Source organism: Vicugna pacos, unplaced genomic scaffold (genome assembly GCF_048564905.1).
Source record: "Vicugna pacos unplaced genomic scaffold, VicPac4 SAC-SAT, whole genome shotgun sequence".
Classification (NCBI taxonomy): Eukaryota; Metazoa; Chordata; class Mammalia; order Artiodactyla; family Camelidae; genus Vicugna; species Vicugna pacos.
The window spans coordinates 20,704,830-20,776,329 of NW_027328721.1; positions in this window are offsets into that span (position 1 = coordinate 20,704,830).

A 71,500-nucleotide genomic window follows, 5' to 3' on the forward strand; every position below is an offset into this window, starting at 1 on the left:
GCTTGGGGATGCAGCCTCTGTCACTGGGATATCCTGCAAACCCCCCTAACATTCCCTGGCACAGAGAGATTAGGAAAACACTCAGGGGAGACGAGCTTAAGCTTTCCATTAGAACCCACGCGCTGCCGACCGTTGGTGGAACCTCCCCACGCTCAGGATTAAGGAACCATTGTCAGTGCGTGGGGGAGCTCGTGAGACAACTCCACGCAGCTCTCTTCAGTCACAGGTGTTCCCTGTTCAGGGAAGTACGAGAAATACCTTCACCTGTCCTTGGGGAGGCAGCCTCTGTCACTGGGATATCCTGCAAACGCCCCTAGCATTCCCTGGCACAGATATATTAGGAAAACCCTCAGGGGAGACGAGCTTAGGCATTCCGTTAGAACCCACGCGCTGCCGACTGTTGGTGGAGCCTCCCCACGCTCAGGATTCCGGAAGAATTGTCAGTGCGTGGGGGAGCTCGAGAGACACCTCCACGCAGCTCTCTTCAGTCACAGGTGTTCCCTGTTCCGGGAAGTCCGAGGAATACCTTCCCTGAACTTGGGGAGGCAGCCTCTTTCACTGGGATAACCTGCAAACCCCCCTAGCATTCCCTGGCAGAGAGACAGTAGGAAAACCTTCAGGGGAGACGAGCTTAGGCATTCCATTAGAACCCAAGCGCTGCCGACCGTTGGTGGAACCTCCCAACGCTTAGGATTCCGGAACAATTGTCAGTGCGTGGGGGAGCTCGAGAGACAACTCCACGCAGCTCTCTTAAGTCACAGGTGTTCCCTGTTCGGGGAAGTCCGAGAAATACATTCCCTGACCTTGGGGAGGCAGCCTCTGTCACTGGGATACCCTGCAAACAAACCTAGCATTCCCTGGCACAGAGACATTAGTAAAACCCTCAGTGGAGACGAGCTTAGGCATTCCGTTAGAACCCAAGCACTGCCGACCGTTGGTGGAACCTCCCCACGCTCAGGATTCCGGAAAAATTGTCAGTGCATGGGGGAGCTCGAGAGAAAATTCCCCGCAGCTCGCTTCAGTCACAGGTGTTCCTGTTTGGGGAAGTCCGAGAAATACCTTCCCTGGCCTTGGGGAGGCAGCCTCTGTCACTGGGATATCCTGCAAACCCCCCTAGCATTCCCTGGCACAGAGACATTAGAAAAACCCTCAGGGGAGACGAGCTTAGGCATTCCGTTAGAGCCCACGCGCTGCCGACCATTGGTGGAACCTCCCCACGCCCAGGATTCCGGAACCATTGTCAGTGCGTGGGGCAGTTTGAGAGACAATTCCACGAATCTCTCTTCAGTCACAGGTGTTCCCTGTTCGGGGAAGTCCGAGAAATAACTTCCCTGACATTGTGGAGGCAGCCTCTGTCACTGGGATATCCTTAAAATCCCCCTAGCATTCCCTGGCATAGAGACATTAGGAAAACCCTCAGGGGAGACGAGCTTAGGCATTCCGTTAGAACCCACGCGCTGCCGACAGTTGGTGGAACCTCCCCACGCTTAGGATTCCGGAACCATTGTCAGTGCGTGGGGGAGCTCGAGAGACAACTCCACGCAGCTCTCTTCAGTCACAGGTGTTCCCTGTTCGGGGAAGCTGAGAAATACATTCCCTGAACTTGGGGAGCAGACTCTGTCACTGGGATAGCCTGCAAAACCCCCTAGCATTCCCTGGCACAGACACATTAGGAAAACACTCAGGGGAGACGAGCTTAGGCATTCCGTTAGAACCCACGCGCTGCCGACCGTTGGTGGAACATCCCCACGCTCAGGATTCCGGAACCATTGTCAGTGCGTGGGGGAGCTCGAGAGACAACTCCACGCAGCTGTCTTCAGTCACAGGTGTTCCCTGTTCGGGGAAGTCCGAGAAATACCTTCCCTGAACTTGGGGAGGCAGCCTCTGTCTCTGGGATATCCTGCAAACCCCCCTAGCATTCCCTGGCACAGAGATATTAGAAAAACCCTCAGGGGAGACGAGCTTAGGCATTCCGTTAGAACCCATGCGCTGCCGACCGTTTCTTGAACCTCCCCACGCTCAGGATTCCGGAACCAATGTCCGTGCGTGAGGGAACTCGAGAGACAACTCCACGCAGCTCTCTTCAGTCACAGGTGTTCCCTGTTCGGGGAAGTCCGAGAAATAACTTCCCTGTCCTTGGGGAGGCAGCCTCTGTCACTGGGATATCCTGCAAACACCCCTAGCATTCCCTGGCACAGAGACATTAGGAAAACCCTCAGGGGAGACGAGCTTAGGCATTCCGTTAGAACACACGCGCTGCCGACCGTTGGTGGAACCTCCCCAAGCTCAGGATTCCGGAAACATTGTCAGTGCGTGGGGGAGCTCGAGAGACAATTCCACGCAGCTCTCTACAGTCACAGGTGTTCCCTGTTCGGGGAAGTCCGAGAAATACCTTCCCTGACCTTGGGGAGGCAGCCTCTGTCACTGGGATATCCTGCAAACCCCCCTAGCATTCCCTGGCACAGAGAAATTAGGAAAACCCTCAGGTTAGACGAGCTTAGGCATTCCGTTAGAACCCACGTGCTGCCGACCATTGGTGGAACCTCCCCACGCTCAGGATTCCGGAACCATTGTCAGCGCGTAGGGGAGATCGAGAGACAACTCCACGCAGCTCTCTTCAGTCACAGGTGTTCCCTGTCCGGGGAAGTCCGAGAAATAACTTCCCTGACCTTGGGGAGGCAGCCTCTGACACTGGGATATCCTGCATACCCCCCCAGCATTCCCTGGCACAGACAAATCAGGAAAACCCTCAGGGGAGACGAGCTTAGGCATTCCGTTAGAACCCACGCGCTGCCGACCGTTGGTGGAACCTCCACACGCTCAGGATTCCGGAACCATTGTCAGTGAGTGGGGAAGCTCGAGAGAAAACTCCACGCAGCTCTCTTCAGTCACAGGTGTTCCCTGTTCGGGGAAGTCCGAGAAATAACTTCCCTGACCTTGGGGAGGCAGCCACTGTCACTGGGATATCTTTAAAATCCCCCTAGCATTTCCTGGCACAGAGACATTAGGAAAACCCTCAGGGGAGACGAGCTTAGGCATTCCGTTAGAACCCACGCGCTGCCGACAGTTGGTGGAACCTCCCCACGCTCAGGATTCCGGAACCATTGTCAGTGCGTGGGGGAGCCCGTGAGACAACTCCACGCAGCTCTCTTCCGTCACAGTTGTTCCCGGTTCGGGGAAGTTGAGAATTAACTTCCCTGAACTTGGGGAGCAGCCTCTGTCACTGGGATAGCCTACAAAACCCCCTAGCATTCCCTGGCAAAGACACATTAGGAAAACACTCAGGGGAGACGAGCTTAGGCATTCCGATAGAACTCACGCGCTGCCGACCGTTGGTGGAACCTCCCCACGCTCAAGATTCCGGAACCATTGTCAGTGCGTGGGGGAGCTCGAGAGACAACTCCACGCAGCTCTCTTCAGTCACCGGTGTTCCCTGTTCGGGGAAGTCCGAGAAATACCTTCCCTGAACTTGGGGTGGCAGCCTCTGTCACTGGGATATCCTGCAAACCCCCCTAGCATTCCCTGGCACAGAGACATTTGGAAAACCCTCAGGGGAGACGATCTTAGGCATTCCGTTAGAACCCATGCACTGCCGACCGTTGGTGGAACCTCCCAACGCTCAGGATTCCGGAAGCATTGTCAGTGCATTGTTGAGCTCGAGAGACAACTCCACGCAGCTCTCTTCAGTCACAGGGGTTCCCTGTTCGGAGAAGTCCGAGAAATAACTTCCCTGACCTTGGGGACTCAGCCTCTGACACTGGGATATCCTTCAAACCCCCCTAGCATTCCCTGGCACAGAGACATTAGGAAAATCCTCAGGGGAGACGAGCTTAGGCATTCCATTCGAACCCACGCGCTGCCGACCGTTGGTGGAACCTCCCCACGCTCAGGATTCCGGAACCATTGTCAGTGCGTGGGGGAGCTCGAGAGACAATTCCACGCAGCTCTCTTCAGTCACAGGTGTTCCCTGTTTGGGGAAGTCCGAGAAATACCTTCCCTGAACTTGGGGAGGCAGCCTCTATCACTGGGATATCCTGCAAACCCCCCTAGCATTCCCTGGCACAGAGAAATTAGGAAAACCCTCAGGTTAGATGAGCTTAGGCATTCCGTTAGAACCCACGTGGTGCCGACCGTTGGTGGAACCTCCACACGCTCAGGATTCCGGAACCATTGTCTGCGCGTAGGGGAGATCGAGAGACAACTCCACGCAGCTCTCTTCAGTCACAGGTGTTCCCTATTCGGGGAAGTCCAAGAAAAAACTTCCCTGACCTTGGGGAGGCAGCCTCTGACACTGGGATATCCTGCATACCCCCCCAGCATTCTCTGGCAAAGACACATCAGGAAAACCCTCAGGGGAGACGAGCTTAGGCCGTCCGTTAGAACCCACGCGCTGCCGACCGTTGGTGGAACCTCCCCACGCTCAGGATTCCGGAACCCTTGTCAGTGAGTGGGGAAGCTCGAGAGAAAACTCCACGCAGCTCTCTTCAGTCACAGGTGTTCCCTGTTCGGGGAAGTTGAGGAATACATTCCCTGACCTTGGGGAGGCAGCCTCTGTCACTGGGATATCCTGCAAACCCCCCTAGCATTCCCTGGCACAGAGACATTAGAAAAACCCTCAGGGGAGACGAGCTTAGGCATTCCGTTAGAACCCAAGCGCTGCCGACCGTTGGTGGAACCTCCCCACGCTCAGGATTCCGGAAACATTGTCAGTGCGTGGGGGAGCTCGAGAGAAAACTCCACGCAGCTCTCTAAAGTCACAGGTGTTCCCTGTTGGCGGAAGTACAAGAAATAACTTCCCTGACCTTGGGGAGGCAGCCTCTGTCACTGGGATATCCTGCAAACCCCCCTAGCATTCCCTGGCACAGAGATATTAGGAAAATACTCAGGGGAGACGAGCTTAGGCATTCCGTTAGAACCCACGCGCTGCCGACCGTTGTTGGAACCGCCCCACGCTCAGGATTCCGGAAACATTGTCAGTGCGTGGGGGAGCTCGAGAGACAACTCCACGCAGCTCTCTTCAGTCACAGGTGTTCCCTGTACGGGGAAGTACGAGAAATACCTTCCCTGAACTTGGGGAGGCAGCCTCTGTCACTGGGATATCCTGCAAACCCCCATAGCATTCCCTGGCACAGAGACATTAGGAAACACCTCAGGGGAGACGAGCTTAGGCATTACGTTAGAACACAAGTGATGCCAACCTTTGGTGGAACCTCCCCACGCTCAGGATTCCGGAACCATTGTCAGTGCGTGGGGGAACTCGAGAGACAACTCCACGCAGCTCTCTTCAGTCACAGGTCTTCCCTGTTCGGGGAAGTCTGAGAAATACCTTCCCTGAACTTGGGGAGGCAGCCTCTGTCACTGGGATATCCTGCAAACCCCCCTAGCATTCCCTGGCACAGAGACATTAGGAAAACCCTCAGGGGAGACGAGCTTAGGCATTTCGTTTGTACTCACGCGCTGCCGACCGTTGGTGTTTCCTCCCCACGCTCAGGATTCCGGAACCATTGTCAGTGCGTGGGGGATCACGAGAGACAACTCCACGCAGCTCTCTTCAGTCACAGGTGTTCCCTGTTCGGGGAAATCTGAGAAATACATTCCCTGAGCTTGGGGATGCAGCCTCTGTCACTGGGATAACCTGCAAACCCCCCTAACATTCCCTGGCACAGAGAGATTAGGAAAACCCTCAGGGGAGACGAGCTTAAGCTTTCCATTAGAACCCACGCGCTGCCGACCGTTGGTGGAACCTCCCCACGCTCAGGATTAAGGAACCATTGTCAGTGCGTGGGGGAGCTCGTGAGACAACTCCACGCAGCTCTCTTCAGTCACAGGTGTTCCCTGTTCGGGGAAGTACGAGAAATACCTTCACCTGTCCTTGGGGAGGCAGCCTCTGTCACTGGGATATCCTGCAAACGCCCCTAGCATTCCCTGGCACAGATATATTAGGAAAACCCTTAGGGGAGACGAGCTTAGGCATTCCGTTAGAACCCACGCGCTGCCGACTGTTGGTGGAGCCTCCCCACGCTCAGGATTCCGGAAGAATTGTCAGTGCGTGGGGGAGCTCGAGAGAAAATTCCCCGCAGCTCGCTTCAGTCACAGGTGTTCCTGTTTGGGGAAGTCCGAGAAATACCTTCCCTGACCTTGGGGAGGCAGCCTCTGTCACTGGGATATACTGCAAACCCCCTTAGCATTCCCTGGCACAGAGAAATTAGAAAAACCCTCAGGGGAGACGAGCTTAGGCATTCCGTTAGAGCCCACGCGCTGTCGACCATTGGTGGAACCTCCCCACTCCCAGGATTCCGGAACCATTGTCAGTGCGTGGGGGAGCTCGAGAGACAACTCCACGCAGCTCTCTTCAGTCACAGGTGTTCCCTGTTCGGGGAAGTTGAGAAATACATTCCCTGAACTTGGGGAGCAGACTCTGTCACTGGGATAGCCTGCAAAACCCCCTAGCATTCCCTGGCACAGACACATTAGGAAAACACTCAGGGGAGACGAGCTTAGGCATTCCGTTAGAACCCACGCGCTGCCGACCGTTGGTGGAACATCCCCACGCTCAGGATTCCGGAACCATTGTCAGTGCGTGGGGGAGCTCGAGAGACAACTCCACGCAGCTCTCTTCAGTCACAGGTGTTCCCTGTTCGGGGAAGTCCGAGAAATACCTTCCCTGAACTTGGGGAGGCAGCCTCTGTCTCTGGGATATCCTGCAAACCCCCCTAGCATTCCCTGGCACAGAGATATTAGAAAAACCATCTGGGGAGACGAGTTTAGGCATTCCGTTAGAACCCATGCGCTGCCGACCGTTTCTTGAACCTCCCCACGCTCAGGATTCCGGAACCAATGTCCGTGCGTGGGGGAGCTCGAGAGACAACTCCACGCAGCTCTCTTCAGTCACAGGTGTTCCCTGTTCGGGGAAGTCCGAGAAATAACTTCCCTGTCCTTGGGGAGGCAGCCTCTGTCACTGGGATATCCTGCAAACACCCCTAGCATTCCCTGGCACAGAGACATTAGGAAAACCCTCAGGGGAGACGAGCTTAGGCATTCCGTTAGAACACACACGCTGCCGACTGTTGGTGGAACCTCCCCACGCTCAGAATTCCGGAAGAATTGTCAGTGCGTGGGGGCTCGAGAGACAACTCCACGCAGCTCTCTTCAGTCACAGGTGTTCCCTGTTCTGGGAAGTCCGAGAAATACCTTCCCTGAACTTGGGGAGGCAGCCTCTGTCACTGGGATATCCTGCAAACCCCCCTAGCATTCCCTGGCACAGAGACATTAGGAAAACACTCAGGGGAGACGAGCTTAGGCATTCCGTTAGAACCCAAGCACTGCCGACCGTTGGTGGAACCTCCCCACGCTCAGTAGTCCGGAACCATTGTCAGTGCGTGGGGGATCTCGAGAGAAAACTCCACGCAGCTCTCTTCAGTCACAGGTGTTCCCTGTACGGGGAAGTCCGAGAAATACCTTCCCTGACCTTGGGGTGGCAGCCTCTGTCACTGGGATATCCTTCAAACCCCCCTAGCCTTCCCTGGCACAGAGACATTAGGAAAACCCTCAGGGGAGACGAGCTTTGGCTTTCCGTTAGGACCCACGCACTGCCGACCGTTGGTGGAACCTCCCCACGCTCAGGATTCCGGAACCATTGTCAGTGCTTGGGGGAGATCGAGAGACAACTCCACTAAACTCTCTTCAGTCACAGGTGTTTCCTGTTCGGGGAAGTCCGAGAAATACGTTCCCTGAATTTGGGGAGGCAGCCTCTGTCACTGGGATATCCTGCAACCCCCCTAGCATTCCCTGGCACAGAGAAATTAGGAAAACCCTCAGGGGAGACGAGCTTAGGATTTCCGTTAGAACCCACGCGATGCTGACCGCTGGTGGAACCTCCCCAATCTCAGGATTCCGGAAAAATTGTCAGTGCATGGGGGAGCTCGAGAGAAAACTCCACGCAGCTCTCTTCAGTCATAGGTGTTCCCTGTACGGGGAAGTCCGTGCAATACCTTCCCTTACCTTGGGAGGCAGCCTCTGACACTTGGATAACCTACAAACAACCCTAGCATTCCCTGGCACAGAGATATTAGGAAAACCCTCAGGGGAGATGAGCTTAGGCATTCCGGTAGAACCCACGCGCTGCAGACCGTTGCTGGAACCTCCACAAGCTCAGGATTCCGGAACCATTGTCAGTGCGTGGAGGACCTCGAGAGACAACTCCACGCAGCTCTCTTCAGTCACAGGTGTTCCCTGTTCGGGGAAGTCCGAGAAATACCTTCCCTGAACTTGGGGAGGCATCCTCTGTCACTGGGATATCCTGCAAACCCCCCTAGCATTCCCTGGCACAGAGACATTAGGAAAACACTCAGGGGAGACGAGCTTAGGCTTTCCGTTACAACCCACGCGCTGCAGACCGTTGCTGGAACCTCCCCACGCTCAGGATTCCAGAACCATTGTCAGTGCGTGGGGGAGCTCGAGAGACAACTCCACGCAGCTCTCTTAAGTCACAGGTGTTCCCTGTTCGGGGAAGTCCGAGAAATATCTTCCCTGACCTTGGGGTGGCAGCCTCTTTCACTGGGATATCCTTCAAACCCCCCTAGCATTCCCTGGCACAGAGACATTAGGAAAACCCTCAGGGGAGACGAGCTTAGGCATTCCGTACGAACCCACGCGCTGCCGACCGTTGGTGGAACCTCCCCAAGCTCAGGATTCCGGAAACATTGTCAGTGCGTGGGGGAGCTCGAGAGACAATTCCACGCAGCTCTCTACAGTCACAGGTGTTCCCTGTTCGGGGAAGTCCGAGAAATACCTTCCCTGACCTTGGGGAGGCAGCCTCTGTCACTGGGATATCCTGCAAACCCCCCTAGCATTCCCTGGCACAGAGAAATTAGGAAAACCCTCAGGTTAGACGAGCTTAGGCATTCCGTTAGAACCCACGTGCTGCCGACCATTGGTGGAACCTCCCCACGCTCAGGATTCCGGAACCATTGTCAGTGCGTAGGGGAGATCGAGAGACAACTCCACGCAGCTCTCTTCAGTCACAGGTGTTCCCTGTTCGGGGAAGTCCGAGAAATAACTTCCCTGACCTTGGGGAGGCAGCCTCTGACACTGGGATATCCTGCATACCCCCCCAGCATTCCCTGGCACAGACAAATCAGGAAAACCCTCAGGGGAGACGAGCTTAGGCATTCCGTTAGAACCCACGCGCTGCCGACCGTTGGTGGAACCTCCCCACGCTCAGGATTCCGGAACAATTGTCAGTGCGTGGGGGAGCTCGAGAGACAACTCCACGCAGCTCTCTTCAGTCACAGGTGTTCCCTGTTCGGGGAAGTCCGAGAAATACCTTCCCTGACCTTGGGGAGGCAGCCTCTGTCACTGGGATAACCTGCAAACCCCCCTAGCATTCCCTGGCACAGAGATATTAGGAAAACACTCAGGGGAGACGAGCTTAGGCATTCCGTTAGAACCCACGTGCTGCCGACAGTTGGTGGAGCCTCCCCAAGCTCAGGATTCCGGAAGAATTGTCAGTGCGTGGGGGAGATCGAGAGACACCTCCACGCAGCTCTCTTCAGTCACAGGTGTTCCCTGTTCGGGGAAGTCCGAGGAATAACTTCCCTGAACTTGGTGAGGCAGCCTCTTTCACTGGGATATCCTGCAAACACCCCTAGCATTCCCTGGCACAGAGACATTAGGAAAACCCTCAGGGGAGACGAGCTTAGGCATTCCGTTAGAGCCCACGCGCTGCCGACCGTTGGTGTAACCTCCCCACGCTCAGGAGTCCGGAAACATTGTCAGTGCGTGGGGGAGCTCGAGAGAAAACTCCACACAGCTCTCTTCAGTCACAGGTGTTCCCTGTTCCGGGAACTCTGAGAAATACATTCCCTGAGCTTGGCGATGCAGCCTCTGTCACTGGGATATCCTGCAAACCCCCCTAACATTCCCTGGCACAGAGAGATTAGGAAAATACTCATGGGAGACGAGCTTAGTCATTCCGTTAGAACCCACGCGCTGCCGACCATTGGTGGAACCTCCCCACGCTCAGGATTCCGTAACCATTGTCAGTGCGTGTGGGAGCTCGAGAGACAACTCCACAAAGCTCTCTTCAGTCACAGGTGTTCCCTGTTCGGGGAAGTCCGAGAAATACCTTCCCTGACCTAGGGGAGGCAGCCTCTGTCACTGGGATATCCTGCAAACCCCCCTAGCATTCCCTGGCACAGAGAAATTAGGAAATCCCTCAGGGGAGACGAGCTTAGGCATTCCGTTAGATCCCACGCGCTGCCGACCGTTGTTGGAACCTCCCCACGCTCAGGATACCGGAAACATTGTCAGTGCTTGGGGGAGCTCAAGTGACAACTCCACGCAGCTCTCTTCAGTCACAGGTGTTCCCTGTTCGGGGAAGTCCGAGAAATACATTCCCTGACCTTGGGGAGGCAGCCTCTGTCACTGGGATACCCTGCAAACAAACCTAGCATTCCCTGGCACAGAGACATTAGGAAAACCCTCAGTGGAGACGAGCTTAGGCATTCCGTTAGAACCCAAGCACTGCCGACCGTTGGAGGAACCTCCCCACGCTCAGGATTCCGGAAACATTGTCAGTGCGTGGGGGAGCTCGAAAGAAAATTCCCCGCAGCTCGCTTCAGTCACAGGTGTTCCCTGTTTGGGGAAGTCCGAGAAATACCTTCCCTGACCTTGGGGAGGCAGCCTCTGCCACTGGGATATCCTGCAAACCCCCCTAGCATTCCCTGGCACAGATACATTAGAAAAACCCTCAGGGGAGACGCGCTTAGGCATTCCGTTAGAGCCCACGCGCTGCCGACCATTGGTGGAACCTCCCCACGCCCAGGATTCCGGAACCATTGTCAGTGCGTGGGGGAGTTTGAGAGACAATTCCACGAATCTCTCTTCAGTCACAGGTGTTCCCTGTCCGGGGAAGTCCGAGAAATAACTTCCCTGACATTGTGGAGGCAACCACTGTAACTGGGATATCCTTAAAATCCCCCTAGCATTCCCTGGCACAGACACATTAGGAAAACACTCAGGGGAGACGAGTTTAGGCATTCCGTTAGAACCCACGCGCTGCCGACCGTTGGTGGAACCTCCCCACGCTCAGGATTCCGGAACCATTGTCAGTGCGTGGGGGAGCTCGAGAGACAACTCCACGCAGCTCTCTTCAGTCACAGGTGTTCCCTGTTCGGGGAAGTCCGAGAAATACCTTCCGTGACCTTGGGGATGCAGCCTCTGTCACTGGGATACCCTGCAAACAAACCTAGCATTCCCTGGCACAGAGACATTAGGAAAACCCTCAGTGGAGTCGAGCTTAGGCATTCCGTTAGAACCTAAGCACTGCCGACCGTTGGAGGAACCTCCCCACGCTCAGGATTCCGGAACCATTGTCAGTGCGTGGGGGAGCTCGAGAGAAAATTCCCCGCAGCTCGCTTCAGTCACAGGTGTTCACTGTTCGGGGAAGTCCGAGAAATAACTTCCCTGACCTTGGGGAGGCAGCCTCTGCCACTGGGATATCCTGCAAACCCCCCTAGCATTCCCTGGCACAGAGATATTAGAAAAACCCTCAGGGGAGACGAGCTAGGCATGCCGTTAGAACCCATGCGCTGCCGACCGTTTCTTGAACCTCCCCACGCTCAGGATTCCGGAACCAATGTCAGTGCGTGGGGGAGCTCGAGAGACAACTCCACGCAGCTCTCTTCAGTCACAGGTTTTCCCTGTTCGGGGAAGTCCGAGAAATAACTTCCCTGACATTGGGGAGGCAGCCTCTGTCACTGGGATATCCTGCAAACACCCCTAGCATTCCCTGGCACAGAGACATTAGGAAAACCCTCAGGGGAGACGAGCTTAGGCATTCCGTTAGAACACACGCGCTGCCGATTGTTGGTGGAACCTCCGACGCTCAGAATTCCGGAAGAATTGTCAGTGCGTGGTGGCTCGAGAGACAACTCCACGCAGCTCTCTTCAGTCACAGGTGTTCCCTGTTTGGGGAAGTCCGAGAAACACCCTCCCTGAACTTGGGGAGGCAGCCTCTGTCACTGGGATATCCTGCAAACCCCCCTATCATTCCCAGGCACAGAGATATTAGAAAAACCCTCAGGGGAGACGAGCTTAGGCATTCCGTTAGAACCCACGCGCTGCCGACCGTTGGTGTAACCTCCCCACGCTCAGGAGTCCGGAAACATTGTCAGTGCGTGGGGGAGCTCGAGAGAAAACTCCACACAGCTCTCTTCAGTCACAGGTGTTCCCTGTTCCGGGAACTCTGAGAAATACATTCCCTGAGCTTGGGGATGCAGCCTCTGTCACTGGGATATCCTGCAAACCCCCCTAGCATTCCCTGGCACAGAGAGATTAGGAAAATACTCAGGGGAGACGAGCTTAGTCATTCCGTTAGAACCCACGCGCTGCCGACCATTGGTGGAACCTCCCCACGCTCAGGATTCCGGAACCATTGTCAGTGCGTGTGGGAGCTCGAGAGACAACTCCACAAAGCTCTCTTCAGTCACAGGTGTTCCCTGTTCGGGGAAGTCCGAGAAATACCTTCCCTGACCTAGGGGAGGCAGCCTCTGTCACTGGGATATCCTGCAAACCCCCCTAGCATTCCCTGGCACAGAGAAATTAGGAAATCCCTCAGGGGAGACGAGCTTAGGCATTCCGTTAGATCCCACGCGCTGCCGACCGTTGTTGGAACCTCCCGACGCTCAGGATACCGGAAACATTGTCAGTGCTTGGGGGAGCTCAAGAGACAACTCCACGCAGCTCTCTTCAGTCACAGGTGTTCCCTGTACAGGGAAGTTCGAGAAATATCTTCCCTGACATTGGGGAGGCAGCCTCTGTCACTGGGATATCCTGCAAAACCCCCTAGCATTCCCTGGCACAGAGACATTAGGAAAACCCTTAGGGGAGACGAGCTTTGGCATTCCGATAGAACCCAGGCGCTGACGACCGTTGGTGGAACCTCCCCACGCTCAGGAATCCGGAACCATTGTCAGTGCGTGGGGGAGCTCGAGAGACAACTCCACGCAGCTCTCTTCAGTCACAGGTGTTCCCTGTTCGGGGAAGTCCGAGAAATATCTTCCCTGTCCTTGGGGATGCAGCCTCTGACACTGGGTTATACTATAAACCCCCATAGCATTCCATGGCAAAGAGACATTAGGAAAACCCTCAGGGGAGACGAGCTTAGGCATTCCATTAGGACCCACGCGCTGCCGACCGTTGGTGGAACCTTCCCACGCTCAAGATTCCGGAACCATTGTCAGTGAGTGGGGGAGCTCGAGAGATCACTCCACGCAGCACTCTTCAGTCACAGTTGTTCCCTGTTCGGGGAAGTCTGAGAAAAAAGTTCCCTGACCTTGGGGAGGCAGCCTCTGTCACTGGGATATCCTGCAATCACCCCTAGCATTCCCTGGCACAGAGACATTGGGAAAACCCTCAGGGGAGACGAGCTTAGGCATTTAGTTAGAACCCACGCACTGCCGACCGTTGGTGGAACCTCCCCACGTTCAGGATTCCGGAACCATTGTCTGTGCGTGGGGGATCTCGAGAGACAACTCCACGCAGCTCTCTTCAGTCACAGGTGTTCCCTGTTCGGGGAAGTCCGAGAAACACCTTCCTTGAATTTGCGGAGGCAGCCTATGTCACTGGGATATCCTGCAAACCCCCCTAGCATTCCCTGGCACAGAGATATTAGTAAAACACCCAGGGGAGACGAGCTTAGGCATTCCGTTAGAACCCACGCGCTGCCGACCTTTGGTGGAACCTCCCCACGCTCAGGATTCCGGAAACATTGTTAGTGCGTGGGGGAGAACGAGAGAAAACTCCACTCAGCTCTCTTCAGTCACAGGTGTTCCCTGTTCGGGGAAGTCCGAGAAATACCTTCCCTGACCTTGGGGATGCAGCTTCTGACACTGGGATAACCTGCATACCCCCCCAGCAATCCCTGGCAGAGACACATCAGTAAAACCCTCAGGGGAGACGAGCTTAGGCATTCCGTTAGAACCCAAACGCGGCCGACCGTTGGTGGAACCTCCCCACGCTCAGGATTCCGGAACCATTGTCAGTGCGTGGGGTAGCTCGAGAGACAACTCCACGCAGCTCTCTTCAGTCACAGGTGTTCCCTGTTCGGGGAAGTCCGAGAAAAAACTTCCCTGACCTTGGGGAAGCATCCTCTGTCACTGGGATAACCTGCAAACACCCCTAGCATTCCCTGGCACAGAGACATTAGGAAAACCCTCAGGAGAGACGCGCTTAGGCATTCCATTAGATCCCACGCGCTCCCGACATTTGGTGGCACCTCACCATGCTCAGGATTCCGGAACCATTTTCAGTGCGTGTGGGAGCTCGAGAGACAACTCCACGCAGCTCTCTTCAGTCACATTTGTTCCCTGTACAGGGAATTCCGAGGAATAACTTCCCTGACCTTGGGGAGGCAGCCTCTGTCTCTGGGATATCCTGCAAAACCCCCTAGCATTCCCTGGCACAGAGACATTAGGAAAACCCTCAGGGGAGACGAGCTTAGGCATTCCGTTAGAACCCACGCGCTGCCGACCGTTGGTGGAACCTCCCCACGCTCAGGATTCCGGAACCATTGGCAGTGCGTGGGGGAGCTCGAGAGACAACTCCACGCAGCTCTCTTCAGTCACAGGTGTTCCCTATTCGGGGAAGTCGGGAAAAACCTTCCGTGACCAAGTGGAGGCAGCCTCTGTCACTGGTTTATCCTGCAAACCCCCCTAGCATTCCCTGGCACAGAGAAATTAGGAAATCACTCAGGGGAGACGAGATTAGGCATTCCGTTAGAACCCACGTGCTGCCGACCGTTGGTGGAACTTCCCCACGCTCAGGATTCCGGAACCATTGTCAGTGCTTGGGGGAGTTCGAGAGACAACTCCACGCAGCTCTCTTCAGTCACAGGTGTTCCCTGTTCGGGGAAGTCCGAGAAATACCTTCCCTGACCTTCGGGAGGCAGCCTCTGACACTGGGATATCCTGCAATCACCCCTAGCATTCCCTGGCACAGAGACATTAGGAAAACACTCAGGGGAGACGATCTTAGGCATTCCGTTAGAACCCACGCGCTGCCGAACGTTGTTGGAACCTCCCCACTCTCAGGATTCCGGAACAATTGTCAGTGCGTGGGGGAGCTCGAGAGACAACTCCTCGCAGCTCTCTTCAGTCACAGTTGTTCCCTGTTCGGGGAAGTCCGAGAAATACCTTCCCTGAACTTGGGGAGGCAGCCTCTGTCACTGGGATATCCTGCAAACACCCCTAGCATTCCCTGGCACAGAGACATTAGGAAAACCCTCAGGGGAGACGAGCTTAGGCATTTCGTTAGAACCCACGCGCTGCCGACCGTTGGTGGACCCTCCCCACCCTAAGAATTCCGGAACCATTGTCAGTGCGTGGGGGAGCTCGATAGAAAACTCCACGCAGCTCTCTTCAGTCACAGGTGTTCCCTGTTCGGGGAAGTTCGAGAAATACCTTCCGTAACTAAGGGGAGGCTTCCTCTGTCACTGGGATATCCTGCAAACACCCCTAGCATTCCCTGGCACAGAGACATTAGGAAATCCCTGAGGGGAGACGAGATTAGGCATTCCGTTAGAACTCACGCGCTGCCGACTGTTGGTGGAACCTCCCCACGCTCAGGATTCCGGAACCATTGTCAGTGCGTGGGGGAGCTCTAGAGACAACTCCACGCAGCTCTCTTCAGTCACAGGTGTTCCCTGTACAGGGAAGTCCGAGAAATAACTTCCCTGACCTTGGGGAGGCAGCCTCTGTCACTGGGATATCCTGCAAACCACCCTAGCATTCCCTGGCACAGAGACATTAGGAAAACCCTCAGGGGAGAAGAGCTTAGGCTTTCCGTTAGAACCCACGTGCTGCCGACCGTTGGTGGAACCTCCCCATGCTCAGGATTCCGGAAACATTGTCAGTGCGTGGGGGAGCACGAGAGACATCTCCACGAAGCTCTCTTCAGTCACAGGTGTTCCCTGTTCGGGGAAGTCCGAGAAAAACCTTCCTTGAAATTGGGGGGGCAGCCTCTGTCACTGGGATATCCTGCAAAACCCCCTTGCATTCCCTGGCACAGAGACATTAGGAAAACCCTCAGGGGAGACGAGCTTAGGCATTCCGTTAGAACCCACGCGCTGAGGACCGTTGGTGGAACCTCCCCACGCTCAGGATTCCGGAACCATTGTCAGTGCTTGGGGGAGCTCGAGAGACAACTCCACGCAGCTCTCTTCAGTCACAGGTGTTCACTGTACAGGGAAGTCCGAGAAATATGTTCCCTGAACTTGGGGAGGCAGCCTTTGAAACTGGGATATCCTGCAAACTCCCCAAGCATTCCCTGGAACAGATAAATTAGTAAAACCCTCAGGGGATAATAGCTTAGGCTTACCGTTAGAACCCACGCGCTGCCGACCGTTGGTGGAACCTCCCCACGCTCAGGATTCCGGAAACATTGTCAGTGCGTGGGGGAGCTCGAGAGACAACTCCACACAGCTCTCTTCAGTCACAGGTGTTCCCTGTACAGGAAACTCCGAGAACTACCTTCCCTGAACTTGGGGAGGCAGCCTCTGTCACTGGGATATCCTGCAAACCCCCCTAGCATTCCCTGGCACAGACATTAGGAAAACCCTCAGGTTAGACGAGCTTAGGCTTTCCGTTCGAACCCACGCGCTGCCGACCGTTGGTGGAACCTCCCCACGCTCAGGATTCCGGAACAATTGTCAGTGCGTGGGGGAGCTCGAGAGACAACTCCACGCAGCTCTCTTCAGTCACAGGTGTTCCCTGTTCGGGAAAGATCGAGAAAAAAGTTCCCTGATTTTGGGGAGGCAGCCTCAGTCACTGGGATATCCTGCAAACACCCCTAGCATTCCCTGGCACAGAGACATTAGGAAAACCCTCAGGGGAGACGAGCTTAAGCTTTCCGTTAGAACCCACGCGCTGCCGACCGTTGGTGGAACCACCCCACGCTCAGGATTCCGGAACCATTGTCAGTGCGTGGGGAGCTCGAGAGACAACTCCATGCAGCTCTCTTCAGTCAGAGGTGTTCCCTGTTCGGGGAAGTCCGTGAAATGCCTCCCCTGACCTTGGGTAGGCAGCCTCTGTCACTGGGATATCCTGCAAACCCCCCTAGCATTCCCTGGCACAGAGACATTAGAAAAACCCTCAGGGGATTCGAGCTTAAGCTTTCCATTAGAACCCACGCGCTGCCGACCGTTGTTGGAACCTCCCCACGCTCAGGATTGGAAAAATTGTCAGTGCATGGGGGAGCACGAGAGAAAACTCCACGCAGCTCTCTTCAGTCACAGGTGTTCCCTGTTCGGGGAAGTCCGAGAAATATCTTCCCTGAACTTGGGGACGCAGCCTCTGTCCCTGGGATATCCTGCAAGCCCCCCTAGCATTCCCTGGCACAGAGACATTAGGAAAACCCTCAGGGGAGACGAGCTTAGGCTTTCCGTTAGAACCCACGCGCTGCCGACCGTTGGTGGAACCTCCCCACGCTCAGGATTCCGGAACCATTGTCAGTGCGTGGGGGAGCTCGAGAGACAACTCCATGCAGCTCTCTTCAGTCACAGGTGTTCCCTGTTTGGGGAAGTCCGAGAAATACCTTCCCTGACCTTGGGGAGGCAGCCTCTGTTCCTGGGATATCCTGCAAACACCCCTAGCATCCCTGGCACAGAGACATTAGGAAAAAACTCAGGGGAGACGAGCTTAGGCTTTCCGTTAGACCCCACGCGCTGCCGACCGTTGGTGGAACCTCCCCACGCTCAGGATTCCGGATCCAATGTTAGTGCGTGGGCGAGCTCGAGAGACAACTCCACGCAGCTCTGTTCAGTCACAGTTGTTCCCTGTTCGGGGAAGTCCGAGAAAAATCTTCCGTGACCAAGTGGAGGCAGCCTCTGTCACTGGGATATCCTGCAAACCCCCGTAGCATTCCCTGGCACAGAGACATAAGGAAATCCCTCAGGGGAGACGAGCTTAGGCTTTCCGTTCGAACCCACGCGCTGCCGACCGTTGGTGGAACCTCCCCACGCTCAGGATTCCGGAACAATTGTCAGTGCGTGGGGGAGCTCGAGAGACAACTCCACGAAGCTCTCTTCAGTCACAGGTGTTCCCTGTTCGGGAAAGTCCGAGAAAAAAGTTCCCTGATTTTGGGGAGGCAGCCTCAGTCACTGGGATATCCTGCAAACCCCCCTAGCATTCCCTGGCACAGAGACATTAGGAAAACCCTCAGGGGAGACGAGCTTAAGCTTTCCGTTAGAACCCACGCGCTGCCGACCGTTGGTGGAACCACCCCACGCTCAGGATTCCGGAACCATTGTCAGTGCGTGGGGAGCTCGAGAGACAACTCCATGCAGCTCTCTTCAGTCACAGGTGTTCCCTGTTCGGGGAAGTCCGTGAAATGCCTTCCCTGACCTTGGGGAGGCAGCCTCTGTCACTGGGATATCCTGCAAACCCCCCTAGCATTCCCTGGCACAGAGACATTAGGAAAACCCTCAGGGGATTCGAGCTTAAGCTTTCCATTAGAACCCACGCGCTGCCGACCGTTGGTGGAACCTCCCCACGCTCAGGATTGGAAAAATTGTCAGTGCATGGGGGAGCACGAGAGAAAACTCCACGCAGCTCTCTTCAGTCACAGGTGTTCCCTGTTCGGGGAAGTCCGAGAAATAACTTCCCTGACCTTGGGGATGCAGCCTCTGTCCCTGCGATATCCTGCAAACCCCCCTAGCATTCCCTGGCACAGAGACATTAGGAAAACCCTCAGGGGAGACGAGCTTAGGCTTTCCGTTATTACCCACGCGCTGCCGACCGTTGGTGGAACCTCCCCACGCTCAGGATTCCGGAACCATTGTCAGTGCGTGGGGGAGCTCGAGAGACAACTCCACGCAGCTCTCTTCAGTCACAGGTGTTCCCTGTTCGGGGAAGTCCGAGAAATACCTTCCCTGACCTTGGGGAGGCAGCCTCCGACACTGGGATATTCTGCAAACCCCCCTAGCATTCCCTGGCACAGAGACATTAGGAATACCCTCAGGGGAGACGAGCTTAGTCGTTCTGTTGGAACCAACGAGCTGCCGACCGTTGGTGGAACCTCCCCACGCTCAGAAATCCGGAACCATTGTCAGTGCGTGGGGGAGCTCGAGAGACAACTCCACACTTCTCTCTTCATTCACAGGTGTTCCATGTTCGGGGAAGTCCGAGAAATACCTTCCCTGATCTTGGGGAGGCAGCCTCCGACACTGGGATATCCTGCAAACCCCCCTAGCATTCCCTGGCACAGAGACATTAGGAAAACCCTCAGGGGCGACTAGCTTAGGCTTTCCATTTGAACCCACGCGCTGCCGACCGTTGGTGGAACCTCCCCACGCTCAGGATTCCGGAACAATTGTCAGTGCGACGGGGAGCTCGAGAGACAACTCCACGCAGCTCTCTTCAGTCACAGGTGTTCCCTGTTAGGGGAAGTCCGAGAAATACCTTCCCTGACCTTGGGGAGGCAGCCTCTGCAACTGGGATATCCTGCAAACCCCCCTAGAATTCCCTGGCACAGAGACATTAGGAAAACCCTCAGGGGAGGCGAGCTTATTTTTCCGTTAGAATCGACGCGCTGCCGACCGTTGGTGGAACCTCCCCACGCTCAGGATTCCGGAATAATTGTCAGTGCGTGGGGGAGCTCGAGAGACAATTCCACGCAGCTCTCTTCAGTCACAGGTGTTCCCTGTTCGGGGAAGTCCGAGAAATAACTTCCCTGACCTTGGGGAGGCATCCTGTGTCACTGGGATATCCTGCAAAAGCCCCTAGCATTCCCTGGCACAGAGACATTAGGAAAACCGTCATGGGAGACGAGCATAGGCATTCCGTTAGAACCCACGCGCTTGCGACCGTTGGTGGAACCTCCCCACGCTCAGGATTCCGGAACCATTGTCAGTGCGTGGGGGAGCTCGAGAGTCAACTCCACGATGCTCTCTTCACTCACAGTTTTTCCCTGTTCGGGGAAGTCCGAGAAATACCTTCCATGACAATGGGGAGGCAGCCTCATTCACTGGGATATCCTGCAATCACCCCTAGCATTCCCTGGCACAGAGACATTAGGAAAACCCTCAGGGGAGATGAGTTTAGGCTTTCCGTTAGAACCCACGCGCTGCCGACCGTTGGTGGAACCTCCCCACGCTCAGGATTCCGGAACCACTGTCAGTGCGTGGGGGAGCTCGAGAGGCAACTCCACGCAGCTCCCTACAGTCACAGGTGTTCCCTGTTCGTGGAAGTCCGAGAAATACCTTCCCTGACCTTGGGGAGGCAGCCTCTGTCACTTGGATATCCTGCAAACACCCCTAGGATTCCCTGGCACAGAGACATTTGGAAAACCCTCAGGGGAGACGAGCTTAGGCTTTCCGTTAGAACCCACGAGCTGCCTACCGTTGGTGGAACCTCCCCACGCTCAGGATTCCGGAAACATTGTCAGTGCGTGGGGGAGTTCGAGAGACAACTCCACGCAGCTCTCTTCAGTCACAGGTGTTCCCTGTTTGGGGAAGTCCGAGAAATACCTTCCCTGACCTTGGGGAGGCAGCCTCTGTTCCTGGGATATCCTGCAAACCCCCCTAGCATTCCCTGGCACAGAGACATTAGGAAAAACCTCAGGGGAGACGAGCTTAGGCTTTCCGTTAGACCCCACGCTTTGCCGACCGTTGGTGGAACCTCCCCACGCTCAGGATTCCGGAACAATTGTCAGTGCGTGGTGGAGCTCGAGAGACAACTCCACGCAGCTCTCTTCAGTCACAGGTGTTCTCTGTTCGGGGAAGTCCGAGAAATAACTTCCCTGACCTTGGGGAGGCAGCCTCTGACACTGGGATATCCTGCAAACCCCCCTAGCATTCCCTGGCACAGAGACATTAGGAAAAGCCTCAGGGGAGACGATCTTAGGCTTTCCGTTAGAACCCACGCGCTGCCGACCGTTGGTGGAACCTCCCCACGCTCAGGATTCCGGAACCATTGTCAGTGCGTGGGGGATCTCGAGAGACAACTCCACGCAGCTCTCTACAGTCACAGGTGTTCCCTGTTCGGGGAAGACCGAGAAATACATTCCCTTACCTTGGGGAGGCAGCCTCTGTCACTGGGATATCCTGCAAACCCCCCTAGCATTCCCTGGCACAGAGACATTAGGAAAACCCTCAGGGGAGTCGAGCTTAGTCTATCCGTTAGAACCCACGCGCTGCCGTCCGTTGGTGGAACCTCCCCACGCTCAGGATTCCGGAACCATTGTCAGTGCGTGGGGGAGCTCGAGAGACAACTCCACGCAGCTCTCTTCATTCACAGGTGTTCCCTGTTCGGGGAAGTCCGAGAAATACCTTCCCTGACCTTGGGGAGGCAGCCTCTGTCCCTGGGATATCCTGCAAACACCCCTTGCATTCCCTGGCACAGAGACATTAGGAAAACCCTCAGGGGAGACCAGCTTAGGCTTTCCGTTAGAACCCACGTGCTGCCGACCCTTGGTGGAACTTCCCCACGCTCAGGATTCCGGAACAATTGTCAGTGCGTGGGGGAGCTCGAGAGACAACTGCACGCAGCTCTCTTCAGTCACAGGTGTTCCCTGTTCGGGGAAGTCCGAGAAATACCTTCCCTGAACTTGGGGAGGCAGCCTCTGTCACTGGGATATCTTGCAAACCCCCCTAGTATTCCCTGGCACAGAGACATTAGGAAAACCCTCAGGCGAGACGAGCTTAGGCTTTCCGTTAGAACCCACGCGCTGCCGTCCGTTGGTGTAACCTCCCCACGCTCAGGATTCCGGAACCATTGTCAGTGCTTGGGGGAGCTCGAGAGACAAATCCACGCACCTCTCTTCAGTCACAGGTGTTCTCTGTTCGGGGAAGTCCGAGAAATACCTTCCCTGACCTTGGGGAGGCAGCCTCTGACACTGGGATATCCTGCAAACACCCCTAGCATTCCCTGGCACAGAGACATTAGGAAAACCCTCAGGGGAGACGAGCTTAGGCTTTCCGTTAGAACCCACGCGCTGCCGACCCATGGTGGAACCTCCCCACGCTCAGGATTCCGGAACCATTGTCAGTGCATGGGGGAGCTCGAGAGAAAACTCCACGCAGCTCTCTTCAGTCACAGGTGTTCCCTGTTCGGGGAAGTCCGAGAAATACCTTCCCTGACCTTGGGGAGGCAGCCTCTGTCCCTGGGATATCCTGCAAACCCCCCTAGCATTCCCTGGCACAGAGACATTAGGAAAACCCTCAGGGGAGACGAGCTTAGTCTTTACGTTAGAACCCACGAGCTGCCGACCGTTGGTGGAACCTCCCCACGCTCAGGATTCCGGAACCATTGTCAGTGCGTGGGGGAGCTCGAGAGACAACTCCACGCAGCTCTCTTCAGTCACAGGTGTTCCCTGTTCGGGGAAGTCCGAGAAATACCTTTCCTGACCTTGGGGATGCAGCATCTGTCACTGGGATATCCTGCAAACCCCCCTAGCATTCCCTGGCCCAGAGATATTAGGAAAAACCTCAGGTTAGACGAGCTTAGGCTTTCCGTTAGAACCCATGCGCTGCCGACCGTTGGTGGAACCTCCCCACGCTCAGGATTCCGGAACCATTGTCAGTGCGTGGGGGAGCTCGAGAGACAACTCCACGCAGCTCTCTTCAGTCACAGGTGTTCCCTGTTCGGGGAAGTCCGAGAAATACCTTCCCTGACCTTGGGGAGGCAGCCTCTGTCACTGGGATATCCTGCAAACCCCCCTAGCATTCCCTGGCACAGAGAAATTAGGAAAACCCTCAAGGGAGACGAGCTAAGGCTTTCCGTTAGAACCCACGCGCTGCCGACCGTTGGTGGAACCTCCCCACGCTTAGGATTCCGGAACCATTGTCAGTGCGTGGGGGAGCTCGAGAGACAACTCCCCGCAGCTCTCTTCAGTCACAGGTGTTCCCTGTTCGGGGAAGTCCGAGAAATAAATTCCCTGACCTTGGGGAGGCAGCCTCTGTCACTGGGATATCCTGCAAAACCCCCTAGTATTCCCTGGCACAGAGACATTAGGAAAACCCTCAGGGGAGTCGAGCTTAGTCTTTCCGTTAGAACCCACGCGCTGCCGACCGTTGGTGGAACCTCCCCACGCTCAGGATTCCGGAACCATTGTCAGTGCGTGGGGGAGCTCGAGAGACAACTCCACGCAGCTCTCTTCAGTCACAGGTGTTCCCTGTTCGGGGAAGTCCTAGAAATAACTTCCCTGACCTTGGGGAGGCCGCCTATGTCACTGGGATATCCTGCAAACCCCCCTAGCATTCCCTGATAGAGTGACATTAGGAAAACCCTCAGGGGAAACGAGCTTAGGTTTTACGTTAGAACCCACGCGCTGCCGACCGTTGGTGGAACCTCCCCACGCTCAGGATTCCGGAACCATTGTCAGTGCGTGGGCTAGCTCGAGAGACAACTCCACGCAGCTCTCTTAAGTCACAGGTGTTCCCTGTTCGGGGAAGTCTGAGAAATACCTTCCCTGACCTTGGGAGGCAGCCTCTGTCACTGGGATATCCTGCAAACGCCCCTAGCATTCCCTGGCACAGAGACATAAGGAAAACCCTCAGGGGAGACGAGCTTAGGCTTTCTGTTAGAACCCACGCGCTGCCGACCGTTGGTGGAACCTCCCCACGCTCAGGATTCCGGAAACATTGTCAGTGCGTGGGGGGGCTCGAGAGACAACTCTACGCAGCTCTCTTCAGTCACAGGAGTTCCCTGTTCAGGGAAGTCCGAGAAATACCTTCCCTGACCATGGGGAGGAAGCCTCTGTCACTGGGATACCCTGCAAACCACCCTAGCATTCCCTGGCACAGAGACATTAGGAAAACCCTCAGGGGAGTCAAGCTTAGGCTTTCCGTTAGAACCCACGCGCTGCCGACCGTTGGTGGAACCTCCACACTCTCAGGAATCCGGAACCATTGTCAGTGCGTGGGGGAGCTCGAGAGACAACTCCACGCAGCTCTCTTCAGTCACAGGTGTTCCCTGTTCGGGGAAGTCCGAGAAATACCTTCCCTGACCTTGGGGAGGCAGCCTCTGTCACTGGGATATCCTGCAAACGCCCCTAGCATTCCCTGGCACACAGAAATTAGGAAAACCCTCAGGGGAGACGAGCTTAGGCTTTCCGTTAGAACCCACGCGCTGCCGACCGTTGGTGGAACCTCCCCACGCTCAGGATTCCGGAACCATTGTCAGTGCTTGGGGGAGCTCGAGAGACAACTCCACGCAGCTCTCTTCAGTCACAGGTGTTCCCTGTTCGGGGAAGTGCGAGAAATACCTTCCCTGACCTTGGGGAGGCAGCCTTTGTGACTGGGATATCCTGCAAACCCCCCTAGCATTCCCTGGCACAGAGACATTAGGAAAACCCTCAGGGGAGACGAGCTTACGCTTTCCGTTAGAACCCACGCGCTGCCGACCGTTGGTGGAACCTCCCCACGCTCAGGATTCCGGAACAATTGTCAGTGCGTGGGGGAGCTCGAGAGATAACTCCACGCAGCTCTCTTCAGTCACAGCTGTTCCCTGTTAGGGGAAGTCCGAGAAATACCTTCCCTGACCTTGGGGAGGTAGCCTCTGTCACTGGGATATCCTGCAAACCCCCCTAGCATTCCCTGGCACAGGGACATAAGGAAAACACTCAGGGGAGACGAGCTTAGGCTTTCCGTTAGAACCCACGCGCTTCCGACCGTTGGTGGAACCTCCCCACACTCAGGATTCCGGAAACATTGTCAGTGCATGGGGGAGCTCGAGAGAAAACTCCACGCAGCTCTCTACAGTCACAGGTGTTCCCTGTTCGGGGAAGTCCGAGAAATACCTTCCCTGACCTTGGGGAGTCAGCCTCTGTCACTGGGATATCCTGCAAACACCCCTAGCATTCCCTGGCACCGAGACATTAGGAAAACCCTCAGGGGAGACGAGCTTAGGCTTTCCGTTAGAACCCACGCGCTGCCGACCGTTGGTGGAACCTCCCCACGCTCTGGATTCCGGAACGAGTGTCAGTGCGTTGGGGAGCTCGAGAGACAACTCCACGCAGCTCTCTTCAGTCACAGGTGTTCCCTGTTCGGGGAAGTCCGAGAAATACCTTCCCTGACCTTGGGGAGGCAGCCTCTGTCACTGGGATATTCTGCAAACACCCCTAGCATTCCCTGGCACAGAGACATTAGGAAAACCCTCAGAGGAGACGAGCTTATGCTTTCCGTTAGAACCCACGCAGTGCCGACCGTTGGTGGAACCTCCCCACGCTCAGGATTCCGGAACAATTGTCAGTGCGTGGGGGAGCTCGAGAGATAAATCCACGCAGCTCTCTTCAGTCACAGGTGTTCCCTGTTCGGGGAAGTTCGAGAAATACCTTCCCTGACCTTGGGGAGGCAGCCTTTGTCACTGGGATATCCTGCAAACCCCCCTAGCATTCCCTGGCACAGAGACATTAGGAAAACCCTCAGGGGAGACGAGCTTACGCTTTCCGTTAGAACCCACGCGCTGCCGACCGTTGGTGGAACCTCCCCACGCTCAGGATTCCGGGACCATTGTCAGTGCGTGGGGGAGCTCGATAGACAACTCCACGCAGCTCTCTTCAGTCACAGGTGTTCCCTGTTCGGGGAAGTCCGAGAAATAACTTCCCTGATCTTGGGTAGGCAGCTTCTGTCACTGGGATATCCTGCAAACCCCAGAGCATTCCCTGGCACAGAGATATTATGAAAACCCTCAGGGGAGACGAGCTTAGGCTTTCCGTTAGAACACACGCGCTGCCGACCGTTGGTGGAACCTCCCCACGCTCAGGATTCCGGAACGAGTGTCAGTGCGTTGGGGAGCTCGAGAGACAACTCCACGCAGCTCACTTCAGTCACAGGTGTTCCTTGTTCGGGGAAGTCCGAGAAATACCTTCCCTGACCTTGGGGAGGCAGCCTCTGTCACTGGGATATCCTGCAAACCCCCCTAGCATTCCCTGGCAAATAGACATTAGGAAAACCCTCAGGGGAGACGAGCTTAGGCTTTCCGTTAGAACCCACGCGCTGCCGACCGTTGGTGGAACCTCCTCACGCTCAGGATTCCGGGACCATTGTCAGTGCGTGGGGGAGCTCGAGAGACAACTCCACGCAGCTCTCTTCAGTCACAGGTGTTCCCTGTTCTGGGAAGTCCGAGAAATACCTTCCCTGACCTTGGGGAGGCAGCCTCTGTCACTGGGATATCCTGCAAACCCCCCTAGCATTCCCTGACACAGAGACATTAGGAAAACCCTCAGGGGAGTCGAGCTTATGCTTTCCGTTAGAACCCACGAGCTGCCGACCGTTGGTGGAACCTCCCCACGCTCAGGATTCCGGAAACATTGTCCGTGCGTGGGGGAGCTCGAGAGACAACTCCACGCAGCTTTCTTCAGTCACAGGTGTTCTCTGTTCGGGGAAGTCCGAGAAATACCTTCCTTGATCTTGGGGAGGCAGCCTCTGTCACTGGGATATTCTGCAAACACCCCAAGCATTCCCTGGCACAGAGATATTAGGAAAACCCTCAGGGGAAATGAGCTTAGGCTTTCCGTTAGAACCCACGCGCTGCCGACCGTTGGTGGAACCTCCCCACGCTCAGGACTACGGAACCATTGTCAGTGCTTGGGGGAGCTCGAGAGATAAATCCACGCAGCTCTCTTCAGTCACAGGTGTTCCCTGTTCGGGGAAGTTCGAGAAATATCTTCCCTGACCTTGGGGAGGCAGCCTCTGTCACTGGGATATCCTGCAAACACCCCTAGCATTCCCTGGCACAGAGAAATTAGGAAAACCCTCAGGGGAGACGAGCTTACGCTTTCCGTTAGAAACCACGCGCTGCCGACCGTTGGTGGAACCTCCCCACGCTCAGGATTCCGGAACCATTGTCAGTGCGTGGGGGAGCTCGAGAGACAACTCCACGCAGCTCTCTTGAGTCACAGGTGTTCCCTGTTCGGGGAAGTCCGAGAAATACCTTCCCTGACATTGGGGAGGTAGCCTCTGTCACTGGGATATCCTGCAAACCCCCCTAGCATTCCCTGGCACAGAGACATAAGGAAAACACTCAGGGGAGACGAGCTTAGGCTTTCCGTTAGAACCCACGCGCTGCCGACCGTTGGTGGAACCTCCCCAGGCTCAGGATTCCGGAAACATTGTCAGTGCGTGGGGGAGCTCGAGAGAAAACTCCACGCAGCTCTCTTCAGTCACAGGTGTTCCCTGTTCGGGGAAGTCCGAGAAATAACTTCCCTGAACTTGGGGAGTCAGCCTCTGTCCCTGGGATAGCCTGCAAACCCCCCTAGCATTCCCTGGCACAGAGACATTAGGAAAACCCTCAGGGGAGACGAGCTTAGGCTTTCCGTTAGAACCCACGCGCTGCCGACCGTTGGTGGAACCGCCCCACGCTCAGGAATCCGGAACCATTGTCAGTGCTTGGGGGAGCTCGAGAGACAACTCCACGCAGCTCTCTTCAGTCACAGGTGCACCCTGTTCGGGGAAGTGCGAGAAATACTTTCCCTGACCTTGGGGAGTCAGCCTCTGTCACTGGGATATCCTGCAAACCCCCCTAGCATTCCCTGGCAGAGAGATTTTAGGAAAAACCTCAGGGGAGACGAGCTTAGGCTTTCCGTTAGAACCCACGCGCTGCCGACCGTTGGTGGAACCTCCCCACGCTCAGGATTCCGGGACCATTGTCAGTGCGTGGGGGAGCTCGAGAGACAACTCCACGCAGCTCTCTTCAGTCACAGGTGTTCCCTGTTCGGGGAAGTCCGAGAAATACCTTCCCTGACCTTGGGGAGGCAGCCTCTGTCACTGGGATATCCTGCAAACACCCCTAGCATTCCCTGGCACAGAGACATTAGGAAAACGCTCAGGGGAGTCGAGCTTAGGCTTTCCGTTAGAACCCACGAGCTGCCGACCGTTGGTGGAACCTCCCCATGCTCAGGATTCCGGAAACATTGTCCGTGCGTGGGGGAGCACGAGAGACAACTCCACGCAGCTCTCTCCAGTCACAGGTGTTCCCTGTTCGGGGAAGTCCGAGAAATACCTTCCCTGACTTTGGGGAGGCAGCCTCTGTCACTGGGATATCCTGCAAAGCCCCCTAGCATTCCCTGGCACAGAGATATTAGGAAAACCCTCAGGGGAGACGAGCTTAGGCTTTCCGTTAGACCCCACGCGCTGCCGACCGTTGGTGGAACCTCCCCACGCTCAGGATTCCGGAACCATTGTCAGTGCGTGGGGGAGCTCGAGAGACAACTCCACGCAGCTCTCTTCAGTCACAGGTGTTCCCTGTTCGGGGAAGTCCGAGAAATACCTTCCCTGACCTTGGGGAGGCAGCCTCTGTCACTGGGATATCCTGCAAACCCCCCTAGCATTCCCTGGCACAGAGATATTAGGAAAATCCTCAGGGGAGACGAGCTTAGGCTTTCCGTTATAACCCACGCGCTGCCGACCGTTGGTGGAACCTCCCCACGCTCAGGATTCCGGAACCATTGTCAGTGCGTGGGGGAGCTCGAGAGACAACTCCACGCAGCTCTCTCCAGTCACAGGTGTTCCCTGTTCGGGGAAGTCCGAGAAATACCTTCCCTGACCTTGGGGAGGCAGCCTCTGTCACTGGGATATCCTGCAAAGCCCCCTAGCATTCCCTGGTACAGAGACATTAGGAAAACCCTCAGGGAAGACGAGCTTAGGCTTTCCGTTAGAACCCACGCGCTGCCGACCGTTGGTGGAACCTCCCCACGCTCAGGATTCCGGAAACATTGTCAGTGCGTGGGGGAGCTCGAGAGACAACTCCACGCAGCTCTCTTCAGTCACAGGTGTTCCCTGTTCGGGGAAGTCCGAGAAATAACTTCCCTGACCTTGGGGAGGCAGCCTCTGTCACTGGGATATCCTGCAAACCCCCCTAGCATTCCCTGGCACAGAGACATTAGGAAAACCCTCAGGGGAGACGAGCTTAGGCTTTCCGTTAGAACCCATGCGCTGCCGACCGTTGGTGGAACCTCCCCACGCTCAGGATTCCGGAAACATTGTCAGTGCGTGGGGGAGCTCGAGAGACAACTCCACGCAGCTCTCTTCAGTCACAGGTGTTCCCTGTTCGGGGAAGTCCGAGAAATAGCTTCCCTGACCTTGGGGAGGCAGCCTCTTTCACTGGGATAACCTGCAAACCCCCCTAGCATTCCCTGTCACAGGGAATTTAGGAAAACCCTCAGGGGAGAAGAGGTTAGGCTTTCCGTTAGAACCCACGCGCTGCCGACCGTTGGTGGAACCTCCCCACGCTCAGGATTCCGGAACCATTGTCAGTGCGTTGGGGAGCTCGAGAGACAACTCCACGCAGCTCTCTTCAGTCACAGGTGTTCCCTGTTCGGGGAAGTCCGAGAAATACCTTCCCTGACCTTGGGGAGGCAGCCTCTGTCACTGGGATATCCTGCAAACCCCCCTAGCATTCCCTGGCACAGAGATATTAGGAAAACCCTCAGGGGAGACGAGCTTAGGCTTTCCGTTAGAACCCACGCGCTGCCGACCGTTGGTGGAACCTCCCCACGCTCAGGATTCCGGAAACATTGTCAGTGCGTGTGGGAGCTCGAGAGACAACTCCACGCAGCTCTCTTCAGTCACAGGTGTTCCCTGTTCGGGGAAGTCCGAGAAATACCTTCCCTGACCTTGGGGAGGCAGCCTCTGTCACTGGGATATCCTGCAAACCCCCCTAGCATTCCCTGGCACAGAGATATTAGGAAAATCCTCAAGGGAGACGAGCTTAGGCTTTCCGTTAGAACCCAAGCGCTGCCGACCGTTGGTGGAACCTCCCCACGCTCAGGATTCCGGAACCATTGTCAGTGCGTGGGGGAGCTCGAGAGACAACTCCACGCAGCTCTCTCCAGTCACAGGTGTTCCCTGTTCGGGGAAGTCCGAGAAATAACTTCCCTGACCTTGGGGAGGCAGCCTCTGTCACTGGGATATCCTGCAAAGCACCCTAGCATTCCCTGGCACTGAGACATTAGGAAAACCCTCAGGGGAGACGAGCTTAGGATTTCCGTTTGAACCCACGCGCTGCCGAACATTGGTGGAACCTCCCCACGCTCAGGATTCCGGAAACATTGTCAGTGCGTGGGGGAGCTCGAGAGAGAACTCCACGAAGCTCTCTTCAGTCACAGGTGTTCCCTGTTCGGGGAAGTCCGAGAAATACCTTCCCTGAATTTGGGGAGGCAGCCTCTGTCACTGGGATATCCTGCAAACCCCCCTAGCATTCCCTGTCACAGGGAATTTAGGAAAACCCTCAGGGGAGAAGAGGTTAGGCTTTCCGTTAGAACCCACGCGCTGCCGACCTTTGGTGGAACCTCCCCACGCTCAGGATTCCGGAACCATTGTCTGTGCGTGGGGGAGCTCGAGAGACAACTCCACGCAGCTCTCTTCAGTCACAGGTGTTCCCTGTTCGGGGAAGTCCGAAAAAAACCTTCCCTGACCTTGGGGAGGCAGCCTCTGTCACTGGGATATCCTGCAAACCCCCCTAGCATTCCCTGGCACAGAGATATTAGGAAAACCCTCAGGGGAGACGAGCTTAGGCTTTCCGTTAGAACCCACGCGCTGCCGACCGTTGGTGGAACCTCCCCACGCTCAGGATTCCGGAACCATTGTCAGTGCGTGTGGGAGCTCGAGAGACAACTCCACGCAGCTCTCTTCAGTCACAGGTGTTCCCTGTTCGGGGAAGTCCAAGAAATACCTTCCCTGACCTTGGGGATGCAGCCTCTGTCACTGGGATATCCTGCAAACCCCCCTAGCATTCCCTGGCACAGAGATATTAGGAAAATCCTCAGGGGAGACGAGCTTAGGCTTTCCGTTATAACCCACGCGCTGCCGACCGTTGGTGGAACCTCCCCACCCTCAGGAATCCGGAACCATTGTCAGTGCGTGGGGGAGCTCGAAAGACAACTTCACGCAGCTCTCTCCAGTCAAAGGTGTTCCCTGTTCGGGGAAGTCCGAGAAATACCTTCCCTGACCTTGGGGAGGCAGCCTCTGTCACTGGGATATCCTGCAAACCCCCCTAGCATTCCCTGGCACAGAGAAATTAGGAAATCCCTCAGGGGAGACGAGCTTAGGCTTTCCGTTTGAAACCAAGCGCTGCCGACCGTTGGTGGAACCTCCCCATGCTCAGGATTCCGGAAACATTGTCAGTGCGTGGGGGAGCTCGAGAGAAAACTCCACGCAGCTCTCTTCAGTCACAGGTGTTCCCTGTTCGGGGAAGTCCGAGAAATACCTTCCCTGACCTTGGGGAGGCAGCCTCTGTCACTGGGATATCCTGCAAAGCCCCCTAGCATTCCCTGACACAGAGACATTAGGAAAACCCTCAGGGGAGACGAGCTTGGCTTTCCGTTAGAACCCACGCGCTGCCGACCGTTGGTGGAACCTCCCCACGCTCAGGATTCCGGAACCATTGTCAGTGCGTGGGGGGTGCTCGAGAGACAACTCCACGCAGCTCTCTTCAGTCACAGGTGTTCCCTGTTCGGTGAAGTCCGAGAAATACCTTCCCTGACCTTGGGGAGGCAGCCTCTGTCACTGGGATATCCGGCAAACCCCCCTAGCATTCCCTGGCACAGAGAAATTAGGAAAACCCTCAGGGGAGACGAGCTTAGTCTTTCCGTTAGAACCCACGCGCTGCCGACCGTTGGTGGAACCTCCCCACGCTCAGGATTCCGGAACGAGTGTCAGTGCGTTGGGGAGCTCGAGAGACAACTCCACGCAGCTCTCTTCAGTCACAGGTGTTCCCTGTTCGGGGAAGTCCGAGAAATACCTTCCCTGAACTTGGGGAGGCAGCCTCTGTCACTGGGATATCCGGCAAAACCCCCTAGCATTCCCTGGCACAGAGAAATTAGGAAAAATCTCAGGGGAGACGAGCTTAGTCTTTCCGTTAGAACCCACGCGCTGCCGACCGTTGGTGGAACCTCCCCACGCTCAGGATTCCGGAAAAATTGTCAGTGCGTGGGGGAGCTCGAGAGACAACTCCACGCAGCTCTCTTCAGTCACAGGTGTTCCCTGATCGGGGAAGTCCGAGAAATACCATCCCTGAACTTGGGGAGGCAGCCTCTGACACTGGGATAACCTGCAAACCCCCCTAGCATTCCCTGGCACAGAGATATTAGGAAAATCCTCAGGGGAGACGAGCTTAGGCTTTCCGTTATAACCCACGCGCTGCCGACCGTTGGTGGAACCTCCCCACGCTCAGGAATCCGGAACCATTGTCAGTGCGTGGGGGAGCTCGAGAGACAACTCCACGGAGCTCTCTCCAGTCACAGGTGTTCCCTGTTCGGGGAAGTCCGAGAAATACCTTCCCTGACCTTGGGGAGGCAGCCTCTGTCACTGGGATATCCTGCAAACCCCCCTAGCATTCCCTGGCACAGAGACATTAGGAAAACCCTCAAGGGAGACGAGCTTAGCTTTCCGTTAGAACCCACGCGCTGCCGACCGTTGGTGGAACCTCCCCACGCTCAGGAATCCGGAACCATTGTCAGTGCGTGGGGGAGCTCGAGAGACACCTCCACGCAGCTCTCTTCAGTCACAGGTTTTCCCTGTTCGGGGAAGTCCGAGAAATACCTTCCCTGACTTTGGGGAGGCAGCCTCTGTCACTGGGATAACCTGCAAACCCCCCTAGCAATCCCTGTCACAGGGAATTTAGGAAAACCCTCAGGGGAGAAGAGGTTAGGCTTTCCGTTAGAACCCACGCGCTGCCGACCGTTGGTGGAACCTCCCCACGCTCAGGATTCCGGAACCATTGTCAGTGCGTGGGGGAGCTCGAGAGACAACTCCACGCAGCTCTCTTCAGTCACAGGTGTTCCCTGTTCGGCGAAGTCCGAGAAACACCTTCCCTGACCTTGGGGAGGCAGCCTCTGTCACTGGGATATCCTGCAAACCCCCCTAGCATTCCCTGGCACAGAGATATTAGGAAAACCCTCAGGGGAGACGAGCTTAGGCTTTCCGTTAGAACCCACGCGCTGCCGACCGTTGGTGGAACCTCCCCACGCTCAGGATTCCGGAACCATTGTCAGTGCGTGTGGGAGCTCGAGAGACAACTCCACGCAGCTCTCTTCAATCACAGGTGTTCCCTGTTCGGGTAAGTCCGAGAAATACCTTCCCTGACCTTGGGGAGGCAGCCTCTGTCACTGGGATATCCTGCAAACCCCCCTAGCATTCCCTGGCACAGAGACATTAGGAAAACCCTCAGGGGAGACGAGCTTAGGCTTTCCGTTAGAACCCACGCGCTGCCGACCCTTGGTGGAACCTCCCCACGCTCAGGATTCCGGAACCATTGTCAGTGCGTGGGGGAGCTCGAGAGACAACTCCACGAAGCTCTCTTCAGTCACAGGTGTTCCCTGTCCGGGGAAGTCCGAGAAATAACTTCCCTGACCTAGGGGAGGCAGACTCTGTCTCTGGGATAACCTGCAAACCCCCCTAGCATTCCCTGGCACAGAGATATTAGGAAAACACTCAGGGGAGACGAGCTTAGGCTTTCCATTAGAACCCACGCGCTGCCGACCGTTGGTGGAACCTCCCCACGCTCAGGACTCCGGAACCAATGTCAGTGCGTGCGGGAGCCCGAGAAATAACTCCACGAAGCTCTCTTCAGTCACAGGTGTTCCCTGTTCGGGGAAGTCCGAGAAATACCTTCCCTGACCTTGGGGAGGCAGCCTCTGTCACTGGGATATCCTGCAAACCCCACTAGCATTCCCTGGCACAGAGACATTAGGAAAACCCTCAGGGGAGACGAGCTTATGCTTTCCGTTAGAAACCACGCGCTGCCGACCCTTGGTGGAACCTCCCCACGCTCAGGATTCCGGAACCATTGTCAGTGCGTGGGGGAGCTCGAGAGACAACTCCACGCAGCTCTCTTCAGTCACAGGTGTTCCCTGTTCGGGGAAGTCCGAGAAATACCTTCCCTGACCTTGGGGAGGCAGCCTCTGTCACTGGGATAACCTGCAAACCCCCCTAGCATTCCCTGGCACAGAGATATTAGGAAAACACTCAGGGGAGACGAGCTTAGGCTTTCCATTAGAACCCACGCGCTGCAGACCTTTGGTGGAACCTCCCCACGCTCAGGACTCCGGAACCAATATCAGTGCGTGCGGGAGTTCGAGAGATAACTCCACGCAGCTCTCTTCAGTCACAGGTGTTCCCTGTTCGGGGAAGTCCGAGAAATACCTTCCCTGACCTTGGGGAGGCAGCCTCTGTCACTGGGATATTCTGCAAACACCCCTAGCATTTCCTGGCACAGAGACATTAGGAAAACCCTCAGGGGAGACGAGCTTAGGCTTTCCGTTTGAACCCACGCGCTGCCGACCTTTGGTGGAACCTCCCCACGCTCAGGATTCCGGAACCATTGTCAGTGAGTGGGGGAGTTCGAGAGACAACTCCACGCAGCTCTCTTCAGTCATAGGTGTTCCCTGTACGGGGAAGTCCGAGAAATACCTTCCTTGACCTTGGGGAGGCAGCCTCTGTCACTGGGATATCCTGCAAACCCCCCTAGCATTCCCTGGCACAGAGACATTAGGAAAACCCTCAGGGGAGACGAGCTTAGGCTTTCCGTTAGAACCCACGCGCTGCCGACCGTTGGTGGAACCTCCCCACGCTCAATTTCCGGAACAAATGTCAGTGCGTGGGGGAGCTCGAAACACAACTCCACGAAGCTCTCTTCAGTCACAGGTGTTCCCTGTTCGGAGAAGTCCGAGAAATAACTTCCCTGACCTTGGGGAGGCAGTCTCTGCACTGGGATATCCTGCAAACCACCCTAGCATTCCCTGGCACAGAGACATTAGGAAAACCCTTAGGGGAGACGAGCTTAGGCTTTCCGTTAGAACCCACGCGCTGCCGACCGTTGGTGGAACCTCCCCACGCTCAGGATTCCGGAACCATTGTCAGTGCGTGGGGGAGCTCGAGAGACAACTCCACGCAGCTCTCTTCAGTCACAGGTGTTCCCTCTACGGGGAAGTCCGAGAAATAACTTCCCTGACAATGGGGAGGTAGCCTCTGTCACTGGGATATCCTGCAAACCCCCCTAGCATTCCCTGTCACAGAGACATAAGGAAAACACTCAGGGGAGACGAGCTTAGGCTTTCCGTTAGAACCCACGCGCTGCCGACCGTTGGTGGAACCTCCCCACGCTCAGGATTCCGGAAACATTGTCAGTGCGTGGGGGAGCTCGAGAGAAAACTCCACGCAGCTCTCTTCAGTCACAGGTGTTCCCTGTTCGGGGAAGTCCGAGAAATATCTTCCCTGACCTTGGGGAGGCCGCCTCTGTCACTGGGATATCCTGCAAACCCCCCTAGCATTCCCTGGCACAGAGACATTAGGAAAACCCTCAGGGGAGACGAGCTTATGCTTTCCGTTAGAACCCACGCTCTGCCGACCGTTGGTGGAACCTCCCCACGCTCAGGATTCCGGAACCATTGTCAGTGCTTGGGGGAGCTCGAGAGAGAAATCCACGCAGCTCTCTTCAGTCACAGGTGTTCCCTGTTCGGGGAAGTTCGAGAAATATCTTCCCTGACCATGGGGAGGCAGCCTCTGTCACTGGGATATCCTGCCAACCCCCCTAGCATTCCCTGGCAGAGAGACATTAGGAAAAGCCTCAGGGGAGACGAGCTTAGGCTTTCCGTTAGAACCCACGCGCTGCCGACCGTTGGTGGAACCTCCCCACGCTCAGGATTCCGGAACCATTGTCAGTGCGTGGGGGAGCTCGAGAGACAACTCCACGCAGCTCTCTTCAGTCACAGGTGTTCCCTGTTCGGGGAAGTCCGAGAAATACCTTCCCTGACAATGGGGAGGTAGCCTCTGTCACTGGGATATCCTGCAAACCCCCCTAGCATTCCCTGGCACAGAGACATAAGGAAAACACTCAGGGGAGACGAGCTTAGGCTTTTCGTTAGAACCCACGCGCTGCTGACCGTTGGTGGAACCTCCCCACGCTCAGGATTCCGGAAACATTGTCAGTGCGTGGGGGAGCTCGAGAGAAAACTCCACGCAGCTCTCTTCAGTCACAGGTGTTCCCTGTTCGGGGAAGTCCGAGAAATACCTTCCCTGACCTTGGGGAGGCAGCCTCTGTCACTGGGATATCCTGCAAACACCCCTAGCATTCCCTGGCACAGAGACATTAGGAAAACCCTCAGGGGAGACGAGCTTATGTTTTCCGTTAGAACCCACGCGCTGCCGACCGTTGGTGGAACCTCCCCACGCTCAGGATTCCGGAAACATTGTCAGTGCGTGGGGGAGCTCGAGAGACAACTCCACGCAGCTCTCTTCAGTCACAGGTGTTCCCTGTACGGGGAAGTCCGTGAAATACCTTCCCTGACCTTGGGAAGGCAGCCTCTGTCACTGGGATATCCTGCAAACCCACCTAGCATTCTCTGGCACAGAGACATTAGGAAAACCCTCAGGGGAGTCCAGCTTAGGCTTTCCGTTAGACCCACGCGCTGCCGACCGTTGGTGGAACCTCCCCACGCTCAGGATTCCGGAACCATTGTCAGTGCGTGGGGGAGCTCGAGAGACAACTCCACGCAGCTCTCTTCAGTCACAGGTGTACCCTGTTCGGGGAAGTCCGAGAAATACTTTCCCTGAACTTGGGGAGGCAGCCTCTGTCACTGGGATATCCTGCAAACCCCCCTAGCATTCCCTGACACAGAGACTTTAGGAAAACACTGAGGGGAGACGAGCTTAGGCTTTCCGTTAGAACCCACGCGCGGCCGACCGTTGGTGGAACCTCCCCACGCTCAGGATTTCGGGACCATTGTCAGTGCGTGGGGGAGCTCGAGAGAAAACTCCACGCAGCTCTCTTCAGTCACAGGTGTTCCCTGTTCGGGGAAGTCCGAGAAATACCTTCCCTGACCTTGGGGAAGCAGCCTCTGTCACTGGGATATCCTGCAAACCCCCCTAGCATTCCCTGGCACAGAGACATTAGAAAAACCCTCAGGGGAGTCGAGCTTAGGCTTTCCGTTAGAACCCACGAGCTGACGACCGTTGGTGGATCCTCCCCATGCTCAGGATTCCGGAAATATTGTCCGTGCGTGGGGGAGCTCGAGAGACAACTCCACGCATCTCTCTCCAGTCACAGGTGTTCCCTGTTCGGGGAAGTCCGAGAAATACCTTCCCTGATCTTGGGGAGGCAGCTTCTGTCACTGGGATATCCTGCAAACCCCAGAGCATTCCCTGGCACAGAGATATTAGGAAAATCCTCAGGGGAGACGAGCATAGGCTTTCCGTTAGAACCCACGCGCTGCCGACCGTTGGTGGAACCTCCCCACGCTCAGGATTCCGGAACGATTGTCAGTGCGTTGGGGAGCTCGAGAGACAACTCCACTCAGCTCTCTTCAGTCACAGGTGTTCCCTGTTCGGGGAAGTCCGAGAAATACCTTCCCTGACCTTGGGGAGGCAGCCTCTGTCACTGGGATATCCTGCAAACCCCCCTAGCATTCCCTGGCACAGAGATATTAGGAAAACACTCAGGGGAGACGAGCTTAGGCTTTCCGTTAGAACCCACGCGCTGCCGACCGTTGGTGGAACCTCCCCACGCTCAGGATTCCGGAAACATTGTCAGTGCGTGGGGGAGCTCGAGAGACAACTCCACGCAGCTCTCTTCAGTCACAGGTGTTCCCTGTACGGGGAAGTCCGAGAAATACCTTTCCTGACCTTGGGGAGGCAGCCTCTGTCACTGGGATATCCTGCAAACCCCCCTAGCATTCTCTGGCACAGAGACATTAGGAAAACCCTCAGGGGAGTCGAGCTTAGGCTTTCCGTTAGACCCACGCGCTGCCGACCGTTGGTGGAACCTCCCCACTCTCAGGATTCCGGAACCATTGTCAGTGCGTGGGGGAGCTCGAGAGACAACTCCACGCAGCTCTCTTCAGTCACAGGTGTTCCCTGTTCAGGGAAGTCCGAGAAATAACTTCCCTGATCTTGGGGAGGCAGCCTCTGTCACTGGGATATCCTGCAAACCACCCTAGCATTCCCTGTCACAGAGACTTTAGGAAAACCCTCAGGGGAGCAGAGGTTAGGCTTTCCGTTAGAACCCACGCGCTGCCGACCGTTGGTGGAACCTCCCCACGCTCAGGATTCCGGAACAATTGTCAGTGCGTGGGGGAGCTTGAGAGACAACTCCACGCAGCTCTCTTCAGTCACAGGTGTTCACTGTACGGGGAAGTCCGAGAAATAGCTTCCCTGACCTTGGGGAGGCAGCCTCTGTCACTGGGATATCCTGTAAAACCCCCTAGCATTCCCTGATACAGAGACATTAGGAAAATCTTCAGGGGAGACGAGCTTAGGCTTTCCGTTAGAACCCACGCGCTGCCGACAGTTGGTGGAACCTCCCCACGCTCAGGATTCCGGAAACATTGTCAGTGCGTGGGGGAGCTCGAGAGACAACTCCACGCAGCTCTCTTCAGTCACAGGTGTTCCCTGTTCGGGGAAGTCCGAGAAATACCTTCCCTGACTTTGGGGAGGCAGCCTCTGTCACTGGGATATCCTACAAACCCCCCTAGCATTCTCTGGCACAGAGAAAATAGGAAAATCCTAAGGGGAGTCGAGCTTAGGCTTACCGTTAGAACCCACGCGCCGCCGACCGTTGGTGGAACCTCCCCACGCTCAGGATTCCGGAAACATTGTTAGTGTGTTGGGGACCTCGAGAGACAACTCCACGCAGCTCTCTTCAGTCACAGGTGTTCCCTGTTCGGGGAAGTCCGAGAAATACCTTCCCTGACCTTGGGGAGGCAGCCTCTGTCACTGGGATATCCTGCAAACCCCCCTAGCATTCTCTGGCACAGAGGCATTAGGAAAACACTCAGGGGAGTCGAGCTTAGGCTTACCGATAGAACCTACGCGCCGCCGACCTTTGGTGGAACCTCCCCACGCTCAGGATTCCGGAACCATTTTTCAGTGCGTGGGGGAGCTCGAGAGAAAACTCCACACAGCTCTCTTCAGTCACAGGTGTTCCCTGTTCGGGGAAGTCCGAGATATACCTTCCCTGACCTTGGGGAGGCAGCCTCTGTCACTGGGTTATCCTGCAAACCCCTCAAGCATTCCCTGGCACAGAGACATTAGGAAAACCCTCAGGGGAGTCGAGCTTAGGCTTTCCGTTAGAACCAACGCGCTGCCGACCGTTGGTGGAACCTCCCCACGCTCAGGATTCCGGAACCATTGTCAGAGCGTGGGGGAGCTCGAGAGATAACTCCACGCAGCTCTCTTCAGTCACAGGTGTTCCCTGTTCGGGGAAGTCCGAGATATACTTTCCCTGACCTTGGGGAGGTAGCCTCTGTCACTGGGATATCCTGCAAACGCCCCTAGCATTCCCTGGCACAGAGACATTAGGAAAACCCTCAGGGGAGACGAGCTTAGGCTTTCCGTTAGAACCCACGCGCTGCCGACCGTTGGTGGAACCTCCCCACGCTCAGGATTCCGGAACCATTGTCAGTGCGTGGGGGACCTCGAGAGACAACTCCACGCAGCTCTCTTCAGTCACAGGTGTTCCCTGTTCAGGGAAGTCCGAGAAATATCTTCCCTGATCTTGGGGAGGCAGCCTCTGTCACTGGGATATCCTGCAAACCCCCCTAGCATTCCCTGTCACAGAGACTTTAGGAAAACCCTCAGGGGAGAAGAGGTTAGGCTTTCCGTTAGAACCCACGCGCTGCCGACCGTTGGTGGAACCTCCCCACGCTCAGGATTCCGGAAAAATTGTCACTGCGTGGGGGAGCTCGAGAGACAACTCCACGCAGCTCTCTTCAGTCACAGGTGTTCCCTGTTCGGGGAAGTCCAAGAAATACCTTCCCTGACCTTGGGGAGGCAGCCTCTGTCACTGGGATAACCTGCAAATCCCCCTAGCATACCCTGGCACAGAGATATTAGGAAAACCCTCAGGGGAGACGAGCTTAGGCTTTCCGTTAGAACCCACGCGCTGCCGACCGTTGGTGGAACCTCCCCACGCTCAGGATTCCGGAACCATTGTCAGTGCGTGGGGGAGCTCGAGAGACAACTCCACGCAGCTCTCTTCAGTCACAGGTGTTCCCTGTTCGGGGAAGTCCGAGAAATAAGTTCCCTGACCTTGGGGAGGCAGTCTCTGTCACTAGGATATCCTGCATACCCCCCTTGCATTCCCTGGCACAGAGACATTAGGAAAACCCTTAGGGGAGTCGAGCTTAGGCTTTCCGTTAGAACCCACGCGCTGCCGACCGTTGGTGGAACCTCCACACGCTCAGGAATCCGGAACCATTTTCAGTGCGTGGGGGAGCTCGAGAGACAACTCCACGCAGCTCTCTTCAGTAACAGGTGTTCCCTGTTCGGGGAAGTCCGAGAAATAACTTCCCTGAACTTGGGAGGCAGCCTCTGTCACTGGGATATCCTGTAAACGCCCCTAGCATTCCCTAGCAAAGAGACATTAGGAAAACCCTCAGGGGAGACGAGCTTAGGCTTTCCGTTAGAACCCACGCGCTGCCGACCGTTGGTGGAACCTCCCCACGCTCAGTATTCCGGAACCATTGTCAGTGCGTGGGGGAGCTCGAGAGACAACTCCACGCAGCTCTCTTCAGTCACAGGTGTTCCCTGTTCGGGGAAGTCCGAGAAATACCTTCCCTGACCTTGGGGAGGCAGCCTCTGTCACTGGGATATCCTGCAAACCCCCTTAGCATTCCCTGGCACAGAGAAATTAGGAAAACCCTCAGGGGAGACGAGCTTAGGCTTTCCGTTAGAACCCACGCGCTGCCGACCGTTGGTGGAACCTCCCCACGCTCAGGATTCCGGAACCATTGTCAGTGCGTGGGGGATCTCGGGAGACAACTCCACGCAGCTCTCTTCAGTCACAGGTGTTCCCTGTTCGGGGAAGTCCGAGAAATAACTTCCATGATCTTGGGGAGGCAGCCTCTGTCACTGGGATATCCTGCAAACCCCCTAGCATTCCCTGGAACAGAGACAGTAGGAAAACCCTTAGGGGAGACGAGCTTAGGCTTTCCGTTAGAACCCACGCGCTGCCGACCGTTGGTGGAACCTCCCCATGCTCAGGATTCCGGAACAATTGTCAGTGCGAGGGGGAGCTCGAGAGACAACTCCACGCAGCTCTCTTCAGTCACAGGTGTTCACTGTACGGGGAAGTCCGAGAAATAGCTTCCCTGACCTTGGGGAGGCAGCCTATGTCACTGGGATATCCTGCAAACCCCCCTAGCATTCCCTGATACAGAGACATTAGGAAAATCTTCAGGGGAGACGAGCTTAGGCATTCCGTTAGAACCCACGCGCTGCCGACCGTTGGTGGAACCTCCCCACGCTCAGGATTCCGGAACCATTGTCAGTGCGTGGGGGAGCTCGAGAGACAACTCCACGTAGCTCTCTTCATTCACAGGTGTTCCCTGTTCGGGGAAGTCCGAGAAATAACTTCCCTGACTTTGGGGAGGCAGCCTCTGTCACTGGGATATCCTGCAAACCCCCCTAGCATTCTCTGGCACAGAGACATTAGGAAAATCCTAAGGGGAGTTGAGCTTATGCTTACCGTTAGAACCCACGCGCCGCCGACCGTTGGTGGAACCTCCCCACGCTCAGGATTCCGGAACCATTGTTAATGTGTCGGGGACCTCGAGAGACAACTCCACGCAGCTCTCTTCAGTCACAGGTGTTCCCTGTTCGGGGAAGTCCGAGAAATACCTTCCCTGAACTTGGGGAGGCAGCCTCTGTCACTGGGATATCCTGCAAACCCCCCTAGCATTCCCTGGCACAGAGACATTAGGAAAACCCTCAGGGGAGACGAGTTTAGGCTTTCCGTTAGAACCCACGCACTGCCGACCGTTGATGGAACCTCCCCACGCTCAGGATTCCGGAACCATTGTCAGTGCGTGGGGGAGCTCGAGAGACAACTCCATGCAGCTCTCTTCAGTCACAGGTGTTCCCTGTTCGGGGAAGTCCGAGAAATACCTTCCCTGAACTTGGGGAGGCAGCCTCTGTCACTGGGATATCCTGCAAACCCCCCTAGCATTCCCTGGCACAGAGACATTAGGAAAACCCTCAGGGGAGACGAGCTTAGGCTTTCCGTTAGAACCCACGCGCTGCCGACCGTTGGTGGAACCTCCTCACCCTCAGGATTCCGGAAATATTGTCCGTGCGTGGGGGAGCTCGAGAGACAACTCCACGCAGCTCTCTTCAGTCACAGGTGTTCCCTGTTCGGGGAAGTCCGAGATATACCTTCCCTGACCTTGGGGAGGCAGCCTCTGTCACTGGGATAACCTGCAAACGCCCCTAGCATTCCCTGGCACAGAGACATTAGGAAAACCCTCAGGGGAGACGAGCTTAGGCTTTCCGATTGAACCCTAGCGCTGCCGACCGTTGGTGGAACCTCCCCACGCTCAGGATTCCGGAACCATTGGCAGTGCGTGGGGGAGCTCGAGAGACAACTCCACGCAGCTCTCTTCATTCACAGGTGTTCCCTGTTCGGGGAAGTCCGAAAAATACCTTCCCTGACCTTGGGGAGGCAGCCTCTGTCACTGGGATATCCTGCAAACCCCCCTAGCATTCCCTGGCACAGAGACATTAGGAAAACCCTCAGGGGAGTCGAGCTTAGGCTTTCCGTTAGAACCCACGCGCTGCCGACCGTTGGTGGCACCTCCACACGCTCAGGATTCCGGAACAATTGTCAGTGCGTGGGGGAGCTCGAGAGACAACTCCACGCAGCTCTCTTCAGTCACAGGTGTTTGCTGTTCGGGGAAGTCCGAGAAATAGCTTCCCTGAACTTGGGGAGGCAGCCTCTTTCACTGGGATATCCTGCAAACCCCCCTAGCATTCCCTGGCACAGAGACATTAGGAAAAGCCTCAGGGGAGACGAGCTTAGGCTTTCCGTTAGAACCCACGCTCTGCCGACCGTTGGTGGAACCTCCCCATGCTCAGGGTTCCGTAACCATTTTCAGTGCATGGGGGAGCCCGAGAGACAACTCCACGCAGCTCTCTTCAGTCACAGGTGTTCCCTGTTCGGGGAAGTCCGAGAAATACCTTCCCTGACTTTGGGGAGGCAGCCTCTGTCACTGGGATATCCTGCAAACCCCCCTAGCATTCCCTGGCACAGAGACATTAGGAAAACCCTCAGGGGAGACGAGCTTAGGCTTTCCGTTAGAACCCACGCGCTGCCGACCGTTGGTGGAACCTCCCCACGCTCAGGATTCCGGAAATATTGTCAGTGCGTGGGGGAGCTCGAGAGACAACTCCACGCAGCTCTCTTCAGTCACAGGTGTTCCCTGTTCGGGGAAGTCCGAGAAATAACTTCCCTGACCTTGGGGAGGCAGCCTCTGCCACTGGGATATCCTGCAAACCCCCCTAGCATTCCCTGGCACAGAGATATTAGGAAAAAACTCAGGGGAGACGAGCTTAGGCTTTCCGTTAGAACCCACGCGCTGCCGAACGTTGGTGGAACCTCCCCACGCTCAGGATTCCGGAACCATTGTCAGTGCGTGGGGGACCTCGAGAGACAACTCCACGCAGCTCTCTTCAGTCACAGGTGTTCCCTGTTCGGGGAAGTCCGGAAGATAACTTCCCTTACCTCGGGGAGGCAGCCTCTGTCCCTGGGAAAACTTGCAAACCCCCCTAGCATTCCCTGGCAAAGAGACATTAGGAAAACCCTCAGGGGAGGCGAGCTTAGGCTTTCAGTTAGAACCCACGCGCTGCCGACCGTTGGTGGAACCTCCCCACGCTCAGGATTCCGGAACAATTGTCAGTGCGTGGGGGAGCTCGAGAGACAACCCCACGCAGCTCTCTTCAGTCACAGGTGTTCCCTGAATGGGGAAGTCCGAGAAATAACTTCCCTGACCTTGGGGAGTCAGCCTCTGTCACTGGGATATCCTGCAAACCCCCCAAGCATTCCCTGGCACAGAGACATTAGGAAAACCCTCAGGGGAGTCGAGCTTAGTCTTTCCGTTAGAACCCACGCGCTGCCGACCGTTGGTGGAACCTCCCCACGCTCAGGATTCCGGAACCATTGTCAGTGCGTGGGGGAGCTCGAGAGACAACTCCATGCAGCTCTCTTCAGTCACAGGTGTTCCCTGTTCGGGGAAGTCCGAGAAATACCTTCCCTGAACTTGGGGAGGCAGCCTCTGTCACTGGGATATCCTGCAAACCCCCCTAACATTCCCTGGCACAGAGACATTAGGAAAACCCTCAGTGGAGACGAACTTAGGCTTTCCGTTAGAACCCACGCGCTGCCGACCGTTGGTGGAACCTCCCCACGCTCAGGATTCCGGAACAATTGCCAGTGCGTGGGGGAGCTCGAGAGACAACTCCACGCAGCTCTCTTCATTCACAGGTGTTCCCTGTTCGGGGAAGTCCGAAAAATAACTTCCCTGACCTTGGGGAGGCAGCCTCTGTCACTGGGATGTCCTGCAAACACCCCTAGCATTCTCTGGCACAGAGACATTAGGAAAACCCTCAGGGGAGTCGAGCTTAGGCTTACCGATAGAACCCACGCGCCGCCGACCGTTGATGGAACCTCCCCACGCTCAGGATTCCGGAACCATTGTCAGTGCGTGGGGGAGCTCGAGAGACAACTCCACGCAGTTCTGTTCAGTCACAGGTGTTCCCTGTTCGGTGAAGTCCGAGAAATACCTTCCCTGACCTTGGGGAGGCTGCCTCTGTCACTGGGATATCCTGCAAACCCCCCTAGCATTCCCTGGCACAGAGACATTAGGAAAACCCTCAGGGGAGTCGAGCTAAGGCTTTCCGTTAGAACCCACGCGCTGCCGACCGTTGGTGGAACCTCCACACGCTCAGGATTCCGGAACAATTGTCCGTGCGTGGGGGAGCTCGAGAGACAACTCCACGCAGCTCTCTTCAGTCACAAGTGTTTCCTGTTCGGGGAAGTCCGAGAAATAGCTTCCCTGAACTTGGGGAGGCAGCCTCTTTCACTGGGATATCCTGCAAACCCCCCTAGCATTCCCTGGCACAGAGATATTAGGAAAAGCCTCAGGGGAGACGAGCTTAGGCTTTCCGTTAGAACCCACGCTCTGCCGACCGTTGGTGGAACCTCCCCACGCTCAGGGTTCCGTAACCATTGTCAGTGCATGGGGGAGCTCGAGAGACAACTCCACGCAGCCTCTTCAGTCACAGGTGTTCCCTGTTCGGGAAAGTCCGAGAAATACCTTCCCTGATCTTGGGGAGGCAGCCTCTGTCACTGGGATATCCTGCAAACCCCCCTAGCATTCCCTGGCACAGAGACATTAGGAAAACCCTCAGGGGAGGCGAGCTTAGGCTTTCCGTTAGAACCCACGCGCTGCCGACCCTTGGTGGAACCTCCCCACGCTCAGGATTCCAGAACCATTGTCAGTGCGTGGGGGAGCTCGAGAGACAACTCCACGCAGCTCTCTTCAGTCACAGGTGTTCCCTGTTCGGGGAAGTCCGAGAAATAACTTCCCTGACCTTGGGGAGGCAGCCTCTGCCACTGGGATATCCTGCAAACCCCCCTAGCATTCCCTGGCACAGAGATATTAGGAAAAAACTCAGGGGAGACGAGCTTAGGCTTTCCGTTAGAACCCACGCGCTGCCGAACGTTGGTGGAACCTCCCCACGCTCAGGATTCCGGAACCATTGTCATTGCGTGGGGGAGCTCGAGAGACAACTCCACGAAGATCTCTTCATTCACAGGTGTTCCCTGTTCGGGGAAGTCCGAAAAATACCTTCCCTGACCTTGGGGAGGCAGCCTCTGTCACTGGGATATCCTGCAAACCCCCCTAGCATTCCCTGGCACAGAGACATTAGAAAAACCCTCAGGGGAGACGAGTTTAGGCTTTCCGTTAGAACCAACGCACTGCCGACCGTTGGTGGAACCTCCCCACGCTCAGGATTCCGGAACCATTTTCAGTGCGTGGGGGAGCTCGAGAGACAACTCCATGCAGCTCTCTTCAGTCACAGGTGTTCCCTGTTCGGGGAAGTCCGAGAAATACCTTCCCTGAACTTGTGGAGGCAGCCTCTGTCACTGGGATATCCTGCAAACCCCCCTACCATTCCCTGGCACAGAGACATTAGGAAAATCCTCAGTGGAGACGAGCTTAGGCTTTCCGTTAGAACCCACGCGCTGCCGACCGTTGGTGGAACCTCCCCACGCTCAGGATTCCGGAAATATTGTCCGTGCGTGGGGGAGCTCGAGAGACAACTCCACGCAGCTCTCTTCAGTCACAGGAGTTCCCTGTTCGGGGAAGTCCGAGAAATACCTTCCCTGACTATGGGGAGGCAGTCTCTGTCACTGGGATATCCTTCAAACCCACCTAGCATTCCCTGGCACAGAGATATTAGGAAAAAACTCAGGGGAGTCGAGCTTAGGCTTTCCGTTAGAAACCACGCGCTGCCGACCGTTGGTGGAACCTCCCCACGCTCAGGATTCCGGAACCATTGTCAGTGCGTGGGGGAGCTCGAGAGACAACTCCACGTAGCTCTCTTCAGTCACAGGTGTTCCCTGTTCGGGGAAGTCCGAGAAATACATTCCCTGACCTTGGGGAGGCAGCCTCTGTCACTGGGATATCCTGCAAACCCCCCTAGCATTCCCTGGCACAGAGACATTAGGAAAACACTCAGGGGAAACGAGCTTAGTCTTTCCGTTAGAACCCACGCGCTGCCGACCGTTGGTGGAACCTCCCCACTCTCAGGATTCCGGAACAATTGTCAGTGCGTGGGGGACCTCGAGAGACAACTCCACGCAGCTCTCTTCAGTCACAGGTGTTCCCTGTTCGGGGAAGTCCGAGAAATACCTTCCCTGAACTTGGAAAGGCAGCTTCTGTCACTGGGATATCCTGCAAACGCCCCTAGCATTCCCTGGCACAGAGACATTAGGAAAACCCTCAGGGTAGACGAGCATAGGCTTTCCGTTAGAACCCACGCGCTGCCGACCGTTGGTGGAACCTCCCCACGCTCAGGATTCCGGAAACATTGTCAGTGCGTGGGGGATCTCGAGAGACAACTCCACGCAGCTCTCTTCAGTCACAGGTGTTCCCTGTTCAGGGAAGTCCGAGAAAGAAATTCCCTGACCTTGGGGAGGCAGCCTCTGTCACTGGGATATCCTGCAAACCCCCCTAGCATTCCCTGGCACAGAGACATTAGGAAAACCCTCAGGGGAGTCGAGCTTAGGCTTTCCGTTAGAACCCACGCGCTGCCGACCGTTGGTGGAACCTCCCCACGCTCAGGATTCCGGAACCATTGTCAGTGCGTGGGGGAGCTCGAGAGACAACTCCACGCAGCTCTCTTCAATCACAGGTGTTCCCTGTTCGGGGAAGTCCGAGAAATACCTTCCCTGACCTTGGGGAGGCAGCCTCTGTCACTTTGATATCCTGCAAAACCCCCTAGCATTCCCTGGCACAGAGACATTAGGAAAACCCTCAGGGAAGACGAGCTTAGGCTTTCCGTTAGAACCCACGCGCTGCCGACCGTTGGTGGAACCTCCCCACGCTCAGGATTCCGGAACCATTGTCAGTGCGTGGGGGAGCTCGAGAGACAACTCCACGCAGCTCTCTTCAGTCACAGGTGTTCCCTGTTCGGGGAAGTCCGAGAAATAAATTCCCTGAGCTTGGGGAGGCAGCCTGTGTCACTGGGATATCCTGCAAACCCCCCTAGCATTCCCTGGCACAGAGACATTAGGAAAACCCTCAGGGGAGTCGAGCTTAGGCTTTCCGTTAGAACCCACGCGCTGCCGACCGTTGGAGGAACCTCCCCACGCTCAGGATTCCGGAACCATTGTCAGTGCGTGGGGGAGCTCGAGAGACAAATCCACGCAGCTCTCGTAAGTGACAGGTGTTCCCTGTTCGGGGAAGTACGAAAAATTCCTTCCCTGACCTTGGGGAGGCAGCCTCTGTCCCTGGGATATCTTGCAAAACCCCCTAACATTCCCTGGTACAGAGACATTAGGAAAACCCTCAGGGGAGACGAGCTTAGGCTTTCCGTTAGAACCCACGCGCTGCCGACCGTTGGTGGAACCTCCCCACGCTCAGGTTCCGGAACAATTTTCAGTGCGTGGGGGAGCTCGAGAGACAACTCCATGCAGCTCTCTTTAGTCACAGGTGTTCCCTGTTCGGGGAAGTCCGAGAAATACCTTCCCTGACTTTGGGGAGGCAGCCTCTGTCACTGGGATATCCTGCAAAGCCCCCTAGCATTCTCTGGCACACAGACATTAGGAAAACCCTCAGGGGAGTCGAGCTTAGTCTTTCCGTTAGAACCCACGCGCTGCCGACAGTTGGTGTAACCTCCCAACGCTCAGGATTCCGGAAATATTGTCAGTGCGTGGGGGAGCTCGAGAGACAACTCCACGCAGCTCTGTTCAGTCACAGATGTTCCCTGTTCATGGAAGTCCGAGAAATACCTTCCCTGACCTTGGGGAGGCTGCCTCTGTCACTGGGATATCCTGCAAAACCCCTAGCATTCCCTGGCACAGAGACATTAGGAAAACCCTCAGGGGAGTCGATCTTAGGCTTTCCGTTAGAACCCACGCGCTGCCGACCGTTGGTGGAACCTCCACACGCTCAGGATTCCGGAACCATTGTCAGTGCTTTGGGGAGCTCGAGAGACAACTTCACGCAGCTCTCTTCAGTCACAGGTGTTCTCTGTTCGGGGAAGTCCGAGAAATACCTTCCCTGACCTTGGGGAGGCAGCCTCTGTCACTGGGATATCCTGCAAACACCCCTAGCATTCCCTGGCACAGAGACATTAGGAAAACCCTCAGGGGAGACGAGCTTAGGCTTTCCGTTAGAACCCACGCGCTGCCGACCGTTGGTGGAACCTCCCCACGCTCAGGATTCTGGAACCATTGTCAGTGTGTGGGGGAGCTCGAGAGACAACTCCACGCAGCTCTCTTCAGTCACAGGTGTTCCCTGTACGGGGAAGTCCGAGAAATAACTTCCCTGACCTTAGGGAGGCAGCCTCTGTCACTGGGATATCCTGCAAACCCCCCTAGCATTCCCTGGCACAGTGACATTAGGAAAACCCTCAGGGGAGATGAGCTTAGGCTTTCCGTTAGAACCCACGCGCTGCCGACCGTTGGTGGAACCTCCCCACGCTCAGGATTCCGGAACCATTTTCAGTGCGTGGGGGAGCTCGAGAGACAACTCCACGCAGCTCTCTTCATTCACAGGTGTTCCCTGTTCGGGGAAGTCCGAGAAATACCTTCCCTGACCTTGGGGAGGCAGCCTCTGTTACTGGGATACCCTGCAAAACCCCCTAGCATTCCCTGGCACACAGACATTAGGAAAACACTCAGGGGAGACGAGCTTAGGCTTTCCGTTAGAACCCACGCGCCGCCGACCGTTGGTGGAACCTCCCCACGCTCAGGATTCCGGAACCATTATCAGTCCGTGGGGGAGCTCGAGAGATAACTCCACGCAGCTCTCTTCATTCACAGGTGTTCCCTGTTCGGGGAAGTCCGAGAAATACCTTCCCTTACCTTGGGGAGGCAGCCTCGGTCACTGGGAAAACCTGCAAACCCCCCTAGCTTTCCCTGGCACAGAGACATTAGGAAAACCGTCAGGGGAGACGAGCTTAGGCATTCCGTTAGAACCCACGCTCTGCCGACCTTTGGTGGAACCTCCTCACGCTCAGGATTCCGGAACCATTGTCAGTGCGTGGGGGAGCTCAATAAACATCTCCACGCAGCTCTCTTCAGTCACAGGTGTTCCCTGTTCCGGGAAGTCCGAGAAATAGCTTCCCGGACCTGGGGGAGGCAGCCTCTGTCCCTGGGATATCTTGCAAACCCCCCTTCCATTCCCTGGCAGAGAGATATTAGGAAAATCCTCAGGGGAGTCGAGCTTAGGTATTCCGATAGAACCAATGCGCTGCCTAACGTTGGTGGAACCTCCCCACGCTCAGGATTCCGGAAACATTGTCAGTGCGTGGGGGAGCTCGAGAGACAACTCCACGCAGCTCTCTTCAATCACAGGTGTTCCCTGTTCGGGGAAGTCCGAGAAATACCTTCGCTGACCTGGGGGAGGCAGCCTCTGACACTGGGATATCCTGCAAACCCCCTAGCTTTCCCTGGCAGAGAGAAATTAGGAAAATCCTCAGGGGAGACGAGCTTAGTTATTCCGTTAAAACCAACGCGCTGCCTACCGTTGGTGGAACCTCCCCACGCTCAGGATTCCGGAACAATTGTCAGTGCGTGGGGGAGCTCGAGAGACAACTCCACGCAGCTCTCTTCAGTCATAGGTGTTCCCTGTTCGGGGAAGTCCGAGTAATAACTTCCCTGACCTTGGGGAAGCAGCCTCTGTCACTGGGATATCCTGCAAACCCCCTAGTATTCCCTGGCACAGAGACATTAGGAAAACCCTCAGGGGAGACGAGCTTAGGCTTTCCGTTAGAACCCACGCGCTGCGGACCGTTGGTGGAACCTCCCCACGCTCAACATTCCGGAACCATTGTCAGTGCGTGGGGGAGCTCGAGAGACAACTCCACGCAGCTCTCTTCAGTCACAAGTGTTCCTTCTTCGGGGAAGTCCTAGAAATACCTTCCCTGACCTTGGGGAGGCAGCCTCTGTCACTGGGATATCCTGCAAACCCCCCTAGCATTCCCTGGCACAGAGACATTAGGAAAACCATCAGGGGAGACGAGCTTAGGCTTTCCGTTAGAACTCACGCGCTGCCGACCGTTGGTGGAACCTCCCCACGCTCAGGATTCCGGAAACATTGTCAGTGCGTGGGGGAGCTCGAGAGACAACTCCACGCAGCTCTCTTCAGTCACAGGTGTTCACTGTTCGGGGAAGTCCGAGAAATAGCTTCCCTGACCTTGGGGAGGCAGACTCTGTCACTGGGATATCCTGCAAACCACCCTAGCATTCCCTGATACACAGACATTAGGAAAACCCTCAGGGGAGACGAGCTTAGGCTTTCCGTTAGAACCCACGCGCTGCCGACCGTTGGTGGAACCTCCCCACGCTCAGGATTCCGGAACCATTGTCAGTGCGTGGGGGAGCTCGAGAGACAACTCCACGCAGCTCTCTTCAGTCACAGGTGTTCCCTGTTCGTGGAAGTCCGAGAAATTAATTCCCTGACCTTGGGGAGGCAGCCCCTGTCACTGGGATATCCGGCAAACCCCCCTAGCATTCCCTGGCACAGAGACATTAGGAAAACCCTCAGGGGAGACGAGCTTAGGCTTTCTGTTAGAACCCACGCGTTGCCGACCTTTGGTGGAACCTCCCCACGCTCAGGATTCCGCAACCATTGTCAGTGCGTGGGGGAGCTCGAGAGACAACTCCACGAAGCTCTCTTCAGTCACAGGTGTTCCCTGTTCGGGGAAGTCCGAGAAATAACTTCACTGACCTTGGGGAGGCAGCCTCTGTCACTGGGATATCCTGCAAACCCACCTAGCATTCTCTGGCCCAGAGACATTAGGAAAACCCTCAGGGGAGTCGAGCTTAGGCTTACTGTTAGAACCCACGCGCCGCCGACCGTTGGTGGAACCTCCCCACGCTCAGGATTCCGGAAGCATTGTCAGTGCGTGGGGGAGCTCGAGAGACAACTCTACGCAGCTCTCTTCAGTCACAGGTGTTCCCTGTTCGGGGTAGTCCGAGAAAAACCTTCCCTGACCTTGGGGAGGCAGCCTCTGTCACTGGGATATCCTGCAAACCCCCCTAGCATTCCCTGGCACAGAGACATTAGGAAAACCCTTAGAAGAGTCGAGCTTAGGCTCTCCGTTAGAACCCACGCGCTGCCGACCGTTGGTGGAACCTCCACACGCTCAGGATTCCGGAACCATTGTCAGTGCTTTGGGGAGCTCGAGAGACAACTCCACGCAGCTCTCTTCAGTCACAGGTGTTCCCTGTTCGGGGAAGTCCGAGAAATAACTTCCCTGACCTTGGGGAGGCAGCCTCTGTCACTGGGATATCCTGCAAACACCCCTAGCATTCCCTGGCACAGAGACATTAGGAAAACCCTCAGGGGAGACGAGCTTAGGCTTTCCGTTAGAACCCACGCGCTTCCGACCGTTGGTGGAACCTCCCCACGCTCAGGATTCTGGAACCATTGTCAGTGCGTGGGGGAGCTCGAGAGACAACTCCACGCATCTCTCTTCAGTCACAGGTGTTCCCTGTTCGGGGAAGTCCGAGAAATACCTTCCCTGACCTTGGGGAGGCAGCCTCTGTCACTGGGATATCCTGCAAACCCCCCTAGCATTCCCTGGCACAGTGACATTAGGAAAACCCTCAGGGAGGACGAGCTTAGTCTTTCCGTTAGAACCCACGCGCTGCCGACCGTTGGTGGAACCTCCCCATGCTCAGGATTCCGGAATCATTGTCAGTGCTTGGGGAAGCTCGAGAGACAACTCCACGTAGCTCTCTTCATTCACAGGTGTTCCTTGTTCGGGGAAGTCCGAGAAATAGCTTACCTGACCTTGGGGAGGCAGCCTCTGTCACTGGGATATCCTACAAACCCCCCTAGCATTCCCTGGCACAGAGACATAAGGAAAACCATCAGGGGAGATGAGCTTAGGCTTTCCGTTTGAACCCACGCTCTGCCGACCGTTGGTGGAACCTCCCCACGCTCAGGATTCCGGAACCATTGTCAGTGCTTGGGGGAGCTCGAGAGACAACTCCACGCAGCTCTCTTCAGTCACAGGTGTTCCCTGTTTGGGGAAGTCCGAGGAATAACTTCCCTGACCTTGGGGATGCAGCCTCTGTCACTGGGATATCCTGCAAAACACTATAGCATTCCCTGGCACAGAGACATTTAGGAAAAGCTTCAGGGGAGACGAGCTTAGGCTTTCCGTTAGAAACCACGCGCTGCCGACCGTTGGTGGAACCTCCCCACGCTCAGGATTCCGGAACTATTATCAGTGCGTGGGGGAGCTCGAGAGACAACTCCACGCAGCTCTCTTCAGTCACAGGTGTTCCCTGTTCGGGGAAGTCCGAGAAATATCTTCCCTGACCTTGGGGAGGCAGCCTCTGTCACTGGGATATCCTGCAAACCCCCCTAGCATTCCCTGGCACAGAGACATTAGGAAAACCCTCAGGGGAGAAGAGCTTAGGCTTTCCGTTAGAACCCACGCGCTGCCGACCGTTGGTGGAACCTCCCCACGCTCAGGATTCCGGAACCATTGTCAGTGCGTGGGGAAACTCGAGAGACAACTCCACGCAGCTCTCTTCAGTCACAGGTGTTCCATGTTCGGGGAAGTCCGAGAAATACCTTCCCTAACCTTGGGGAGGCAGCCTCGGTCACTGGGAAAACCTGCAAACCCTCCTAGCTTTCCCTGGCACAGAGACATTAGGAAAACCGTCAGGGGAGACGAGCTTAGGCATTCCGTTAGAACCCACGCTCTGCCGACCTTTGGTGGAACCTCCTCACGCTCAGGATTCCGGAACCATTGTCAGTGCGTGGGGGAGCTCAATAAACATCTCCACGAAGCTCTCTTCAGTCACAGGTGTTCCCTGTTCCGGGAAGTCCGAGAAATAGCTTCCCTGACCTGGGGGAGGCAGCCTCTGACCCTGGGATATCTTGCAAACCCCCCTAGCATTCCCTGGAAGAGAGATATTAGGAAAATCCTCAGGGGAGTCGAGCTTAGGTATTCCGATAGAACCAATGCGCTGCCTACCGTTGGTGGAACCTCCCCACGCTCAGGATTCCGGAACCATTGTCAGTGCGTGGGGGAGCTCGAGAGACAACTCCACGCAGCTCTCTTCCATCACAGGTGTTCCCTGTTCGGGGAAGTCCGAGAAAAACCTTCGCTGACCTGGGGGAGGCAGCCTCTGACACTGGGATATCCTGCAAACCCCCTAGCTTTCCCTGGCAGAGAGAAATTAGGAAAATTCTCAGGGGAGACGAGCTTAGTTATTCCGTTAAAACCAACGCGCTGCCTACCGTTGGTGGAACCTCCCCACGCTTAGGATTCCGGAACAATTGTCAGTGCGTGGGGGAGCTCGAGAGACAACTCCACGCAGCTCTCTTCAGTCATAGGTGTTCCCTGTTCGGGGAAGTCCGAGAAATAACTTCCCTGACCTTGGGGAAGCAGCCTCTGTCACTGGAATATCCTGCAAACCCCCTAGCATTCCCTGGCACAGAGACATTAGGAAAACCCTCAGGGGAGACGAGCTTAGGCTTTCCGTTAGAACCCACGCGCTGCCGACCGTTGGTGGAACCACCCCACTCTCAACATTCCGGAACCATTGTCAGTGCATGGGGGAGCTCGAGAGACAACTCCACGCATCTCTCTTCAGTCACAGGTGTTCCTTCTTCGGGGAAGTCCTAGAAATACCTTCCCTGACCTTGGGGAGGCAGCCTCTGTCACTGGGATATCCTGCAAACCCCCCTAGCATTCCCTGGCACAGAGACATTAGGAAAACCCTCAGGGGAGACGAGCTTAGGCTTTCCGTTAGAACCCACGCGCTGCCGACCGTTGGTGGAACCTCCCCACGCTCAGGATTCCGGAACCATTGTCAGTGCGTGGGGGAGCTCGAGAGACAACTCCACGCAGCTCTCTTCAGTCACAGGTGTTCACTGTTCGGGGAAGTCCGAGAAATACCTTCCCTGACCTTGGGGAGGCAGACTCTGTCACTGGGATATCCTGCAAACCACCCTAGCATTCCCTGATACACAGACATTAGGAAAACCCTCAGGGGAGACGAGCTTAGGCTTTCCGTTAGAACCCACGCTCTGCCGACCTTTGGTGGAACCTCCTCACGCTCAGGATTCCGGAACCATTGTCAGTGCGTGGGGGAGCTCAATAAACATCTCCACGAAGCTCTCTTCAGTCACAGGTGTTCCCTGTTCCGGGAAGTCCGACAAATAGCTTCCCTGACCTGGGGGAGGCAGCCTCTGACCCTGGGATATCTTGCAAACCCCCCTAGCATTCCCTGGAAGAGAGATATTAGGAAAATCCTCAGGGGAGTCGAGCTTAGGTATTCCGATAGAACCAATGCGCTGCCTACCGTTGGTGGAACCTCCCCACGCTCAGGATTCCGGAACCATTGTCAGTGCGTGGGGGAGCTCGAGAGACAACTCCACGCAGCTCTCTTCCATCACAGGTGTTCCCTGTTCGGGGAAGTCCGAGAAAAACCTTCGCTGACCTGGGGGAGGCAGCCTCTGACACTGGGATATCCTGCAAACCCCCTAGCTTTCCCTGGCAGAGAGAAATTAGGAAAATTCTCAGGGGAGACGAGCTTAGTTATTCCGTTAAAACCAACGCGCTGCCTACCGTTGGTGGAACCTCCCCACGCTTAGGATTCCGGAACAATTGTCAGTGCGTGGGGGAGCTCGAGAGACAACTCCACGCAGCTCTCTTCAGTCATAGGTGTTCCCTGTTCGGGGAAGTCCGAGAAATAACTTCCCTGACCTTGGGGAAGCAGCCTCTGTCACTGGAATATCCTGCAAACCCCCTAGCATTCCCTGGCACAGAGACATTAGGAAAACCCTCAGGGGAGACGAGCTTAGGCTTTCCGTTAGAACCCACGCGCTGCCGACCGTTGGTGGAACCACCCCACTCTCAACATTCCGGAACCATTGTCAGTGCATGGGGGAGCTCGAGAGACAACTCCACGCATCTCTCTTCAGTCACAGGTGTTCCTTCTTCGGGGAAGTCCTAGAAATACCTTCCCTGACCTTGGGGAGGCAGCCTCTGTCACTGGGATATCCTGCAAACCCCCCTAGCATTCCCTGGCACAGAGACATTAGGAAAACCCTCAGGGGAGACGAGCTTAGGCTTTCCGTTAGAACCCACGCGCTGCCGACCGTTGGTGGAACCTCCCCACGCTCAGGATTCCGGAACCATTGTCAGTGCGTGGGGGAGCTCGAGAGACAACTCCACGCAGCTCTCTTCAGTCACAGGTGTTCACTGTTCGGGGAAGTCCGAGAAATACCTTCCCTGACCTTGGGGAGGCAGACTCTGTCACTGGGATATCCTGCAAACCACCCTAGCATTCCCTGATACACAGACATTAGGAAAACCCTCAGGGGAGACGAGCTTAGGCTTTCCGTTAGAACCCACGCGCTGCCGACCGTTGGTGGAACCTCCCCACGCTCAGGATTCCGGAACCATTGTCAGTGCGTGGGGGAGCTCGAGAGACAACTCCACGCAGCTCTCTTCAGTCACAGGTGTTCCCTGTTCGTGGAAGTCCGAGAAATAAATTCCCTGACCTTGGGGAGGCAGCCTCTGTCACTGGGATATCCGGCAAACCCCCCTAGCATTCCCTGGCACAGAGACATTAGGAAAACCCTCAGGGGAGGTGAGCTTAGTCTTTTCGTTAGAACCCACGCGCTGCCGACCGTTGGTGGAACCTCCCCACGCTCAGGATTCCGGAACCATTGTCAGTGCGTGGGGGAGCTCGAGAGACAACTCCACGCAGCTCTCTTCAGTCACAGGTGTTCCCTGTACGGGGAAGTCCGAGAAATAAATTCCCTGACCTTGGGAAGGCAGCTTCTGTCACTGGAATATCCTGCAAACGCCCCTAGCATTCCCTGGCACAGAGACATTAGGAAAACCCTCAGGGGAGACGAGCTTAGGATTTCTGTTAGAACCCACGCGTTGCCGAGCTTTGGTGGAACCTCCCCACGCTCAGGATTCCACAACCATGTCATTGCGTGGGGGAGCTCGAGAGACAACTCCACGCAGCTCTCTTCATTCACAGGTGTTCCCTGTTCGGGGAAGTCCGAGAAATACTTTCCCTGACCTTGGGGAGGCAGCCTCTGTCACTGGGATATCCTGCAATCCCCAATAGCATTCCCTGATACAGAGACATTAGGAAAACCCGCAGGGGAGTCGAGCTTAGTCTTTCCGTTAGAACCCACGCGCTGCCGACCGTTGGTGGAACCTCCCCACGCTCAGGATTCCGGAAACATTGTCAGTGTGTGGGGGAGCTCGAGAGAAAACTCCACGCAGCTCTGTTCAGTCACAGGTGTTCACTGTTCGGGGAAGTCCGAGAAATACCTTCCCTGACCTTGGGGAGGCTGCCTCTGTCACTGGGATATCCTGCAAAACCCCTAGCATTCCCTGGCACAGAGACATTAGGAAAATCCTCAGGGGAGTCGATCTTAGGCTTTCCGTTAGAACCCACGCGCTGCCGACCGTTGGTGGAACCTCCACACGCTCAGGATTCCGGAACCATTGTCAGTGCTTTGGGGAGCTCGAGAGACAACTTCACGCATCTCTCTTCAGTCACAGGTGTTCCCTGTTCGGGGAAGTCCGAGAAATAACTTCCCTGACCTTGGGGAGGCAGCCTCTGTCACTGGGATATCCTGCAAACACCCCTAGCATTCCCTGGCACAGAGACATTAGGAAAACCCTCAGGGGAGACGAGCTTAGGCTTTCCGTTAGAACCCACGCGCTGCCGACCGTTGGTGGAACCTCCCCACGCTCAGGATTCTGGAACCATTGTCAGTGCGTGGGGGAGCTCGAGAGACAACTCCACGCAGCTCTCTTTAGTCACAGGTGTTCCCTGTTCGGGGAAGTCCGAGAAATAACTTCCCTGACCTTGGGGAGGCAGCCTCTGTCACTGGGATATCCTGCAAACCCCCCTAGCATTCCCTGGCACAGTGACATTAGGAAAACCCTCAGGGGAGACGAGCTTAGGCTTTCCGTTAGAACCCACGCGCTGCCGACCGTTGGTGGAACCTCCCCACTCTCAGGATTCCGGAACCATTTTCAGTGCGTGGGGGAGCTCGAGAGACAACTCCACGCAGCTCTCTTCATTCACAGGTGTTCCCTGTTCGGGGAAGTCCGAGAAATACATTCCCTGACCTTGGGGATGCAGCCTCTGTCACTGGGATATCCTGCAAAACACTATAGCATTCCCTGGCACAGAGACATTTAGGAAAACCTTCAGGGGAGACGAGCTTAGGCTTTCCGTTAGAAACCACGCGCTGCCGACCGTTGGTGGAACCTCCCCACGCTCAGGATTCCGGAACCATTATCAGTGCGTGGGGGAGCTCGAGAGACAACTCCACGCAGCTCTCTTCAGTCACAGGTGTTCCCTGTTCGGGGAAGTCCGAGAAATATCTTCCCTGACCTTGGGGAGGCAGCCTCTGTCACTGGGATATCCTGCAAACCCCCCTAGCATTCCCTGGCACAGAGACATTAGGAAAACCCTCATGGGAGAAGAGCTTAGGCTTTCCGTTAGAACCCACGCGCTGCCGACCGTTGGTGGAACCTCCCCACGCTCAGGATTCCGGAACCATTGTCAGTGCGTGGGGAAACTCGAGAGACAACTCCACGCAGCTCTCTTCAGTCACAGGTGTTCCATGTTCGGGGAAGTCCGAGAAATACCTTCCCTAAACTTGGGGAGGCAGCCTCGGTCACTGGGAAAACCTGCAAACCCTCCTAGCTTTCCCTGGCACAGAGACATTAGGAAAACCGTCAGGGGAGACGAGCTTAGGCATTCCGTTAGAACCCACGCTCTGCCGACCTTTGGTGGAACCTCCTCACGCTCAGGATTCCGGAACCATTGTCAGTGCGTGGGGGAGCTCAATAAACATCTCCACGAAGCTCTCTTCAGTCACAGGTGTTCCCTGTTCCGGGAAGTCCGAGAAATAGCTTCCCTGACCTGGGGGAGGCAGCCTCTGTCCCTGGGATATCTTGCAAACCCCCCTAGCATTCCCTGGAAGAGAGATATTAGGAAAATCCTCAGGGGAGTCGAGCTTAGGTATTCCGATAGAACCAATGCGCTGCCTACCGTTGGTGGAACCTCCCCACGCTCAGGATTCCGGAACCATTGTCAGTGCGTGGGGGAGCTCGAGAGACAACTCCACGCAGCTCTCTTCCATCACAGGTGTTCCCTGTTCGGGGAAGTCCGAGAAAAACCTTCGCTGACCTGGGGGAGGCAGCCTCTGACACTGGGATATCCTGCAAACCCCCTAGCTTTCCCTGGCAGAGAGAAATTAGGAAAATTCTCAGGGGAGACGAGCTTAGTTATTCCGTTAAAACCAACGCGCTGCCTACCGTTGGTGGAACCTCCCCACGCTTAGGATTCCGGAACAATTGTCAGTGCGTGGGGGAGCTCGAGAGACAACTCCACGGAGCTCTCTTCAGTCATAGGTGTTCCCTGTTCGGGGAAGTCCGAGAAATAACTTCCCTGACCTTGGGGAAGCAGCCTCTGTCACTGGAATATCCTGCAAACCCCCTAGCATTCCCTGGCACAGAGACATTAGGAAAACCCTCAGGGGAGACGAGCTTAGGCTTTCCGTTAGAACCCACGCGCTGCCGACCGTTGGTGGAACCTCCCCACGCTCAACATTCCGGAACCATTGTCAGTGCATGGGGGAGCTCGAGAGACAACTCCACGCATCTCTCTTCAGTCACAGGTGTTCCTTCTTCGGGGAAGTCCTAGAAATACCTTCCCTGACCTTGGGGAGGCAGCCTCTGTCACTGGGATATCCTGCAAACCCCCCTAGCATTCCCTGGCACAGAGACATTAGGAAAACCCTCAGGGGAGACGAGCTTAGGCTTTCCGTTAGAACCCACGCGCTGCCGACCGTTGGTGGAACCTCCCCACGCTCAGGATTCCGGAACCATTGTCAGTGCGTGGGGGAGCTCGAGAGACAACTCCACGCAGCTCTCTTCAGTCACAGGTGTTCACTGTTCGGGGAAGTCCGAGAAATACCTTCCCTGACCTTGGGGAGGCAGACTCTGTCACTGGGATATCCTGCAAACCACCCTAGCATTCCCTGATACACAGACATTAGGAAAACCCTCAGGGGAGACGAGCTTAGGCTTTCCGTTAGAACCCACGCGCTGCCGACCGTTGGTGGAACCTCCCCACGCTCAGGATTCCGGAACCATTGTCAGTGCGTGGGGGAGCTCGAGAGACAACTCCACGCAGCTCTCTTCAGTCACAGGTGTTCCCTGTTCGTGGAAGTCCGAGAAATAAATTCCCTGACCTTGTGGAGGCAGCCTCTGTCACTGGGATATCCGGCAAACCCCCCTAGCATTCCCTGGCACAGAGACATTAGGAAAACCCTCAGGGGAGGTGAGCTTAGTCTTTTCGTTAGAACCCACGCGCTGCCGACCGTTGGTGGAACCTCCCCACGCTCAGGATTCCGGAACCATTGTCAGTGCGTGGGGGAGCTCGAGAGACAACTCCACGCAGCTCTCTTCAGTCACAGGTGTTCCCTGTACGGGGAAGTCCGAGAAATAAATTCCCTGACCTTGGGAAGGCAGCTTCTGTCACTGGAATATCCTGCAAACGCCCCTAGCATTCCCTGGCACAGAGACATTAGGAAAACCCTCAGGGGAGACGAGCTTAGGATTTCTGTTAGAACCCACGCGTTGCCGACCTTTGGTGGAACCTCCCCACGCTCAGGATTCCACAACCATGTCATTGCGTGGGGGAGCTCGAGAGACAACTCCACGCAGCTCTCTTCATTCACAGGTGTTCCCTGTTCGGGGAAGTCCGAGAAATACTTTCCCTGACCTTGGGGAGGCAGCCTCTGTCACTGGGATATCCTGCAATCCCCAATAGCATTCCCTGATACAGAGACATTAGGAAAACCCGCAGGGGAGTCGAGCTTAGTCTTTCCGTTAGAACCCACGCGCTGCCGACCGTTGGTGGAACCTCCCCACGCTCAGGATTCCGGAAACATTGTCAGTGTGTGGGGGAGCTCGAGAGAAAACTCCACGCAGCTCTGTTCAGTCACAGGTGTTCACTGTTCGGGGAAGTCCGAGAAATACCTTCCCTGACCTTGGGGAGGCTGCCTCTGTCACTGGGATATCCTGCAAAACCCCTAGCATTCCCTGGCACAGAGACATTAGGAAAATCCTCAGGGGAGTCGATCTTAGGCTTTCCGTTAGAACCCACGCGCTGCCGACCGTTGGTGGAACCTCCACACGCTCAGGATTCCGGAACCATTGTCAGTGCTTTGGGGAGCTCGAGAGACAACTTCACGCAGCTCTCTTCAGTCACAGGTGTTCCCTGTTCGGGGAAGTCCGAGAAATAACTTCCCTGACCTTGGGGAGGCAGCCTCTGTCACTGGGATATCCTGCAAACACCCCTAGCATTCCCTGGCACAGAGACATTAGGAAAACCCTCAGGGGAGACGAGCTTAGGCTTTCCGTTAGAACCCACGCGCTGCCGACAGTTGGTGGAACCTCCCCACGCTCAGGATTCTGGAACCATTGTCAGTGTGTGTGGGAGCTCGAGAGACAACTCCACGCAGCTCTCTTTAGTCACAGGTGTTCCCTGTTCGGGGAAGTCCGAGAAATAACTTCCCTGACCTTGGGGAGGCAGCCTCTGTCACTGGGATATCCTGCAAACCCCCCTAGCATTCCCTCGCACAGTGACATTAGGAAAACCCTCAGGGGAGACGAGCTTAGGCTTTCCGTTAGAACCCACGCGCTGCCGACCGTTGGTGGAACCTCCCCACTCTCAGGATTCCGGAACCATTTTCAGTGCGTGGGGGAGCTCGAGAGACAACTCCACGCAGCTCTCTTCATTCACAGGTGTTCCCTGTTCGGGGAAGTCCGAGAAATACATTCCCTGACCTTGGGGAGGCAGCCTCTGTTAGTGGGATATCCTGCAAAACCACCTAGCATTCCCTGGCACACAGACATTAGGAAAACACTCAGGGGAGACGAGCTTAGGCTTTCCGTTAGAACCCACGCGCCGCCGACCGTTGGTGGAACCTCCCCACGCTCAGGATTCCGGAACCATTATCAGTCCGTGGGGGAGCTCGAGAGACAACTCCACGCAGCTCTCTTCAGTCACAGGTGTTCCCTGTTCGGGGAAGTCCGAGAAATACCTTCCCTTACCTTGGGGAGGCAGCCTCAGTCACTGGGAAAACCTGCAAACCCCCCTAGCTTTCCCTGGCACAGAGACATTAGGAAAACCGTCAGGGGAGACGAGCTTAGGCATTCCGTTAGAACCCACGCTCTGCCGACCTTTGGTGGAACCTCCTCACGCTCCGGATTCCGGAACCATTGTCAGTGCGTGGGGGAGCTCAATAAACATCTCCACGCAGCTCTCTTCAGTCACAGGTGTTCCCTGTTCCGGGAAGTCCGAGAAATAGCTTCCCTGACCTGGGGGAGGCAGCCTCTGTCCCTGGGATATATTGCAAACCCCCCTAGCATTCCCTGGCAGAGAGATATTAGGAAAATCCTCAGGGGAGTCGAGCTTAGGTATTCCGATAGAACCAATGCGCTGCCTACCGTTGGAGGAACCTCCCCACGCTCAGGATTCCGGAACCATTGTCAGTGCGTGGGGGAGCTCGAGAGACAACTCCACGCAGCTGTCTTCAATCACAGGTGTTCCCTGTTCGGGGAAGTCCGAGAAATACCTTCGCTGACCTGGGGGAGGCAGCCTCTGACACTGGGATATCCTGCAAACCCCCTAGCTTTCCCTGGCAGAGAGAAATTAGGAAAATCCTCAGGGGAGACGAGCTTAGTTATTCCGTTAAAACCAACGCGCTGCCTACCGTTGGTGGAACCTCCCCACGCTCAGGATTCCGGAACAATTGTCAGTGCGTGGGGGAGCTCGAGAGACAACTCCACGCAGCTCTCTTCAGTCATAGGTGTTCCCTGTTCGGGGAAGTCCGAGAAATAACTTCCCTGACTTTGGGGAAGCAGCCTCTGTCACTGGGATATCCTGCAAACCCCCTAGCATTCCCTGGCACAGAGACATTAGGAAAACCCTCAGGGGAGACGAGCTTAGGCTTTCCGTTAGAACCCACGCGCTGCCGACCGTTGGTGGAACCTCCCCACGCTCAACATTCCGGAACCATTGTCAGTGCGTGGGGGAGCTCGAGAGACAACTCCACGCAGCTCTCTTCAGTCACAGTTGTTCCTTCTTCGGGGAAGTCCTAGAAATACCTTCCCTGACCTTGGGGAGGCAGCCTCTGGCACTGGGATATCCTGCAAACCCCCCTAGCATTCCCTGGCACAGAGACATTAGGAAAACCCTCAGGGGAGACGAGCTTAGGCTTTCCGTTAGAACTCACGCGCTGCCGACCGTTGGTGGAACCTCCCCACGCTCAGGATTCCGGAAACATTGTCAGTGCGTGGGGGAGCTCGAGAGACAACTCCACGCAGCTCACTTCAGTCACAGGTGTTCACTGTTCGGGGAAGTCCGAGAAATACCTTCCCTGACCTTGGGGAGGCAGACTCTGTCACTGGGATATCCTGCAAACCACCCTAGCATTCCCTGATACACAGACATTAAGAAAACCCTCAGGGGAGACGAGCTTAGGCTTTCCGTTAGAACCAACGCGCTGCCGACCGTTGGTGGAACCTCCCCACGCTCAGGATTCCGGAACCATTGTCAGTGCGTGGGGGAGCTCGAGAGACAACTCCACGCAGCTCTCTTCAGTCACAGGTGTTCCCTGTTCGGGGAAGTCCGAGAAATACCTTCCCTGACCTTGGGGAGGCAGCCTCTGTTACTGGGATATCCTGCAAACCCCCCTAGCATTCCCTGGCACACAGACATTAGGAAAACACTCAGGGGAGACGAGCTTAGGCTTTCCGTTAGAACCCACTCGCCGCCGACCGTTGGTGGAACCTCCCCACGCTCAGGATTCCGGAACCATTGTCAGTGCGTGGGGAAACTCGAGAGACAACTCCACGCAGCTCTCTTCAGTCACAGGTGTTCCATGTTCGGGGAAGTCCGAGAAATACCTTCCCTAAACTTGGGGAGGCAGCCTCGGTCACTGGGAAAACCTGCAAACCCTCCTAGCTTTCCCTGGCACAGAGACATTAGGAAAACCGTCAGGGGAGACGAGCTTAGGCATTCCGTTAGAACCCACGCTCTGCCGACCTTTGGTGGAACCTCCTCACGCTCAGGATTCCGGAACCATTGTCAGTGCGTGGGGGAGCTCAATAAACATCTCCACGAAGCTCTCTTCAGTCACAGGTGTTCCCTGTTCCGGGAAGTCCGAGAAATAGCTTCCCTGACCTGGGGGAGGCAGCCTCTGTCCCTGGGATATCTTGCAAACCCCCCTAGCATTCCCTGGAAGAGAGATATTAGGAAAATCCTCAGGGGAGTCGAGCTTAGGTATTCCGATAGAACCAATGCGCTGCCTACCGTTGGTGGAACCTCCCCACGCTCAGGATTCCGGAACCATTGTCAGTGCGTGGGGGAGCTCGAGAGACAACTCCACGCAGCTCTCTTCCATCACAGGTGTTCCCTGTTCGGGGAAGTCCGAGAAAAACCTTCGCTGACCTGGGGGAGGCAGCCTCTGACACTGGGATATCCTGCAAACCCCCTAGCTTTCCCTGGCAGAGAGAAATTAGGAAAATTCTCAGGGGAGACGAGCTTAGTTATTCCGTTAAAACCAACGCGCTGCCTACCGTTGGTGGAACCTCCCCACGCTTAGGATTCCGGAACAATTGTCAGTGCGTGGGGGAGCTCGAGAGACAACTCCACGGAGCTCTCTTCAGTCATAGGTGTTCCCTGTTCGGGGAAGTCCGAGAAATAACTTCCCTGACCTTGGGGAAGCAGCCTCTGTCACTGGAATATCCTGCAAACCCCCTAGCATTCCCTGGCACAGAGACATTAGGAAAACCCTCAGGGGAGACGAGCTTAGGCTTTCCGTTAGAACCCACGCGCTGCCGACCGTTGGTGGAACCTCCCCACGCTCAACATTCCGGAACCATTGTCAGTGCATGGGGGAGCTCGAGAGACAACTCCACGCATCTCTCTTCAGTCACAGGTGTTCCTTCTTCGGGGAAGTCCTAGAAATACCTTCCCTGACCTTGGGGAGGCAGCCTCTGTCACTGGGATATCCTGCAAACCCCCCTAGCATTCCCTGGCACAGAGACATTAGGAAAACCCTCAGGGGAGACGAGCTTAGGCTTTCCGTTAGAACCCACGCGCTGCCGACCGTTGGTGGAACCTCCCCACGCTCAGGATTCCGGAACCATTGTCAGTGCGTGGGGGAGCTCGAGAGACAACTCCACGCAGCTCTCTTCAGTCACAGGTGTTCACTGTTCGGGGAAGTCCGAGAAATACCTTCCCTGACCTTGGGGAGGCAGACTCTGTCACTGGGATATCCTGCAAACCACCCTAGCATTCCCTGATACACAGACATTAGGAAAACCCTCAGGGGAGACGAGCTTAGGCTTTCCGTTAGAACCCACGCGCTGCCGACCGTTGGTGGAACCTCCCCACGCTCAGGATTCCGGAACCATTGTCAGTGCGTGGGGGAGCTCGAGAGACAACTCCACGCAGCTCTCTTCAGTCACAGGTGTTCCCTGTTCGTGGAAGTCCGAGAAATAAATTCCCTGACCTTGTGGAGGCAGCCTCTGTCACTGGGATATCCGGCAAACCCCCCTAGCATTCCCTGGCAAAGAGACATTAGGAAAACCCTCAGGGGAGGTGAGCTTAGTCTTTTCGTTAGAACCCACGCGCTGCCGACCGTTGGTGGAACCTCCCCACGCTCAGGATTCCGGAACCATTGTCAGTGCGTGGGGGAGCTCGAGAGACAACTCCACGCAGCTCTCTTCAGTCACAGGTGTTCCCTGTACGGGGAAGTCCGAGAAATAAATTCCCTGACCTTGGGAAGGCAGCTTCTGTCACTGGAATATCCTGCAAACGCCCCTAGCATTCCCTGGCACAGAGACATTAGGAAAACCCTCAGGGGAGACGAGCTTAGGATTTCTGTTAGAACCCACGCGTTGCCGACCTTTGGTGGAACCTCCCCACGCTCAGGATTCCACAACCATGTCATTGCGTGGGGGAGCTCGAGAGACAACTCCACGCAGCTCTCTTCATTCACAGGTGTTCCCTGTTCGGGGAAGTCCGAGAAATACTTTCCCTGACCTTGGGGAGGCAGCCTCTGTCACTGGGATATCCTGCAATCCCCAATAGCATTCCCTGATACAGAGACATTAGGAAAACCCGCAGGGGAGTCGAGCTTAGTCTTTCCGTTAGAACCCACGCGCTGCCGACCGTTGGTGGAACCTCCCCACGCTCAGGATTCCGGAAACATTGTCAGTGTGTGGGGGAGCTCGAGAGAAAACTCCACGCAGCTCTGTTCAGTCACAGGTGTTCACTGTTCGGGGAAGTCCGAGAAATACCTTCCCTGACCTTGGGGAGGCTGCCTCTGTCACTGGGATATCCTGCAAAACCCCTAGCATTCCCTGGCACAGAGACATTAGGAAAATCCTCAGGGGAGTCGATCTTAGGCTTTCCGTTAGAACCCACGCGCTGCCGACCGTTGGTGGAACCTCCACACGCTCAGGATTCCGGAACCATTGTCAGTGCTTTGGGGAGCTCGAGAGACAACTTCACGCAGCTCTCTTCAGTCACAGGTGTTCCCTGTTCGGGGAAGTCCGAGAAATAACTTCCCTGACCTTGGGGAGGCAGCCTCTGTCACTGGGATATCCTGCAAACACCCCTAGCATTCCCTGGCACAGAGACATTAGGAAAACCCTCAGGGGAGACGAGCTTAGGCTTTCCGTTAGAACCCACGCGCTGCCGACAGTTGGTGGAACCTCCCCACGCTCAGGATTCTGGAACCATTGTCAGTGTGTGGGGGAGCTCGAGAGACAACTCCACGCAGCTCTCTTTAGTCACAGGTGTTCCCTGTTCGGGGAAGTCCGAGAAATAACTTCCCTGACCTTGGGGAGGCAGCCTCTGTCACTGGGATATCCTGCAAACCCCCCTAGCATTCCCTGGCACAGTGACATTAGGAAAACCCTCAGGGGAGACGAGCTTAGGCTTTCCGTTAGAACCCACGCGCTGCCGACCGTTGGTGGAACCTCCCCACTCTCAGGATTCCGGAACCATTTTCAGTGCGTGGGGGAGCTCGAGAGACAACTCCACGCAGCTCTCTTCATTCACAGGTGTTCCCTGTTCGGGGAAGTCCGAGAAATACATTCCCTGACCTTGGGGAGGCAGCCTCTGTTAGTGGGATATCCTGCAAAACCACCTAGCATTCCCTGGCACACAGACATTAGGAAAACACTCAGGGGAGACGAGCTTAGGCTTTCCGTTAGAACCCACGCGCCGCCGACCGTTGGTGGAACCTCCCCACGCTCAGGATTCCGGAACCATTATCAGTCCGTGGGGGAGCTCGAGAGACAACTCCACGCAGCTCTCTTCAGTCACAGGTGTTCCCTGTTCGGGGAAGTCCGAGAAATACCTTCCCTTACCTTGGGGAGGCAGCCTCGGTCACTGGGAAAACCTGCAAACCCCCCTAGCTTTCCCTGGCACAGAGACATTAGGAAAACCGTCAGGGGAGACGAGCTTAGGCATTCCGTTAGAACCCACGCTCTGCCGACCTTTGGTGGAACCTCCTCACGCTCCGGATTCCGGAACCATTGTCAGTGCGTGGGGGAGCTCAATAAACATCTCCACGCAGCTCTCTTCAGTCACAGGTGTTCCCTGTTCCGGGAAGTCCGAGAAATAGCTTCCCTGACCTGGGGGAGGCAGCCTCTGTCCCTGGGATATATTGCAAACCCCCCTAGCATTCCCTGGCAGAGAGATATTAGGAAAATCCTCAGGGGAGTCGAGCTTAGGTATTCCGATAGAACCAATGCGCTGCCTACCGTTGGTGGAACCTCCCCACGCTCAGGATTCCGGAACCATTGTCAGTGCGTGGGGGAGCTCGAGAGACAACTCCACGCAGCTGTCTTCAATCACAGGTGTTCCCTGTTCGGGGAAGTCCGAGAAATACCTTCGCTGACTTGGGGGAGGCAGCCTCTGACACTGGGATATCCTGCAAACCCCCTAGCTTTCCCTGGCAGAGAGAAATTAGGAAAATCCTCAGGGGAGACGAGCTTAGTTATTCCGTTAAAACCAACGCGCTGCCTACCGTTGGTGGAACCTCCCCACGCTCAGGATTCCGGAACAATTGTCAGTGCGTGGGGGAGCTCGAGAGACAACTCCACGCAGCTCTCTTCAGTCATAGGTGTTCCCTGTTCGGGGAAGTCCGAGAAATAACTTCCCTGACTTTGGGGAAGCAGCCTCTGTCACTGGGATATCCTGCAAACCCCCTAGCATTCCCTGGCACAGAGACATTAGGAAAACCCTCAGGGGAGACGAGCTTAGGCTTTCCGTTAGAACCCACGCGCTGCCGACCGTTGGTGGAACCTCCCCACGCTCAACATTCCGGAACCATTGTCAGTGCGTGGGGGAGCTCGAGAGACAACTCCACGCAGCTCTCTTCAGTCACAGTTGTTCCTTCTTCGGGGAAGTCCTAGAAATACCTTCCCTGACCTTGGGGAGGCAGCCTCTGGCACTGGGATATCCTGCAAACCCCCCTAGCATTCCCTGGCACAGAGACATTAGGAAAACCCTCAGGGGAGACGAGCTTAGGCTTTCCGTTAGAACTCACGCGCTGCCGACCGTTTGTGGAACCTCCCCACGCTCAGGATTCCGGAAACATTGTCAGTGCGTGGGGGAGCTCGAGAGACAACTCCACGCAGCTCACTTCAGTCACAGGTGTTCACTGTTCGGGGAAGTCCGAGAAATACCTTCCCTGACCTTGGGGAGGCAGACTCTGTCACTGGGATATCCTGCAAACCACCCTAGCATTCCCTGATACACAGACATTAAGAAAACCCTCAGGGGAGACGAGCTTAGGCTTTCCGTTAGAACCAACGCGCTGCCGACCGTTGGTGGAACCTCCCCACGCTCAGGATTCCGGAACCATTGTCAGTGCGTGGGGGAGCTCGAGAGACAACTCCACGCAGCTCTCTTCAGTCACAGGTGTTCCCTGTTCGGGGAAGTCCGAGAAATACCTTCCCTGACCTTGGGGAGGCAGCCTCTGTTACTGGGATATCCTGCAAACCCCCCTAGCATTCCCTGGCACACAGACATTAGGAAAACACTCAGGGGAGACGAGCTTAGGCTTTCCGTTAGAACCCACTCGCCGCCGACCGTTGGTGGAACCTCCCCACGCTCAGGATTCCGGAACCATTGTCAGTGCGTGGGGGAGCTCGAGAGACAACTCCACGCAGCTCTCTTCAGTCACAGGTGTTCCCTGTTCGGGGAAGTCCGAGAAATAACTTCCCTGACCTTGGGGAGGCAGCCTCTGTCACTGGGATATCCTGCAAAACCCCCTAGCATTCCCTGGCACAGAGACATTAGGAAAACCCTCAGGGGAGACGATCTTAGGCTTTCCGTTAGAACCCACGCGCTGACGACCGTTGGTGGAACCTCCCCACGCTCAGGATTCCGGAACCATTTTCAGTGCGTGGGGGAGCTCGAGAGACAACTCCACGCAGCTCTCTTCATTCACAGGTGTTCCCTGTTCGGGGAAGTCCGAGAAATAACTTCCCTGACTTTGGGGAGGCAGCCTCTGTCACTGGGATATCCTGCAAACCCCCCTAGCATTCCCTGGCACAGAGACATTAGGAAAACCCTCAGGGGAGACGAGCTTAGGCTTTCCGTTAGAACCCACGCGCTGCCGACCGTTGGTGGAACCTCCCCACGCTCAGGATTCCGGAACCATTGTCAGTGCGTGGGGGAGCTCGAGAGACAACTCCACGCAGCTCTCTTCAGTCACAGGTGTTCCCTTTTCGGGGAAGTCCAGGAAATAACTTCCCTGACCTTGGGGAGGCAGCCTCTGTCACTGGGATATCCTGGAAACCCCCCTAGCATTCCCGGGCAAAGAGACATTAGGAAAACACTCAGGGGAGACGAGCTTAGGCTTTCTGTTAGAACCCACGCGCTGCCGACTGTTGGTGGAACCTTCCCACGCTCAGGATTCCGGAACCATTGTCAGTGCGTGGGGGAGCTCGAGGGACAACTCCACGCAGCTCTCTTCAGTCACAGGTGTTCCCTGTTCGGGGAAGTCCGAGAAATACCTTCCCTGACCTTGGGGAGGCAGCCTCTGTCACTGGGATATCCTGCAAACCCCCCTAACATTCTCTGGCACAGAGACATTAGGAAAACCCTCAGGGGAGTCGAGCTTAGGCTTACCGTTAGAACCCACGCGCCGCCCATCGTTGGTGGAACCTCCCCACGCTCAGGATTCCGGAACCATTGTCAGTGCGTGGGGGAGCTCGAGAGACAACTCCACGCAGCTCTCTTCAGTCACAGGTGTTCCCTGTTCGGGGAAGTCCGAGAAATACCTTCCCTGACCTTGGGGAGGCAGCCTCTGTCACTGGGATAACATGCAAAACCCCCTAGCATTCCCTGGCACAGAGAAATTAAGAAAACCCTCAGGGGAGTCGAGCTTAGGCTTTCCGTTAGATCCCACGCGCTGCCGACCGTAGGTGGAACCTCCCCACGCTCAGGATTCTGGAACCATTGTCAGTGCGTGGGGGAGCTCGAGAGACAACTCCACGCAGCTCTCTTCAGTCACAGGTGTTCCCTGTTCGGGGAAGTCCGAGAAATAACTTCCCTGACCTTGGGGAGGCAGCCTCTGTCACTGGGATATCCTGCAAACCCCCCTAGCATTCCCTGGCACAGAGACATTAGGAAAACCCTCAGGGGAGACGAGCTTAGGCTTTCCGTTAGAACCCACGCGCTGCCGACCGTTGGTGGAACCTCCCCACGCTCAGGATTCCGGAAACATTGTCAGTGCGTGGGGGAGCTCGAGAGACAACCTAACGCAGCTCTCTTCAGTCACAGGTGTTCCCTGTTCGGGGAAGTCCGAGAAATACCTTCCCTGACCTTGGGGAGGCAGCCTCTGTCACTGGGATATCCTGCAAACCCCCCTAGCATTCTCTGGCACAGAGACATTAGGAAAACCCTCAGGGGAGTCGAGCTTAGGCTTACCGTTAGAAGCCACGCGCCACCGATCGTTGGTGGAACCTTCCCACGCTCAGGATTCCGGAACCATTGTCAGTGCGTGGGGGAGCTCGAGGGACAACTCCACGCAGCTCTCTTCAGTCACAGGTGTTCCCTGTTCGGGGAAGTCCGAGAAATACCTTCCCTGAACTTGGGGAGGCAGCCTCTGTCACTGGGATATCCTGCAAACACCCCTAGCATTCTCTGGCACAGAGACATTAGGAAAACCCTCAGGGGAGTCGAGCTTAGGCTTATCGTTAGAACCCACGCGCCGCCGATCGTTGGTGGAACCTCCCCACGCTCAGGATTCCGGAACCATTGTCAGTGCGTGGGGGAGCTCGAGAGACAACTCCACGCAGCTCTCTTCAGTCACAGATGTTCCCTGTTCGGGGAAGTCCGAGAAAAACCTTCCCTGACTTTCGGGAGGCAGCCTCTGTCACTGGGATATCTTGCAAACCCCCCTAGCATTCTCTGGCACAGAGACATTAGGAAAACCCTCAGGGGAGTCGATCTTAGGCTTTCCGTTAGAACCCACGCGCTGCCGACCGTTGGTGGAACCTCCACACGCTCAGGATTCCGGAACCATTGTCAGTGCTTTGGGGAGCTCGAGAGACAACTCCACGCAGCTGTCTTCAGTCACAGGTGTTCCCTGTTCGGGGAAGTCCGAGAAATACCTTCCCTGACCTTGGGGAGGCAGCCTCTGTCACTGGGATATCCTGCAAACCCCCCTAGCATTCCCTGGCACAGAGAAATTAGGAAAACCCTCAGGGGAGACGAGTTTAGGCTTTCCGTTAGAACCCACGCGCTGCCGACCGTTGGTGGAACCTCCCCACGCTCAGGATTCTGGAACCATTGTCAGTGCGTGGGTGAGCTCGAGAGACAACTCCACGCAGCTCTCTTCAGTCACAGGTGTTCCCTGTTCGGGGAAGTCCGAGAAATAACTTCCCTGA